General features: G+C 43.9%; 3 non-coding genes across 3 annotated transcripts; 1 reads left to right on the top strand and 2 right to left on the bottom strand.

The window, feature by feature from the left end:
• The first annotated feature begins 33,470 nt into the window (after positions 1–33,470).
• TRNAW-CCA (transfer RNA tryptophan (anticodon CCA)) lies at positions 33,471–33,544 on the top strand. The gene has a single exon. It is a non-coding gene; the product is annotated as a tRNA-Trp (tRNA).
• Positions 33,545–42,159: 8,615 nt separating this feature from the next.
• On the bottom strand, positions 42,160–42,233 carry TRNAR-CCG (transfer RNA arginine (anticodon CCG)). The gene has a single exon. It is a non-coding gene; the product is annotated as a tRNA-Arg (tRNA).
• A 10,374-nt stretch (positions 42,234–52,607) lies between these two features.
• Positions 52,608–52,694, bottom strand: TRNAS-GGA (transfer RNA serine (anticodon GGA)). Its single transcript has one exon. It is a non-coding gene; the product is annotated as a tRNA-Ser (tRNA).
• Between the last annotated feature and the right edge of the window lie 2,513 nt (positions 52,695–55,207).

Here is a 55,207-nt window from a genome sequence, read left to right on the forward strand (position 1 = left end):
TGATTGAGAATACATTTTTCACCTAACATATTTTTTCTTGTATTAATATATAGACGAATAATACGTACGCGCATCGAATGAATGACCCTAGTAGATCTTGTTCTCTCCCAGTTAAGAAAGCTGAATAGGGAAAGTAGGGGGCGGACGTAGCCAAGTGGATCAAGGCAATGGATTGTGGATCCATCACGCGCGGGTTCAATCCCCGTCGTTCGCCCATCAGGTTGGAGAACTCGTCTTTATCACTCGGAATAAAATAAGTTGATGAGGAGATAGATAAGACATAGATAGGTTTCTTCAACAATTCGAGATTCCCGAGACAGCTTCAGGTAGGTACGAATACACCCACAAATCACCACATCGAAAGTACTCACTCCATTGGGCCTTGAATCTTTCGATATTATCTATATAATGGAATGTGAGAGGTGGGTAGTATCTACCACATATAGATAAAGTGAAGAGAGATCATGAGGTAAGAGAAGTGGGAGAAGAAAAAGTAAGAAGTCCAGATTTATTCTCTGAAGTTCCGAAGTTAGCAGAAACCGATGGATTCCACTACTCATTTGAATCATTGAAAAATCAAGATCTAGGGGAATTTCTAATTGGTCTATTCTCCAGTTATGAACCCTCCATCAAATTATTTGACTTATGAATTCTGAGTTCAATCTTTTTACGGAATCTGCGCGATTCAATGAAGCGGGGTAATAGCGTGACTCCGGGAATCCTGATGTTACTAACAATACCAATTCCTATGCATCGTTCAGGTGAGAGAAATTTGATCGAAGGAGGTTCTATAGATCTAGCGAAACTAATTAATAGAACTGGTGGAGTAGTAAAAAAACCAGCAACAAATTCTGTTGAATCCTTCTATCCTCTTTCTCTATCAATAAGATGCTCACCTGCTGAAAAGGATAGAAAGGGAAAGACACGTAATTCTTACTATTCGGATTCAAACGGAAATATTTCCACAACTTCGACGAGGGAAGAACCGCAAGTTCCCATATATAGTGCGATGGATCCTTCGGTTTCAGATGGATGGAGGGTCCGGCTGATGAGGGATCCACTCCCCATCAAGAATATATCCAGAGATGTGACTGAGAGGATTGAAAAATCACTGGGGGATAAGAATCTAGAAGATTCAAATGAGTTTTTTGAATTCTATATAAATGTGATACTTCGTAAGGATGACTGTTACTAAAATGATTCTGATTCGTTACTTCTCCGGAAAATCCATGACAAGCAAAGGGTTAATTGGCTACAAACAGCAACATTAAGAAGCGATTCCTTCATTCCCGTAATATCGGACTTTTGGGACAAAATGTTACTCGAATCCAGGGATTCAGTAGATCGGCAGGGAGATGAATCACCGTTCTATTCCGAGCGGAAGGGTCTCTCCAATTTGTCTCTATTTCCACCCCATAAGAATACAATGTCATCTCGTGATGGTGTATCCCTATCCTATAGCGATATAAGAGATTGGTTAAATTCCATTGACGAGGGGAGTTGGACACTATTCCGGGATTACGCCGATTTTTATATGTGGCATTCCTGTCACCAAAGTCCTTCTCCATGGAATAAGGATGAGCGCGAATTGAATCTAACGAGATCTCTCTTAGAAAAGAGATTTATCGAACTTGATTATCTATCGGATAATCAATTACTCACTGAGGTACCAAGTATATTACTAGAAATTTCCTGTGGTTTCTCGAAGTATGTCTCCTCACAAATAGAGACATCTAGAGAATTGGAGGCTTTTCATAGCAACTCAAGGGATGAGTCTGATTCCAGAAATCAGAAGGTTGGGAAGGAGATACCTATCGAAGATACTTGTTTATCTAGTTGAAGTGAGGAGAGAAATCCAGAATATGATTCAATGAAAAGATCTGGAAATGGCTTTGTAGGCAGTTACTCTCCGGAGGAAAGAGCAATATCCACTGATGATTCTCCAGAGGCGGTGAGTCACGGCTTTTCAACAGAATCATCTATACATGAACTAGGTATGGGTCCCACCGCCGATGGAACTCCTATTAAGACATATTTGGCAGAAGAATGATATAAGAATTCCGTGTCTTTCGGTATCGGAAGAATATCTCATTTATGGAAAGTAGAGAGAGATTGTCGGCATTTTACACTCGACTCTCCTTTATTGTTGGGAGATCCTTTCTCCCCTTCTGTAGCGGGAATAGCAGAAAATGATTCCAATAAATGTATTGATTCTTCCTAGAATCGTAAGTGGTTCTTCCAATTATTGGGGTTAGATTCCCACGGAAATGAGGGGGAATTTTCTATTCTACACGCCTATTCACAACTAATAAATGAATCAAGAAACCGACTGACTGGATTTCTTTTAAGAGTTAAAAAATCGAATTTGATTTCCAGTAAGGTAAGAATTGGTAGTAGTAGCGAGGAACCTAGGAAAGCCTTTCTATCGAGAGGAGATCTATCATTTGGTGGAATACTTGACGAGGAATCAGAGATGCAAAATGGCGCATACTTCGATCTTGATAAGATTATTTCAAACCGTTTAGAGATCCTTTTCGATGTACCTGTAGAAAGAACTGATGGAAGTGAAAATCCTACTTTTTCAGATGAATCGGGAGAGGGAGGTAACATATCTTCAACATACTCTCTAGTTAGGGTATATGAACGAAATAGGTTAATATCTCTCTACTCAGTATACACGCTCTTTTCGCGTGACTATTTCTGTACATTAGCTAGTGAATATCTATCCAGAATCAACTATCAATTGGGTAGCCGGGAGGGGGGCGAGGGATCTACTGGTGTAACAAGAATTGCAATTGAATAGAGATTATTGGAATGGAGGGGTAACATAGAGCGTTTGTTGCATGAATGTATTATTTCCCCAATTGATGAATATCCAGATGTTCGGTCAAATGTGCACAGGTGGCTTGATACAATCAGAGACTTGTCTTTTTCCCCTTCCAAGAGAGTATTCGCAGAAATAAGATCCGACTTAGGTAGATCAATCTATGATCTGTCGATATTAGCACTAAATAATATTGGTATCACTATTCGTAGTACGGCTGGGAGGAACAACAAGTATCCCAAGGAATTTACCAATATATCATCTATTTACCGAATCATTATTCCCAAGTATATTAGTGAAGAAGCTTCGACAGATGGGATTGATTATCTTGTCTATAAATTGAACAATATAGATTATCCACTGCTTGATTTCCTTCTGAGTTCACTCAACCTCGATGAGAAGATATCCTTTCTCAAGAGAATCTTCGGTAGAAAAGATAGTTTCTTCATCGAGTCCGGATTGTTAATGGATGAAGAATCGGTAGGCTCCTCAATCTTCCTAAAACCCGCAGTTAATCCATTTCTTGTTGAATCATCCTGTATCGAATGTATTGGAACAAAACTCCCGAATGGTGCTTATTCCGCTACGGGAAGGCAGGATTGGGATCTGTTTCTGGATAATTTGAATTATGGGAAAGGTTCGAATAGGAATATTGGGAGTATTTCGGGATCCATTTCCGATGAAGTAGATACACCAAACTTTATAGATTACTCGCATTTACCCGTATTGAACTGTGCCGGAAGGGATTTTATCTCAATAATCAGAAGAAGGGATTCGTTGGTTGGAGGATACAGCAGTAGTTACTCTGACATCTTAGAGAATTCGTATACGGGCTCCGGTGATGAAGTCATCCCATCTCTTGAAATAGGATCCTTAGATACAAAAAATATCACTTCATCTATTCAATCCCAAGTGTCTGATTCGTTGTTACCCAATTCCTCGCAACGAACGGAAAGGGAAACTATTGATCATATACTCGCAACAACCGAATCGACTCCATCTGATCTGGATGAATCTGCGATACCACCACTAACTCATTCAGATAGATTTCTTGACTCTATTTCGGATCTAAGAGGACTACTGACGGGGTTGAACTTATCTCCTCGCGAAACGGGAGATTCGTCTCTATCTTCATGTGGTAGCGATGGAAATTACTTGGAAAGAACATTGATAAACTCTAAGCTATCGGCTGATTGGCGATCTCGACCCCGTCTCAAAAATTCGGGAGTGGATCAAGTCGATTCGGAGGGATCCATTGAGAAGAGATCAAACTCGAGGAATGATTCTATTGGGAATCAATTCTATCAAAATGATTCACACATTGGTTATTTTTGGGAATCAGAAGAATCTGAGACGCTTTATTGGTCAAAGAAATTCTCATTATGCAGCAGTGTAGCATCAAGATCTCCAACAGGATTAACTGGAGAGAAGGTTCTGTACGAAAATACGAGGCTTGCAGATACACGTGTCTAAAAAGAACCTATTCTTCCATCTCATCTCATTAATTTCGATGAGTTATCAAAGGATTTAAACAAATATAAGATCTCTTGGATCTTTTGGAGAGACAATATCTGCGAGAAATGGAGCCCATTCGGAGAATATATACCTCGGTTTTTCACCCCTAACTGGTGGAGATACTTTTATGATCTGATTAGAGAGATATATCCAGAAATAGTACTCAAAGTAAGTGATGACTTGAATTACACTTTCCCCGGAATTACGGAAAGAGTTGCTGAGGATATAGGTAATGCTAGAGCTTGTTTATCGTTAAGCCTAAGATCAAGATTCAGAAACGATTCCATCAGTAACGTATTATCTAAAATAGATCTCTCTATTTTCGAAGAAATTACTAACTAAACGCAGGTGTCGCATTCGAGATGGTCAGTCTTTAGATTTTCGAATAAGTATGCCCCATCCTACCTCGTTTTCTCGATATTATTTGTTCTTGCATTTCTCAAGCATTATTTATCTGCTGTTTCGGGTTCCAATTCCCCTCACTTGTGGAAACGTTTCAATATCACCGGATATTTAATAGACCCAATGCGTGGGTTTTATCTGGAAAAGGTAATGTATTCTCCCTCGACAAGGTAAATGTAAACGAAAGATCTACTGATACATTCCCTGAAGAGATTCCTGAATTATACAAATAATATAATCTTCTATTACCTTGTGAAAAATGAACTAGATTCGTGGATACTTCGTAGGAAAAGCTCCGACACCCTTAAGATTAATAAACAATTACTGACTCAATATCTAGTGACAAATAAAACTATTTCCAAGTATGAATCGAAATTAAATTCCAATTACGATTCATTGAGCGGTGGGATTAATCACGAACCCACCCCAGAAGAAGGATCTAATCTTTTGTCATACCTACTTCGGATTCGTCAAAATGATCTATCAAATTACGAGATCTGTGAGTTGGATCCTGCGGAGAAGTGGGCTCTTCTTGCCCTTGAAAGAAATATTCTCCTTTCAGCGACAATGAGACGAAAAGGCATTCCGAATATTCCATGTCGTGACGTACCTATTTTGCTTTCATCAGGATTATTACCATCTGAAGGAGTTCCACTAGTAGGACCCATAGAAACTGGACGATCTTATGTAGTTAGGGATATAGCATCCAATTCCTACTTTCCGTCGGTGAGACTGCCATTGAGGAAGTTGTTATACAACAGATCATATTTCAATAATGTACGTGGGACTTTCATTTCGAAACAGAGCGTAAACCGATTGAATCTTATTTTTGCAATAGCAAAAGAGATGTCTCCCTGTACGATATGGATTCAAGACATTCATGAGTTGAATGTTAATCGCCTGTATCACAGATTAGAAGCCGATCCCAGATTCTTACTCTGCCTAATATTGAGGAGTATCGGTAATGGGCGCAGGAATCCTTGCATTCGCAAGAATCTCGTTATTGCTTCGACTCATGTACCTGCAAAGGTAGATCCAGCTTCAATAGCTCCGAATTGGTCGAACTAATTGATAAATCTCCGAGGGTCTAACAGGCGTCAGCGTCAAAAAGAATTGTCAATTCTCTCGCGTGTCAAAGGCTTTGAAATAGAAGCTGATCCCTCTTTTCTCGAAGGTACTGGGTCTGGAACTACGGGTTATAGCAAACGAGATCTATTTTCTCCTGCTAATGAAGCATTATTAATCACTACTTCTAGAAGAAGAAAGATTGTATCCGATAGTGCAATTAAATTAGCTTTACGTAGACAAAATTCAATTGTTACGTATATAGGTAACGGAATCCGATTCGGTTCTGGATATGAAATACTTCCTTACAATATAGGAAAAGCTATTCTGAAAAATGGTTTGATAGATACTTCCCCTGCAGATCCCTCATTTATTGGTAGTAATACACTGAAGAAGAGGTTTTACCACTTGTATAACTGGTATTTGGAACCTTTAATAACCGAGTCAACAATTAAGGAATTCGCTATACTTCCGCATATCTTAGGGCTATTGGCCGGATTAGCAGCTCGTGATCCTTGGTTCGGAATGGATATGAGAGAGGAAGAGAATCTCGTTGTTATTGATAAAGTTGTAGAGAATGATTCTAACTTAGCCTGTGGTATCTCGGAAAACCTTTTGAGGGATTTCTTATGTTCAGAAATCTGTAGAAGTAGAAGTCAATTCGCTAATAGTCCTCCTCTTCCTTCTTCCATCGAACCCAGGTATTCTCCAGATATAATCTCTGCGAGTCGTTCTTATAAATCTACAAAGAAGGGGGTGTCTAAGATTCCAACTGATTCTGAAATGGAACAGTCGAGTGAAGTAGACTCGATTCCGAAGGAAGTGTCGCGTGGGATTACTTGGTCCCCCAAATTTTGGCGTTTTGGTTTCATGCGAAGTGGCAGTTATGAATCGATAAGAGTATTATCCGAATCGAATAATTTGTATAATTCGATCTTTTTTCATCGGAATCAGGATCAAATCCCCCAACGGGATTTCGAATTGAATAAGATTAAGTCTAGTGGAAAGAAATCGCATAAGAGAAAAGGATATCTTTTCAGTTACAAGAGAGCCTCGGGTAAATCGAGACAAAGAGACATTAAAAGATTAGAAAATTAATTGGATAATCTATCATTACGCGAGCAATTTCTTGAATTAGGAATCCCCAACTCATCTAATCAATACGAAACGCAATGTAATCGATCCGATGAACCAATTCTATTCCTGGGGGGGCGCTTCACCTGGGATCCCATGCTTCTATCTCAGCCGGATCATAACATTCCCTCTTCACGTCATAGTTTATTAGCGAAACAAGAACTGGTACGGAGGCTTTATGTTACTTACGGTACGAGGAGGGAGCGCGAGAAACATTTCTCAAATGAAAAGATTAGAAATTTCTTTCTTCTTCGTGGATATGACCGGAAATCGATAACTGAATTATCTACCAAGCGGTGGAAGAATTTCCCTTCGGGTGAAGAACGACACTTTGAATACGTCAAAGAAACCTAATTCATGCATATATATTTGCAATACCCGCAGATATTTGTTCCTATTCACTCGTATCAAAGCATTCCAATGGAAGATTTGCAAGAGCGATTCCTTCGTTTCAGGCTTATGGTTCATAGAGATAGATGGATGAGACGGAATCGTCACTCATCCAAAGATTTTCTCATTCATAACATGTTGTTTGAAAGTTACCACTACCTATTCAATCTATTTCGATTTAGTGGGACGTCACCGGATCGAATAACAAGACAATTATTGAATGGGAATTCGATATCGCATCATAAAATCTCGGATATTCTTGACTCAGTCTGGATCCCTAGCAATATATAGGGCTATTCAGGATTCGAATTGGTGAAAGGAAGATACATCTTTTCCCCTTACTGATGCAATAACTTCTGCTTATAGAATTCCGGATAATTACTAAGTTATAGATCACCTTCGGAGTCTTCCTATTCGGGAGATGGAAGCAACATTCGAAATCAAGAAGGAGTAGGAATCTCTTATATGGAAAATGTAGGAAGTAGTTCGTAGAGGACGTAGTAGTTTTCCAACATCCTTATCGGAACAAATCCTTGATGAAGATGTCGATCCATTCTGTTTGAGATTCTCCGGAGATTCAATTTCTCGGTGATCAACGGTAATATGGGGAGGAAGGAGGGGCATTCCCCTCATTCATCTTTACATTCCAAAAATTCATTCTAAAGTTTGGATTTTCCCGTATCCAACTAGATAATCAGGATTTCAAGTCCTTTCCATTGTTTCCATTGGAAGGGCTCTAAGGACCCCGGGTCCTTAGGGGATGGACCATCTAACCGAATCCCAAAATTTTAGTTCATTCAAATTCACTAATAGGGATTCTTGGTGACATCCTAACTAATGCCCCGACTAACTACTAGGATTTCTGGTCCTAGTCCAGATACTGGGGTCTCGTGACGCAGTTTCATCACACTCTAATTGGCTACTACGACTTTCAGTCCCACCTCAGGTACTAGGATTTTTAGTCCCCTCGAAGGATTTCAAGTCCCCCGTCTTCTTCAAGGATTTCCAGTCCTGTCTTCTTCAAGGATTTGAAGTCCCCTGATAAGGATTTCTAGTCCCGTTGAAAGACCTACTTGGATCTCCTCGAATCTCGGGATTCTGAGTCCCAGCCTCACTTGAGAAAGAAGCAGAAGGTGTTTCCTATTCGATACCTAATACTTCATATCCAAATCCCCGGACGGCGGAGAATTCTGGTCTCAATAATCAACAATCGGAGGATTTGCATCCCCATGTTTGAGGGTTGGGCACTGGAAAGACCAGAATCCTCCGAGGATTTTTCTTCCTATTGGGAGTTTGGGAGGCACCGGAGAGACCACTTGTCTCTCGAATCGAGGAGGTATTTCGAGTGCTCATTTGGGAGATAAGCAAATCAATTGAATGTGAATCTTTAGTGGTAGAGAGAATAAATCTTTGATAAATCTTTTAGTATATAAGGGTTCGATCTGAATAAGGGTACGAGACCTTCTGCCCCGAGGAAGTATTTCGAGTGCTCATTTGGGAGATAAGCAAATCAATTGAATGTGAATCTTTAGTGGTAGAGAGGATAAATCTTTGATAAAGCTTTTAGTAGATAAGGGTTCGATCTGAATAAGTGTACGAGACCTCCTACCCCGAGGAGGTACTCATTTGGGAGATAAGCAAATCAATTGAATGTGAATCTCTAGTGGTAGAGAGGATAAATCTTTGATAAACCTTTGAATAGATAAGGGTTCGATCTGAATAAGGGTACGAGACCTCCTACCCCGAGGAGGTACTCATTTGGGAGATAAGCAAATCAATTGAATGTGAATCTCTAGTGGTAGAGAGAATAAATCTTTGATAAACCTTTGATAAAGCTTTTAGTAGATAAGGGTTCGATCTGAATAAGGGTACGAGACCTTCTGCCCCGAGGAGGATTCGGACCTCCACGCTCTTCAGCACCAAATTTTGAATCTGGCGTGTCTACCATTTCACCATCGAGGCTCTACTCCTTATTCCTTACCTTTTTACTTCCCACCACCCCATCTTTCTCTATGGATGGGGTCCGGAATATGTTTCTATCAATTCGATCCTAGTCCCTCATCAAAAGCAACCCTTTACTTATTTTTCCCAATCTTATTTCTTCGTCTCTCTATATCGAAAAGGATTTCCAGTCCCCTGGAGGGACTTCTAGTCCCCCTGCTGAAGGATTTATAGTTCTCTCCAAGGATTTTCAGTCCTCCTGTTGAAGGATTTCCAGTCCCCGGGAAGAAAAAAGGATCCATAAATTTGTTCTGTATCGATTCCATCCCAGCTCCTCGTCAAGAGCAAACCCTTTCTCCTCCTCTACCGATCCTGTTTCTTCGTCTCTCTCCATCTATAAGGATTTGAAGTCCTGTCTTATTCAAGGATTTCCAGTCCTCTTCAGGGATTTCAAGTCCCCCGTCTTATCCAAGGATTTATAGTCCTCTTCAGGGATTTCAAGTCCCCTGTCTTATCCAAGGATTTATAGTCCTCTTCAGGGATTTCAAGTCCCCTGTCTTATCCAAGGATTTATAGTCCTCTTCAGGGATTTCAAGTCCCCTGTCTTATCCAAGGATTTATAGTCCTCTTCAGGGATTTCAAGTCCCCTGTCTTATCCAAGGATTTGAAGTCCTCTTAAGGGATTTCAAGTCCCCTGTCTTATTCAAGGATTTCCAGTCCTGTCTTATCCAAGGATTTATAGTCCTCTTAAGGGATTTCAAGTCCCCCGTACTCTTCAGGGATTTCAAGTCCCCCGTACTCTTAAGGGATTTCAAGTCCCCCGTACTCTTAAGGGATTTCAAGTCCCCCGTACTCTTAAGGGATTTCAAGTCCCCTGTCTTATCCAAGGATTTCCAGTCCCCTGAGAAGGATTTCAAGTCCCCCGCCCCCGATAAGGATTTCAAGTCCCCCGCCCCCGATAAGGATTTCAAGTCCCCCGATAAGGATTTGAAGTCCTCTTCAAGGATTTTCAGTCCCCTGAGAAGGATTTCGAGTCCTTTGAGAAGGATTTGAAGTCCCCTGAGAAGGATTTCAAGTCCCCTTTCTTCTTTAAGGATTTGAAGTCCTCTTCAAGGATTTTCAGTCCCCTGAAGAGGATTTCAAGTCCCCTGTCTTCTTTCTTTAAGGATTTGAAGTCCTCTTCAAGGATTTTCAGTCCCCTGAAGAGGATTTCAAGTCCCTTTTCTTCTTTAAGGATTTGAAGTCCTCTTCAAGGATTGTCAGTTCCCTGAAGAGGATTTCAAGTCCCTTTTCTTCTTTAAGGATTTGAAGTCCTCTTCAAGGATTGTCAGTTCCCTGAAGAGGATTTCAAGTCCCTTTTCTTCTTTAAGGATTTGAAGTCCTCTTCAAGGATTGTCAGTTCCCTGAAGAGGATTTCAAGTCCCCTGTCTTCTTTAAGGATTTGAAGTCCTCTTCAAGGATTTTCCGTCCACTGAAAAGGATTTCAAGTCCAAGGATTTCCAGTCCCCTGGAAGGGTCTATGAATCGGACTAGATACATTATACAAAATCAAACCGTCAAATGCAAGACCTAATTCTCCTTGTTATCTATCACTCTCGCTCGGATCTCCCTCAGTGAGGGAGATTTGACGATCGAGAAGGATTTCAAGTCCAAGGAAGATTTTCAGTCCCCTCGAAAGGATCTATGAATTCGACCCATTTCTATTATAGCTAAGAAAACTGTCGAGCGCAAGACCTAATTTTCCTTGTTATCTATCAATCTCGATCGGATCTCCCTCAGTGAGGGAGATTTGACGAGAAAGATCTCAATTCCAAAGATTTTGAGTCCCCTCGAAAGGGTCTATGAATTCGACCCATTTCTATTATAGCTAAGAAAACTGTCGATTGCAAGACCTAATTTTCCTTGTTATCTATCAATCTCGTTTTGAGATCCCTCGGTCTCAGTAGAGGGAGACTTTGACGAGAAAGATTTCAAGTCCAAGGAAGATTTTGAGTCCCCTCGAAAGGGTCTATGAATTCGACCCATTTCTATTGTAACTCAGAATGCCGTCGATTGCAAGACCTAATTTTCCTTGTTATCTATCAATCTCGATCGGATCTCCCTCAGTGAGGGAGATTTGACGAGAAAGATCTCAATTCCAAAGATTTTCAGTCCCCTCGAAAGGATCTATGAATTCGACCCATTTCTATTGTAACACAGAATGCCGTAGAGCGCAAGACCTAATTTCTTGGATTTGATTTCAATTCCAGGGGACCGCCATGGGCCTTAATTTGTTATCGCTGCAAAATCGTCCTGACGATAAGGAGTCGATTCCAAGTTAAGGGATTTAACGTCCCCTGGACTAACTATGAATCATAGATGTACTATCAAAGTCCAGAGGATTGTCGCTGCAAAATTGCCCCTGTCCAAGAATTTACAGTTCACTAGGAAATCATAGCTAGATCAATTATAGCTAAGAAAACTGTCGATTGCAAGACCTAATTTTCCTTGTTATCTATCAATCTCGATCGGATCTCCCTCAGTGAGGGAGATTTGACGAGAAAGATCTCAATTCCAAAGATTTTGAGTCCCCTCGAAAGGATCTATGAATTCGACCCATTTCTATTGTAACTCAGAATGCCGTCGATTGCAAGACCTAATTTTCCTTGTTATCTATCACTCTCGTTTTGAGATCCCTCGGTCTCAGTAGAGGGAGATTTGACGAGAAAGATTTCAAGTCCAAAGATTTTGAGTCCCCTCGAAAGGATTTCTGAATTTGATCCATTGATAGTGTACATCAGAATGCCGTCGAGCGCAACCCCCGTTTCTATTAAATTGAAAGAATCTGCGGCGGAAAGAAGAATTGGTCTCTTTTGCTTTCTTCTAGAAGTCTGAAGGCAACCCCGCCTTGAACGTACAGGTATCGGATGAAATGACTTATCCATTAGACGAAATTGGAGCATGGAATTCATCGGGAAGCGACCTGAATTGCTACGGAGCAGAAGACTGGGGGTGTGAACCGAATCATTTACACAACCGCTCCCATATGGGAATCACTTAGTCGCATGTACCATTAGGAGGGTTCAATCCTTGTAGTACTGCAAAGGATTGAACAATATTATGGATACCATCAGGAAATACTTATATCTCCTCCGGAAGAGACGAATGATCATTGGGAGGCGCGTGATCATTTCTCCGACACTGTTTCATCACCAATTACGGAAATGGACTAGTTGGAGCGACGGAAGTGGCTTTGGATACAAATCATTCAGAAAGATTCCATTATTTCATGTGACAACTCAAAATAGGTCTGGAATGAGGTATTCCGTGTAATCTCGATGATGGGATCCATTGATATACCCAGTAGAGTTGATGCTGGTACACGAACAATCATAGCTATTTCAATGGAACTCTTCGAAATCGAAGTAGATGGAGAAACTAATGGATCCTGTATGTAAATTGTTGATGTGTCACCCCCTTCGGTGAACATTAATTTAATTATCTTCGGATAGTGATATATAGAAATGACACTTGTAATGGGAGCTACCAGAACTAATGGGTACGAGCCAGCTTTCCATCCATGCCAGAAGGGGTAGGGTTTACCGGAAAAACCTGCTAATGGAGGGATACCCCCTGGGGATGGTAAACGTATAACTAGAGAGAATGTTAGAACAGGATCCTTCATGTATGGTCCCGCATAATCCCTAATGTTATCAGTTCCGGTTCGTGAACCAGATAAAGTGATGCGAGCGAAAGTCCCTAGATTCATGAATATGTAGATAGAAGTATAACTTATCATACTCGCATAGCCATTATCAGGATCCGCAGCAAGTATTCCAATCAGAATATATCCGATTTGGCTTATGGAGGAATATGCTAGCATACGTTTCATGCTTGTCTGAGTAACAGCAATTAGATTCCCCAATACCATGCTAAGGGTAGCTAATATTCCCAAAGCGAGATGCCATTCACTGGATAGGTATGAGAAAGTAATACCGAGGAGTCGTGTAGATAAAGCTAGAGCTGCTACTTTGGAAGTAGCAGAAAAAGAAGCAACGACTGGTGTAGGAGAGTTAGAGTCGGAGAGGAGATCCTCGATCTTCCCGCTCATTCAGAACCGTGCATGAAATTCTCACTTCACACGGCTCCTAGTTCGTAAGAGATTTCTAAGCTCCCAGAACCTTCCCCGTGTGTGTATCAAATCCACTTCTTCCTCGGTAATTCAATATGAGTAATAATTGGTAGCTTCTCGGGAAATCCCCTATCAGTGATTCCTTTTTAAAATGGTAGTTACCAACGTGGATACCTAATTACATCAAACGTGAGTGACGGGACCTTAAAGATTATACTGTATTATACCACAAGTGGGATTAACTAGCATCCATGGCTGAACGGTCAAGGCACCCAACTCATAATTGGCGAATTCGCAGGTTCGACTCCTGTTGGATGCAAACAAATGGGGGGAGAGGGTTTCATTCGGGTGACAAAGTGAGTAACCGAAATAGGGAGGTGGAGTATAATGGGTTCCGAAAACTATACGGGAACCAAGAAGTGGAAGCAATTATGAATTCGGATAGTAAGAGAGTTTGTTTGAATTGGAAGAGCTAAAGGGACACGAGAAAAATTATGGATAAATTGATAAATCAGATACTTACTGAAAAAACTATTCCTCCATTGCAACGAAACCAGTATACCTCCGATGTGAATCCAGAATCGAACAAGACTGAAGTCAAGAATTGGATTGAGCAACTTTTCAACGTTAAAGTAAGACACATGAATAGTCACCGACTACCAGATAGAAGGCGTAGGGGTAGAGCGTCCGTGTCGATGCATCGTAAGAGAATGATTATTACGCTTCACAAAAATGATTCCATTCCGCTATTTCTGAGCAAGTAACCCCCGCAAATTTCACTAACGACAAGGAGGAAGAGGAGATATGGTTATCTGATTATATAAAGCCTATACGCCTGGCACACGCAATAGATCCGTTTCAAGTTTTGAAGAAGTGACGAGATGTAAATCCCGGAAAGGACTGACTCGTGGTAGTGGACCAAGGAGCGGACGTACTAGTGGAGGGACTATTACTGCTAGGCATAGAGGAGGTGGTCATAAACGACTATATCGTGAAATTGATTTCCGACGGAATAAAAAAGATGTTGTTGGAAGAGTGGCAAGTGTCGAGTACGACCCCAACCGCAATGCATACATATGTCTCGTGAATTATGTGGATGGTGAAAAGAAACATATCTTACATACTTGAGGGGTAGAAATCGGAGACACTGTAGTATCCAGCCCCGAAGCATCTATTTCAAGTGGAAATGCCCTACCTTTGAGTGCGACTCGAATAAGTGATTCACGTATTCGGAAATAACCGATTGGATTTAGGGTTGAGTCCATAAACCCAACACTAGACTCGAGATTCTTGGATCTTCCGAGGTGGACTTCGATAGGGAAACCGAGGAGGGACAATAGCGGGTGGTCAGGTGTAATAGTATCAAATAGCTATTAACCTGCAGAGGTAGGATAATATGGAGAGAACTGGATGGTCTCGAACAGGGACAAGAAATCAAAGGGGCATCCTCTGTTCGGTGTGGCCGAAAGGCAGAGGAAACGGGTCACTCGCCGCGTTCGGTATGACGGTCAAAGGCAGAATCGAAGCCACGAAGCGGAGTGAGAATGAGTCTCCCGGGGGGACTCAATCCCGGTATTGAAAATGTCTCCTAAGTTATCTAGAACATCAAATGATGTTGGCGTGAATGACTGAATTCATTGATTCTGTTGCTGAATGAGTTGCGAGACAGAAGCCAGATGCCGGTGGAGAACCCGAGGGTGTAGAAAAAGCTGGATATGCGAGTTTACCCTAGAACTGGTACTTTCATTTCTCGTTGGCGACATCCGGCGAGGATATCGCCTTCTGTATCCGGAAAGCTGTATGCTTTGAAAAGGGCTCGTACAGTTTGGGAAGAGATTCTATCCCGAATACTGGGGAGTAAAGGGTCTACTTCAACCAAGATACCTCTAGGTACGGTCATACATAACGTAGAAGTAATACCCGGGAGAGGTGGATGATTAGTTAGAGCGGCTGGTGCTACGGCAAAAGTGATTGCAAAGGAAGGTTGATTGGCTACATTAAGATTACCCCCCGGCGAGGTTCGTTCAGTATCTCAGAATTGTTTAGCTACTGCGGGACGAGTCGGAAACGTCGACATCAATAATGAGGGTTCGGGAAAGGCTGGATCTACGCGGTGGTTAGGTAAACGTCCAAAAGTGAGGGGTACAGCTATGAATCCCGTCGATCATCCGCATGGGGGGGGGGAAGGCAGAACACCCATCGGTAGGAAGAAGCCATTAACTCCATGGGGTTGTACGGCACTCGGAATGAGGAGTCGGGAAAGCGGTAGATACAGCAATCCGTTCATCCTTCGCCGCCGTAAAAGTAATTAATTGGTAGAAAGACTGGGTGGAGGGTAATTAACTATGGCACGTCCACTCAAGAAGGGTCCTTTTGTAGCTAATGATCCAGTAAGAAGAATCGAAATTCTCAATATCCGGAAGGAGAAAAAGATAATAATAACCTGGTCTCGTGCTTCCGCAATAGTTCCTATCATGATCGGTCATACCATTGCTGTTTACGATGGGCGGGAGCATCTACCCATTTATATAACTGACCGTATGGTGGGTCACAAACTGGGTGAATTTGTACCTACCCGGAGTTTCCGGGGACATGCCAGAAGCGATAAAAAATCTCGTCGATAATTGGGGAATCATATTTCATGGGAACCGAGAAAGAATCAGAGGTAAAGGAGGCGCAAGCTTCGTCCAGACGTGTTAATATGTCGTCTACAAAAGTACGACGAGTCATTAATCAGATTCGGAATTGTTCGTATGAACAAGCCCTTGTACTACTCGAATTTATGCCTCGCAGAGCATGTCACCCCATATTGCAATTGATCCTTTCCGCAGCCGCAAATGCTAATAACAATTATGGATTGACTAAATCTAATTCGTTCATCAGCGAAGCCTGAGTGGATAACGGTACCAGTCTGAAGAGATTTCGACCCAGGGCTCAGGGACGTGGTTACCCAATCAGAAAACCTACCTGTCACGTGATTACTAAAATGAAGAGCAAAAGGTAGAGCCGATACTAACTACATATTGACAAGTAGAAGTGGGGGAGGGGTTGTATGTATATATATATACATATATATGTGTATATATATATATATACCGGGTAGATATTGGTATTGAAATACAGGAAAACATCTACGGGGCAAAAGATTCATCCACTTGGTTTTTGACTTGGCATAAATCAGAGGCATTACTCCCACTGGTTCGCGCAACCAAAAGATTATCCGAGATTCCCCGAGGAAGATGAGAGAATACGTACTTGCGTTAGGGAGTATGTACGGAAGCATATAAGGGATTCCTCAAATTATGGGGGAATTGCACATATAGAGATCTACCGGAAGACGGACCTAATTCAGATAGAAATTCATACGGGATTTCCAGATCTATTGATTGAGGGACGTAGCCTGGGAATCGACCAATTGAAAGCGAATATGGAAGAATCATTAGGTTTTGGGAATCGGAAGCTTCAAATAATCCCGAATAATATCCTCCAGCCGTATGGCGAACCGAGAATTCCGGCGGAACATATTGCTCCACAATCAGAGAATAGAGTAGCTTTCCGTAGGACTATGAAAAAAGCTATTGAACTAATTAGAGAAACTAATAGTGGGGGCGTTAGGATACAAATAGCGGGGCGTCTCAATGGTAATGAAATGGCTCGCATTGAGTGGGCCAGAGAAGGTAGAGTCCCCCTCCAAACTATCAGGGCTCGTATTGGTTATTGCTACCACCCAGCTCAAACCATCTATGGGGTTTTAGGCATAAAGATTCGGGTATTCCGGGATATGGGATAATTATTCCTACTTTCCGACCCCCCACCCCTCCCGTTCCCTCCTCTCCTACTCTCTTGGGGAGTTGAAAATACTTAATAGATATTGGGATACATGATTACTTTGTGGTGCCAGGATCCGCAGGCTTATTCTATTCCAATTCCATAGGGGGGAGGGGAGCATACAGTAACGTCTCGATAAATTTCTGCTACGCTTAGTGTGCGACTCGACCGAATGAAGTTCCTCTGTTTATAGATAAGACGGATTGGTAGGTGGATCCCCACTGCTAATAACTGGAATGTCAGCTGGGGTTCGTAGCCGTATCAACGCAAAGTCTTTGTCCTCGGGAAGGGAAATCTTTCCAGTGAAGCGGAAAATTATATTGATTCTTGGGTGATCTGGGGGGAAACAGAAACAAGAAGTAATCAATAATCTCGTGCGATCGTATGGTTAACGACTCGACTCTCGGGAAGCAGTGTGGTATAGCATGATGGAGACGCGGTCTTGGAAATACCGACTAAGTCTTTTCCGATGCGGGGGGGGGGAGGGGGGGGAGCCTCGAGTCAATGAACACTAATGGAGATGACTCACAATAAGTACTTATTTGGCAACTGAGAGGCTCCGCTGCAGAGAGATAACCCAAGCGTTTATGGAGGGGAACTACGGAAACGATGGAACCTTCCGAGTCGATCGATTGTTTCACTATCAGCGATTCGGCGGATGGGATGGCGGGGGAAACCCACTCCTCATCGAATTGAGATATGAAATAGCAAATTCTGATGAAGATGAGAGATCGAGTCGATTTCCGCCCGTGGTTGTATTACCGACTAATATCCTAACTGCTATGAATGGGAGAATCATACGGAGGGGGGTAGGTAAATGAGCAAAAAGACAAAAATCATTTTGGTACTGACGCAAAATTTCCTACTTTGTCTCTTCCCAGAATTGAAAGATCTCCAAAACAGGGGGAAACGGTACTGAATTCATGAGGAGCCGGGTGAGGGAAAACTTTCACGTCCGGTTCTGTATGAGAGACGGAATGATTTCACCGCTATCGACTGTGACCCCAAACGATCCAAATTTCGTAAACAACATAGAGGAAGACTGAAAGGAATTTCCACTCGTGGGAATCGTGTTTCTTTTGGAAAGTTTGCCTCACAGGCCCTCGAACCTTCGTGGGTCACGTCTAGACAGATAGAGGCGGGGAGGAGAGCAATAACGCGTTATGCCCGGCGGGGTGGTAAGTTATGGATACGCGTCTTTCCCGATAAACCAATCACTATGAGACCTGCGGAAACACGTATGGGATCAGGTAAGGGATCTCCGGAATATTGGGTATCTGTGGTTAAACCGGGTCGAATACCTCATGAAATAAGTGGAGTATCGGGAAACATAGCTCGAACTGCTATGCGAATAGCTGCGCATAAAATGCCTGTACGTACCCAAGTGGTGACCGCTACGGAATTATGATTTTTGGGGGGAGTAGGAAGGGAGGGTGGAATCAGATAGAGATTTATTTCTATTTTTATTTCCCCCTCACTTAGCAATTTGATGGTGTGGGAAAGGCATTTCCAACCGATACAGGGAACATGGAGATTGAGGGTTTCCCCCTATCCCGAAGAAAGATGGGATGAATGGAAAATACATACGGGTAGCTATTCACCTGCAAATGAGTGAATAGATCTATTTTTTCCCCCTACCAATTAAGAAATGATTCAACCTCAGAGTTACCTAAATGTAGCAGACAACAGCGGGGCTAGGAAATCGATGTGTATTCGGGTGCTAGGGACCAGTAATCGTAGATACGCAGGAACTGGTGGTACTACTACAGGTGTGATTAAAGAAGCGGTACCCAACATGTCTCTGAAGAGATCGGAAGTAGTTAGAGTAGTGGTGGTATGTACCCGTAGAGAGATCAAACGTGACAATGGAATTATTTCGGGGTTTGGTGACAACGCGGCAGTCGTTATCAACCAAGAGGGAAATCCTAGAGGAACTAGAGTCTTCGGTCCAGTAGCTAGGGAATTAAGGGAATATGATTTTGCAAAAATAGTCTCACTGGCCCCTGAAGTATTATAGAAAATAGGGAATGGAATACGTGGGAATGGGGAGTCACTCTTCGACTGGGACATACTTTTTTCCATTTCCACGGGGGAATATATACTCCTTCAAGAATCCGGAATCTTCGGGTAGTTCGGAGAAGCAAAATGTAGAAAGGGGGGGGGGGAGATTGGTAACATGGGGTGGGGGGGGGCGGAATCTCTCCCGCCAGCTACATCCCGATTCTCTTTCGACTCGGTAGCAATAGTAGCAGCAGCGTCAACAACGGAATCTACCTATAACCTAAAAACTCTTATTGAGGGATGGGAATTCGGTGTAGGATATTGACACGAACAATATACCCCCGATGGGGTCGGTAGTGAGGTAGTGATAGCAGAAAGATTAGGATTCATCCTAGACTCAATAACTGATGATTGATATTTCACGAGTAACGATACCATTTCTACCATGATTACTCCCCCGTGAAATGCGAATGCAAGGAGAAAGGCGACAGTCCAACTACCTGCCACTGGTATTACTAGAGGTATTGCACGAATCTTATTGGAGGAGGGTTCTGTGAAAGATACTGCGGAACATAGAGAAAAAATGAAGGATTTTCTGGATGTGACCTTGAAATATTAAGGCAGAGGGAGAAAACCATGTGTCACAACTCTCAAACGTATCAGCAAACCTGGCTTGAGAATCTATTTTGACCATCGAGGAATTCCGAAAGTATTAGGCGGCATGGGAATTGTAATTCTACCAACATCTCAAGGACTTATGACGGATCGAGAGGCCCGACGAAGGGAAATTGGGGGGGAAATCCTGTGTTACATTTGGTAGTTAATGCAGTTACCGTATAAATCTGCTACCACTTCTTCCTAAAATTACTAGGAGTGGGGAATAAACTAGTATCATTCTTGACAGGATCCGTTAGTGATACAGGGGGGGTATCTCTTCCAAATGGTGGTGAAACAAAATCTGATTGACGTGGAAGGTACAGTCACGGAATCGCTTCCTAATGCCATGTCTTGAGTATGTTCGGATAATGGATGCCAAGTCTTAACTCATATATCGGGAAGAATCCGACGTAACTACATAAGAATACTACCAGGGGATAGAGTGAGGGTCCAATTGAGTCCCTATGATCTTACTAAAGGCTGCATCACTTATCGTCTCAGGAATAGACAAGCGAATGGCACTTAGTAGCAACTTCTGCTACCGAAAAGTCATTTATTTATAATCATTCACACAATCATTCGGGATCGAAGGACGAGGGAAATAGGGCTTGTCTAATCTTTCATAAGATTCACCAGATTCGGGGTTATAGATATGAAAATTCGTGCTCCCGTTCGTAAGATACGTGAGAAACGTCGACTGATTCGTAGACGAAGACGAATCATGGTAATCCGTTCCAATCCGAAGCACAAGCAGAAGCAAGGATAATAAATGGAATACGGGACTAGATAGGAGGAGAAATATTACCTAGTTGTAGTTCGTTTGTCGCAGATAATTAGTAAGTTATGCCAAGCAGCACGAAAAGGATTCGTTCACGAAAGGGAAAACGTAGAATACCAAAAGGAGTTACACACATTCAAGCAAGTTTTAATAATACCATTGTTACCGCTACGGATGTTTGAGGACAAGTCGTTTCGTGGTGTTCCGCTGGTGTATGCGGATTCAGGGGTGCGAGGAAAGGTACACCATTTGCTGCTCAGACTGCGACGGAAGGTGCCATTCGTACTTCGATTGATCAGGGTATGAAGCAGGCGGAAGTAATGATAAGCGGACCCGGACCGGGAAGAGATACGGCTTCGAGGGCTATTCGTAGAAGTGGTATAATTCTCAGTTTCGTGCGTGATGTGACCCCGATGCCGCATAATGGATGTAGACCCCCCAAGAAAAGGCGTGTCTAGTTTCCGACTATCAACTGCTTTGAATAAAGAGGGACCCAATTACGATTCAAGATGAAATACCAATCTCTACTCAGGCGATTCAATGGAAATGCATTGAATCCAGGATGGAAAGTAAGCGTCTTCATTATGGTTGTCTTGTTATACCTCCCCCCAAGAGAGGCCAAGTTAATACTGTGGGAATCGCTATGTGTAGAGCTTTACCTGGAGAGGTGGAGGGAACGAGTATAACACATGCGAAATCCGAAGGCATGAAGCATGAGTATTCCACAATAACGGGCATTTGAGAAACAATACACGACATTTCAGTTAATTTGAAAGAAATTGTACCTCAAAGCGATTCTAATGATGTTTAAAAAGCATTTCCATCGATTCATGGTCCTAAGAAGGTGACAGCTGGTGACATATCATTCCCGCCGTCTGTTAAAGCGATTGATGAGTCGCAACATATAGCTACCACTACCCAATCAATGTCCGTGAATGTAGAGTCGAAGATCGGGAGGGGTCGTGGATATTGCGTACAAGATCCGAAGCTGTGTGAAGATGGGGAATTTCCCATTGATGCTGTATCTATGTCTGTTTGAAATGTAAATCATAGCATTCACCTATTTGGAAATGGTAGAGAGATACAAGAAATACCATTCATGGAGATATGGACCAATGGTGGTTTGACTCCGAATGAGGCACCTTGCGAAGCGTCTAGAAATTCAACAAATTTATTCATTCCTTTTCCACATATGGGGGAAAATAATACTTCTTCTACTGGAGGTGGCGAGGATTCTTCCAATCCGACGGACTTTTCTTATCCTCCAAACGATATGGATGAATCGACGCGAGAGTTTGTGCTTAAACATACATTCATTGATCAACTAGAATTGCCTGTTAAGACTTATAACTGTCTTAAACGAGTTGGTATACGTACGATCTGGGACCCACTGAATTACAGTCAGGAAGATTTAGAGAAAATCAAGAACTTTGGAAGAAAATCTGTAGATTAAGTATTGAAAACTTTATGGGAACGTTTCGATATAGAATTACCCAAGAACAAATCGTATGTTGATTGGAAAAAAGATGGGTAAATACTCAAATATATTTTACCTAGTTCCCAACCCATTCCTCATTCTAACCCTTAGGGGGTAAACCGAAACCAGTGGAGGATCGGTATCGGTAAGAATCGGGGTAGACGAGTTAACTTTGTTTGTTTATCACGCCACGGGAGGAGGGGACAGTTAGTTATCTGACTGGATCTGGGGGGGTCTTGGATCGAAACGATCCAACCCCAGATCGACTATTTACCACATGGAGGATCGGCTTTTTTTTGGTGCCAGATCGATCCTAAAATAGTCCCAAAGTTGAAGATCCATCGATGGGTAAAGCTGCTCCGATGCCTAACCGAATAGCTACTGCAGTACCAATCGGAGAAACCGTTGTAGCTACTGAACGTCGAAATGGATTCTGAAATTTATTCACATTCTCGAGAAAAGGCACGGTCAACGAACCTGCCGGTACCGACGCCATCAAAGGGACACCCAATGATTTATTAGGAACTGTACGGAGTATTTGAAACACGGGAAAGAAATACCACTCGGGTAGTATCTCTAGGGGAGTTGCAAAGGGATTCGCTGGTTCACCGATCATCGATGGTTCTAGAACTGCCAAACCTACGGTACATGCAATGGTTCCTAAGATTACTACGGGAAATATATATAAGAGATCGTTGGGCCAAGCAGGTTCTCCGTAGTAGTTGTGTCCCATACCCTTGGCTAGTTTTGCTCTTAAAACAGGATCACTCGGGTCAGGTTTTTTTGTTATTGGGATAGACTTCTCACTCCCCCGGTAGAATCGGACGTGGAGATTTCTTATCAGCCGGCTCAAGCAAATCCTCGAATATTTCCGTTTACAAATTCCAGTGGGGAACCGGAGGAGTCGTAACTTCATAATAATCTCTGATACTTCCCGAAGCGAGAACCCTTGAAAAACGGAGAGTTATTCTACGGAATAGCTTATTATCCGAGTGAGCTTAAGAAATTTCTCCTCAAGAAGCTTCTTGGATGATCTCGTATCCCACACACGCGTCGTATCTACCCACAGATACGAGACTCTTGAGAAACAGTACCTGTGCGGGATCTTAACTTGTTACAACTTCGGCTTCCTCTTCCCCCGGATCGTTCTCTTACTCCGACGGTTGTTTCTCCGCATCGTACCAAATGCAGAGGAAGTGGATGCATTTTGAAAACCATATGTTTGAAGGGGTGAAACTGCCTGTGACTCGGGTATGCATGGGATTAGACGGAGCCTTAAGGATGAGTTCGACCATAGGAAGCATTCCCCAAAACACCTCATAGGAAGGGAAGTGTTTTCATATCCAAGTTTTAAACCCCAATTATGAGGTTGGGGAGAGTTGGAGCGGAGACACATACTTTAGTGTGGCAGCATTCGGTATAAGATCTGCATAGCCTATGTTTCGATACAAGTCACACACTCCCATAATCCGATCTTCCGCCTCCAGACACTTCAATTCATTTCCCTCGACAATTCGAGATAGGAATTCGGTCCACTAAGGAGTCTTCTATTTCTCTTGGTGAGAAAGACTAGTGGCAAGGAAAAAATAACCCCTCATCTTGTAGATTGGGGTCCTCCCGCGGATAGATCAATCAATACCACCCATCCGCTGGATTATAGATTTTCATTACAAGGGACCCGAAATGCCTTGTTTACGGATCATCGGGAAGTGCATTAGCATAGAAACAGCTGTGAGAGGCGGTGAGACGAAAGTGTGTGAACTATAGAAACGAGTCAATGTAGATTGACCTACACTAACACTTCCTCGTAGTAGCTCCACCAACGGAGATCCTATTAGAGGAATGGCTTCCGGTACGCCGGTTACAATCTTAACTGCCCAGTAACCGATTTGGTCCCGAGGCAAGGAATATCCGGTTACACCAGAAGATACAGTTGGTACGGCTAGAATTACACCAGTAACCCAAGTTAATTCACGAGGTTTTTTGAACCCTCCTGTGAGATAGACACGAAATACGTGTGGAATCATCATTGAAACCGTCGTACTTGCTGACCATCAATGAACAGATCGAATTAGCCATCCAGAATTCACTTCGGTCATTATATATTGAACTGAGGAAAAAGCTTCTGTAACGGTCGGACGATAGTGAGAAGTCGTGGCGGAACCAGTAGCTACCTGAACCAAAAAACGAGTCGATGTGATTCCCCCCAAGCGATGAAAAATGTTCACATGAGGAGGAACATATTTACTGGTAATGTCATCAGCAATCGCCTAAATCTCAAGACACTCTTCGAACCAATCGTATACTTTATCAAGATAGGCGGGCTTCTACGACCCCCCCCCATACAAACTGTACGTGAGTATTCAACCTCATACGGCTTAAACGAAAACGTCTGAGTAACCCTCCGTTCTACTACTAATCACTTCGTGTGGCGAAATATATTGATCGGACACATTCCGATCCGTGGGAAGGAGAAGGTGAGTTGACTAGTGAAAGATTCCGTCGGAATTTTGCTTTAATCTCGTGTCGGCTTTTGGCCATGGGAGGAAATAAGGACTCCAGCGTCTCGAGGAATCTCTTCGTCTTATCGTTAGGTTTATCCGGGGGAATAACCGAGATAAATAAATGGATAGAGTTTCTATCGTTTCAATGTCAATATCTGGATATCTGTGAACCTTAGATCCCCACTACACTCCGACGAATCCCCTCATTACTAGGTACGAAGATTGAATGGGTGGCAATTCTTCCTCGTTAACATCTTGTGGAACGAAGCGGTTAGTGTTTCGAAGCAGAGACGCAATCAAGTATGAGTAGTTATTCTCAATTCTCAAATACGGAAGTGTTATATCAAACATATGATTAATAGCTACCTCGGTTTATAAATAAGAGGTTGGATCTTCTATTCGACGTTGGGTGACAATCCTGTGGCGAAGTCTGAGTGGTAGATTCATACGAATTAATCATAGTTCAGACATTATTGATTAATATATTAACCCTTGCGCTTTGGATGCTAATCACCCGACCGCTATCCAGCAAGATAATAATACCTCCCCTATAGGAAATAGATCGTCTATCTATTGAACCAGATTGACTGTAACGAGTCACACACCCGTATTATCAAGATCCTTGGAAGTTTGAGTTACGCGGTTCAACTACCCCTCCGCGGGAGGGATTTCCTACCGCTCCCCAGCTATGATGGCTGGGGGAGCTCGGAATAACAATCCGGTCTTTTTTTACCAACTTATCGGGATACCATCCAGTAAGACGGAGGAGTTATATATTTCCGGGATGGTGACTGGGAATACTGCAAATAGAGCCATGAAGAATCCCATCGGGAGAGTAGTCCCCCAACCAGGAGCAACTTTACCATATTCCGAATTGAGTGGTTTTAAAGAGATTCCCAAACCACTAATCTTAGGTTTGCCTTTTGGGGTGTCATCGATAATCTTCGTAGCCGTATAACTTATTCGATTGATTGAGAGTTGATAACTTTATATGCTATTATACTGAAAACGAACCATCACTGTTTTGGATTACCTAGCAACGGAAACTGCAACTCTGGTCGCTATCTCTATATCTCGCCCACCCGTCAGTTTTACCGGCTATGCTTTGTATACCGCTTCTGGTCAACCCTCCGCGGAGCTTAGAGATCCCTTCGAAGAACATGAGGACTGATTAGACTGGGGGACCTTCCTATAGTAACGAAGGAAGGTCTCTTATTCTCCCCCCCTCCCTGTGCTTTTGGTGCTTCTGGCGCTTCCGCTCGTGGAAGAGGGATACTCGCGCGGGAGAGATAGCTGTTTCTCCAGGAAGTTAAGTATCATTTCTTCCCCTTACTAAGGATCCTGGGTGGCTCTCGGAAGAATATGGCAAAAAATATTATACCTAGAGTGGCTACCGGTAGAAATGTATAAACCAATGCTTCCGTGGATTCGGTCGTGGAATGGGATTTCGGGGATGACTTTCGCACTAATTTGTAAATTCCTTAGTATTTTCTTCGTGTTTCTCCAACGGCACCCACTAACTTCCTTCCCCCCAGGCCCGAACCACTCAACCGGACCAAGTGGTTAAATTACCTGGGTGTATCTGCGATAGGGAGTGGTTGCTACAAATAATTTCATTGATTAAATACCCGAATCTGGGAATTGGGATGGACAAAGAGAAGATCTCTCAAACGATTCGTCTCTTGGTACTTGGATCCCCCAACTTCTGGAATGCTCCAAATTCGACTTGAGAATCTAAGTCGGGATCGATACCGGCGAACACGTCTCTGAACAAGGTTCTAGCACCGTGCCAGATGTGTCCGAGGAAGAGAATAAGAGCAGGCGTGGCATGACCAAAAGTAAACCGACCTCGAGGACTACTACGAAAGACACCGTCCGATTTCAAAGTGGCACGATCAAATTCAGAGATCTCGCCTGATTAGGCACGTCTAGCATATTTCTTCACCGTAGCGGGGTCGCTGAAACTAGTTCCATCTAGTTCACCACCATGAGATTCGACAGTTACACCTACTTGTTCAACACTGTATTTTGATTCCGCCCGTCTGAATGGAACATCCGCCCTTACGATGCCTTCCCCGTCGACCAGGACCACCGGGAATGTCTCGAAGAAGGTGGGCATACGGCGCACAAGTAACTCATGACCTTCCTTATCCTTGAAGACGGCGTGCCCTAACCAACCGACAGCTATTCCGTCACCGTTGTCCATAGCACCTGCTCTGAACAATCCACCCTTGGCTGGGTTATTACCAATATAATCATGAAAAGCTGATTTCTCGGGAATTTTGGACCACGCTTCCGATAAACCAGAATTTTCAGCTTTGCTAGCACGGATCCGCCGATCTATCTCTTGCTGAAAATATCCCTGATCCCATTGGTAACGGGTGGGACCAAATAACTCGATTGGAGTGGCGGCGGAGCCGTACCACATAGTCCCAGAAACTACGAAGGCGGCGAAGGAAACGGCAGCGATACTGCTGGACGAAACGGTTTCAACATTCCCCATGCGTAGGGCCTTGTATAACCGTTGGGGGGGACGAACACTAGGATGAAATGGACCGGCTAGTATACCTAAAATACCTGCTGCGATATGGTGAGAAGCTATTCCTCCCGGAGTGAAGGGATCGAAACCCTCAGCTCCCCGAGCCGGATCCACAGGTTGTACTTTACCGGTTAATCCATAGGGGTCCGATACCCAGATACCGGGCCCAAATAAACCAGTTACGTGAAATGCTCCAAAAGCAAAGCGAAGTACTCCTGATAAGAATGAATGAATTCCAAAAATTTTGGGTAGATCGAGGGATGGTTTTCCCGTGCGTTCGTCGCGAAACAAATCCAGGTCCCAATGGACCCGATGCCGGATAGCAGCTAGAAATAATAAACCGGATGGGATAATATGAGCTGCAGCTACACCTTCATAACTCCAGATACCTGCGTCAGTTACGGTATCTCCGGTAATGCTCCAACCCCCCCATGACTTCGTTATTCCGATACGGGTCATGAATGGGATGACGAACATACCCTGTCTCCGCATCGGATCAAGAACAGGATCAGATGGGTCGAAAACCGCTAATTCATACAGAGCCATTGAACCAGCCCAACCAGAGACCGGAGCCGTATGCATTAGATGTACAGAAATTAAGCGACCGGGATCATTTAGTACAACAGTATGAACGCGATACCGAGGCAAACCCGTTGGAAACCCCTTTGTTGAAAATGAATGGACACTACGTGACTTTCTCGCGTCGGAAGCCTGCGCTATAAAGAAGTGGAAGAGACTCTCTTCAATCCTGAATGGAGATCCCACTTGGAATGATACGTGTAAATACATTGGTGTATAGGCGGACGTATCGGTGTGGGGAGCCGAGAATCCCCCCCTCCTAGCGGAGGGAAAGACATAGATATTTTAGCATTTACATCTTTTACGCAACAACGTAGAGATTGGTCCCATCTATCTCGCGGGAAATATTCCACCACCAATCAGATCTCGGATCCCTCGGCTATGTACCACGGATTCCACGAGTAGACGCCTCAAGAGATGCAAATTCATTCCGACTAGACATGTTATAATACAACACAAGCCTCCACTTCCATCGGGTGTTACGCTTTCGTTTAAGAGACAACTACAACTTACTACCGGTTTCCGTATGCCAATTGGTGTTCCGAAGGTGCCCTTTCGTCTACCTGGGGAAGAGGATGCGGTTCGGATTGACGTATAGTGCGACTCGTTAGACATATCGAGTTGTATGGAGCTACTCCCCATCATTTCTCATCCGAGCGATGTGTCTCTATCTCACTCAGACTGATTCTTTGGTAGTCGAACGCGTGAGACTGGAACGAAAGATTCGATAAAAGATCCATCAATCGTCGGAATCCATGGCTAGTTGGAACTAACAGATTCGCCAGGCTTCGGTCGCTAAATCCCGCGAGTCGATGATGACAAGGATAACCACAAGATTGAATGGGACTTGAATTAGTCAGTGAGTCGGGGTGGGGTGCGGGATCTGAAAGATGGAGTGGGGAAAGAGGAAATGAAACTATTTGTTCTACATGTACAAATAATGATCGGATTTATATCTCCCCGAAGTAGAAAATGAGCCTAAAGATTCTTTTGAGAGGGACTCAATTATGAACAAGAAAACATTGGTGGGAGGGGGGGGTGTACCCCCCCCCCCCACCAATTGAGATATGGTTCAAGATGTTTGGGAGACCGAAGAGACGAACCTGAACCATAAATGGAATACTGGAAAATGGATTAGATTGGGAGGGTGAAAGAGGTTTTCATTAACGGTGATACATGAAGTATCTCTTCCTAAGGGATGTAGAACCTGTTTTGCTCCTTCTCGTACCGGACCCATGCTGGTATACCGGAACCACTGGAGCCGTATGCTTCTAACGATGCTCGTACGGTTCCGGAGGAGGGGGGCGCGGAGACCTATCCTGATCAACCGTCTCTATCGAGAGAGGCTTCTTTTTTTGGGTCAGCAAGTGGATGACGAGATTGCAAATCAACCGATTGGTATCATGATGTACTTGAATGGGGAGGACGAAACCAAGTGAAACCAAGGATACGTATTTGTATACAAACTTTCCCGGTGGGGCAGTATTATCAGGAATATCTGTTTATGATGCTACGCAATTTGTTGTACCGGATGCACATACCATTTGCATGGGATTAGCCGCTTCAATGGGATCTTCCATTTCAACCGGAGGAGAGATAACCAAACGTATAGCACTGCCTCACGCTTGGCGCCAATGATTTGTATGGGTCGAAACTATGCCTCCGCCCGATTGCGGTAATAATAGCATGGCACTTAAAACTTGGTGGAATTCTAGGTATGTGTGCAAGGACCGAAGTAGTGAAGCACCGAGATAGTGAAGTGAGTCAGGAAATTCTTCGGTAGGGATTCACCACCAGTAAGTGCATCTACTCTAGCGTCGCAGAAATCCTGGGGTGAGGGATGAATCCCTACAATTTATCCCGAATCGAAGGATCTTGATTCTATCTCCCGTAGAGAATATCCATATAAAACCTTGGGATTGCTGGAAGGGATGAAGCAACGGAACCACCATAGTACTTCTGGTAAGAAAGGGTGGTATATGTAATTTCTAAGAAGCTGGCTCTGGATAAGAGATAAGAACCCCACCCGATTTCTGGAATTGGGATTCTTCCACTTGCAAAATATTTGGTAGTCAGACACGGAGCCGTATGCAGAAGGAGCTGCCCGTACGGTTGTCTTCGGATTGAATTGCAACGATACTGAATCAGGGTTATGATTCATCAACCTGCGAGTTCCCATTATGATGGACAGGCGGGTGAATGTATTATGGAAGCAGAAGAAGTATCGAAACCTTGTGATTGTATTACTAGGGTTCATGTATAAAGAACCGGCAAACCTTTATGGATGATCTCCGAAGACATGGAAAGAGACGTTTTTACGTCAGCGAAAGAAGCCGAAAATCATGGTATTGTAGATCCCGTAGCATCAGAAACTCTCCAGATTCAAGATTAATTTAGTAACTTCTACTGCTTGGTGGGGAATGTCCGGGACTCACGAGGAGTCTCCCGATATGAACAGGGGAGATCCCTACATTCCGGTACTTTAGGAATCGATACTATTTGGGTGTGGGTATTTACCAAATGTCATTCACGAATATTGATTTGCGGGGGGGGGGGGGAGGAGCAACACCCAATTCCTCCCTCTCCCAGGTTTATGACTTGTGTGAATCACCGCTATCTCCACCACTTATTCCATCTCCCATATTTTCTATATGAGGTTGCCCGGGAGATAAGGATTCTACCAACTCAATGATTGAGGTGTCCTCCATGGTTAGGAATAGTCCGAACCCCAAAACCCTGCATCTTTTGGATATGCCAACCAATCAACAACTTATTAGGAACGCAAGACAACCAATGGAGATTGGAACAAAATCCCCTGCCCTTCGGGGGTGCCCCCAACGCAGAGGGGTATGTACCAGGGTGTATGTGCGACACGTTTGAATCGTAAACCAAATGATATTGGGGGGTCGGTGTCGCAGCAAGATCCCTTCACTGTAATTAGGCAAAGATCCGTCATCTATATCCTTTACTGAGAGACGAAAATTCATAGTTCTGATTGGTGCAAATCCAATCATCTTAGTGTGAGATGAGAAGCAACTTATCAGTGATACTAAAAAAATCACTAAGCGACGTGGGGATGAGGATATCGATTCCCATATCTCTGCTGGAATCCCTGCAATGGCGGTAGCTTTGCTTTGGGTCAACCATCCAGCCAACTACCGAAGTGAAATACCGTTACTATACAAATAAGTCTTTCTAGGATGAAACTCTTTACCTGATCTCTCAAGTCTTGAGTGGAGCCGGGGATTGGAAACTATACGACTTACCAACAGTAATTCCATTTCCCCCGTCATCGGGAAATCATAGGCTCCGGTGTATAGGAAGGACCCAACTGTCGAGGAAGATACTACGGAAACTTTGGAATCCATAACTCCCTCTGGTGCAACTTCTTTATCAAGAGGCATCTGATCTCGGGGATTTGTGGACGGGAAGGTTAAGGTAGCAAAAGCCATTGGAATCATTATTTTCTACGTCAGATAGGAAAGTCTCTTGCGGGAATTGTTCTTTCAAAAGAATTAAGTGACCAGATTCAGATTCTATTTCAACTATTTCTGATCCTACTAATCCGAATAATTCGGATATCAGGAGTGCGGGAATTGAGAGTTTTGGTGTGCCACCGCGACCGTGCATGCCACCAGATCTACACTTAGCAATTCCGTCTTCTTGCTAGAAGGATGCATCCAGACGGTTCCGATGATATGAGAGAGGTGGGATTCATTCGGGACTGAAGGGGGGGGGGGGGGGTTGTATCACCAGTGTGACAGACAGAGTCCCCAAAGAATAATTTTGATATTTTGTGAGGGTAAACACTCAACGACTAGGGTAAAACGCGGATCTGTGGCTCGGAAACGTCGCAAAAGTATTCCTGAAATTACATCTGGATTTAGGGGAGCTCATTCAAAGCTATTTAGAACGGCGAATCAACAGGAAATGAAAGCATTGGCTTCTGCTTATCGAGATAGGAGTAATCGAAAGAGAGAAATTTGTCGCTTACGGATTGCCCGGATCAATGCAGCAGCACGAGGGAATGGAATTTCTCATAATAGGATGATTCACAATTTATATGAAAATCGAGTTTATCTGAATCGCAAAATACCTGCATAGATAGCTATCCTAGATACTCACTGTTTTTCCGAGATTGCACAACTACCAGTATACGAATCTACTGGTTGAAAATAAGAAACCTCTCCGGATATTGTCTCCCGGAGAGGCGGAACGGACGGTAGTAAACTACAAATATTCCACCCGGAGTATTGGTTCCGACTCCTATTCATTTCTCCATTTAGGGTTAATAGGATCGAGTAGTCGGTTGAATGCCAAATCTTTCAAACTAGAACTTAATTGTTCTAGTCGCTAGCAATGCAAGGTCTAATTCTCGTTATTCGAGAACGGTGGCAAAGCTAAAATACGAGCTCTTTTGATTGCGACAGCTATTGAGTGCTGTTGTTTCGGGGTCAACCTACTCATTCATCTGGGTGAAATCCTTCCCTGTTCACTTACAAATCGACGGAGTAAACTTATATTTCTGTAGTCAATAATCTCGTCGGATCGGATGGATGGAGAACGTCTACGCGAAGACTGCTTAGATTTATTCGTGATACCTTTCATGACATTTCCGAAAACTATTGATTATTTTCCAGTTGATTAGAAACAGATCACTTATTTCTTCGACTCTTTGTGAATGGTATGTTTGTAGCAGCAGGGACAGTATCTCCTCGATTCCAATCAAGTAGGTGTATTGCGACGATTCTTACGCGTAGTATATCGAAAAATACCTAGAGATTTGTCGTCAGTCCCTTTTCGGGTGCAACTTGTGCATTCCAAAGCAATAGTTACTCTCGCATCTCTACTTTTAGCCATAGGATTCATTGAAATAAGTGAAGGAAATGGGGGAGGAGTGGATGGGAAGATACCGTCTCAGTAATAAATCATTAATAGAATTCCCGATTTATCGATTTCCAGTAATGAATGGATCGCTCACTGCTCCCCTCACGGAAATCGATCTATTTCTCCCACCTTACTTTTGTTTGCTCAACCCCGCCTCCCCCGACTAGAGAAATGGAAATATCAAGGCATCTGGAAAGAATCGATTTATTTCTATTAGTAAACCGGCTAGCAGCCCAAACCATATCGTAGCCAACACGGGGGCCGTGGAAAGATAAATTTTTACATCTTGCATTGTGAATTCTCCTTCGTTTTTCAATCGACTAGGAAGATGATGTGTCTCTTCCAGTATTTTTACCACGACCAACCCCAGTAAGGGAATCGGATTCTTCCGGTCTGGGAATGATTCGGAGGCGACATCCTCTCGGGACATGGTTACTTCTTAAGTGGGTAGTCAAGTTCTGTGGCTATCAGTTATAATTACTTGGATCACGCGTCTCAATACCGAGAATGCCAGTCGGAGATCGAGACCAATAGGGATGTAGCGCAGTTTGGTAGCGCATTTGTTTGGGTACAAAATGTCGCAGGTTCAAATCCTGTCATCCCTATTGTTCCCCGTACATCCCAAAATGATATTGGTGAGAAATTGGTGACAAGAGAAATCCATCTGGGTTAGATTGTTTGTGTTATTCAACTGATTCCCCCACAAGAGACATTCCATTTATCTTCCTCTCTCCTGGTCGGTGAAAGAACCACTCCGATTAAGAGTCTGATTCTATTCCCGTGTCCGGATGTCCGCAGATTCTGATTAGAATGGAAACTGGCTTACGTGGGGAATGGAGCGCCCTTAGTTCAGTTCGGTAGAACGCAGGTCTCCAAAACCTGATGTCGTAGGTTCAAATCCTACAGGGCGTGTTTCTCCGACTCAAGTCGGTATCAGCTGGTTCGACCAATACCCACACATACTAAGAATTTGCATTTCCCGATCCCTCTGGATTACCAGAGAGATCTTAGGAATGGGAGAAGGATATGGCAAATGAGTCTCCGTCTTCTACCGAATATCTAGTTGGTCGCCACGTCGATATTGCAAATATGCAGTTACAAATAATCCAGCTAGAGTTATTGGGATCAAACCCAACACAATTCCGGATAGCAGTGCTTCAACCATTTGGGTTCACATACATTTAGTACAAATACTTACCGAAAAAGATTCAGGTATTAATTGGTAATAGATGATTGGTAAGTGCGGCGGATCAGTAAGTGCTAATGGGCACTCCTCGTTCCTTCTAAGCTGATACTCTTGTATCATATAAGCCGGATCTTATTCAATCCAACAAATAATACTGAAGTTGAGATTGGTGCGGACGATAGAAAGCGAAGTGACTCGGTGGAGTAAGCATAGATTTAAGTACCAAATTGATTTAGCAGATAGGTTAGTAGAAAAATAATTGGTTACTCGGAACTATCGAAAGGGGATTCGAAGCTTGGTAGACATATGAGAGCAGTTTATCCGACGAGAAGATCGCGTTTCAGAAGCTGGGAATGGGATCGACAGTTCATCGAAATATCTCCAACCTCTGAATGAGTGGGAGGAATCGAATCTTCCAGAAAGAGGAACAAGACAAGATTGGATATTAATATCTCAATTATATGTATCAGATACCCTACATGACCAGGTTCCCCCGAGTTCTCGATGGAGAATCCTATAGTTCTAATGGCAGGATTTGATACGGAAGTCATTCGAAAGAAACTTAGACGTGGTGGGTTAACCACGCGCGTTGAGACTCACCGGAAGCATCGGAACCTCCAATTGAACAATCGGGGAAAAAAAAAGAATCATATTCTTTCCATAGGTTCTCCTAAAACGCGGAGAAAATACTGATAGATTTGTATACTCGGGGGGGAGGGGGGAATTACGGTTTCTCCGCTCGGTTATTTACAACTCGTTTATTTATCCGGCGAAATAAGAGGAATATTGCTGCTTCGAGGGGGGCTAGCTATACTAATCCAGTATGTTTCGGGTATACCCTCGGTATAATAATGACAACTTAACGGGGATCGCTCAGGTATACCGGTAGATTCTCCATCTACTGGTACTCACACCTCTCGGCAAGCAATCCTCCTTAATCCCGCAGGATATACGGAGCTGAACATGTCTGGGAATACGGGAGAACGTCCTTCTGCTGACATTATTACTAGTATTCGATACTGGGTCATCCATAGCATTACTATACCTTCTCCGTCTATTGCAGGTTGGTTATTCGTCAGTACAGGTTTGGCTTACGACGTTTCTGGAAGTCCCCGCCCAAATGAATATTTTACGGAGAGCCGACAAGAAGTTCCTTTAGTAACTGGCCGCTTCGATTCGCTGGAACAAGCTGATGCATTTACTAGATCTCAGGAGGTACCAACGACTCCAGATAGAACTTATCCGATTTTCACCGTTAGGTGGCTAGCCGTCCACGGACTAGCTGTACCTACAGTTTTTTTTCCAGGCTCTATATCGGCAATGCAATTCATTCAGCGATAATCCCTATATAAGCTATAAATCCACGACGCAACCGAACCCGAATAAACAGAGTGTGGAATTGAATCGTACAAGCCTTTATCGGGGACTCTTATTGATCTTCGTACTTGCCGTCTCATTTTCCAACTACTTCTTCAATTAGAAACTGAAGAGATTTGATAACCCCAATTGGGAAAAACTAAGACCTGATTTATTTGTGACTGTTCGTGTCTCGAGTCGTGACTAAATAATGAAATCAAAAAGGGAGGGGGGTGGGACAAATGGCCAATACCACTGGAAGGATTCCTCTGTGGCTTATAGGTACCGTAGCTGGTATACTCGTGATAGGTCTACTGGGAATATTCTTTCATGGAGCCTATTCGGGATTGGGATCATCCCTCTGAGAATGAATAAGCATTGGGAAATTCTTCCTACTCGCAGGTGAAAAGATGTGCCGGATCCCGGGGTTCATAGGTCCGGAAACGGGTCAACCCCCTCTTCCGGAGTCGTTCTACTGCTCCGGGTGCGACAACCCCCCAGCTGTATATGCTACTCCGCCTCAGCAGAGTCAAATTCTGGTACCGTACTCGGGTGAGTAGGTTATTCGATCGATTCTCTCCGAAGAATCGATCGCAATTGGATGAAGGGGCGGTAATTATTGCAATCATTTGATAAGTATGGGACAGATTCCTACCGGGATTGGGAGGGTGCATATGCTTTTGATAACAAACCAACCCACGAGTCACTCGTCTGATTCTTCGAGAGATCGAGGGATGGGGGAATCATATCACATTAAATCTCTGGACTCGGGAGGAAGAAGGAAGGACTCGACCTGAGGTTTAAATCCAATTCCAGGTCGATTTCCTCATAGTAAATTGGGGGGAGTACACGGTGGCGGTGGCTCACCCGCCACCACCGATATCGGAATAGAAAAAATAGTTAGCAAAATTGGATATATTTTCTGATACCTGTCGGGGAGACTATTATTGAAAACTTGGTTTCATCACCGAATATGTTTTTGAAGAATTCCAGTTATTCTTACTGCTAACTGGACTCAACCGGCTCCAAATGATACCACAAGAGTTGTACTTATCGCTTCGTTTAGACGTATAGAAGAGGTAGAAATCCAGAATTTGTCTTTGACTCGTCGGATTTACAGTCAATTACCAACCCTTTCCGGATGGTTCACATCCGAAAAGTATGGACTCAGAAATTCATCTCCGCCAATTGGACTTTCTCGAACTGCTTCTTCTTTGACACTGGGAATATCTGGGCCAGAGTAACCGATGCAAGAAAAAGTAGAAGACCTTGAACACGTAGTAATGGATCCTGAAGTACAATCTCTGCCTCTGCTTGACCGAATCCACCCACGTTAGGGTTATTGGTCGATGGTTAATCAGCTTTAATATATTCACCCTCCGAAACGATAAGTTCGGGACCGGGAGGTACAGTATCAACTACTTCACGACCCCCCGATGTCTCTTGGGTAGTGATTTCGTATCCACCCCCCCTCTCCCTACGTGTTATTCTAGTTATCCTTCCCGTCGCCGAAGCGTTGTAAACCGTATTATTGCTTTTACTTCCATCGGGATAGATCTGTCCCCTTCCCCTATTCCCTCCAACATATAGGGGGTATTTTAAAAAGTGTACCTCTTTATCAACGGCAGGATCCGGTGAGAGAATCGGAAATACGATTTCACTATATAGCTTACCCGGAACCGGACCTATTACTATCATGTTCTTTCTATCGGGGCGATAGCTCTGGAACGAAAGTTTACTTAATTTCTCCCTCGCTTCGGTTGGAAGACGATCAGAAGGAGCCAATTCAAACCCTTCGGGTGGGATCGGTACGGCGCCTACATTCAATCCTCCCTTTTTACCATTTGCAAGTACTTATTTTATCTACATATCATAAGGAATCTTAACAACTGCTTCGGACACAGTATTGGGAAGAACAGATTGCGGAACCTCAATATCCACGGGTTTCTTAGCCAAGTGACGATTAGCACATACAATACGTCCAGTTGCTTCTCGTGGATCCTCGTAATTCTATTGCGCAAAAATCGGATATGCATTTGATACGGATGGACGATTCATTCCATCCAGAGTGATCAACATTGGAAATGACAGGGTCAACCACTTCGCCATCCAGTCCTTACTACTTCTCTTTCGCATAGTTCGATTATTAGTATTAGGGTTTCTCACAAATAGATTGTTTCTTGACATCATAGGTAAAATATTACTCCCCTCTTTTGGAGTATTCTGATATCCCGACGATTGCGGGAATTGCAAATTTTTATCCTCCCACTACCCAATACCAGAAGAGGATAATAAAATCCAATTCCTACGAGAAGTGAGTCTACTCCGTTGGATGCAACTGGCAGATACTCGGTGGAGTGATTATCATTCATTCATTGTGTGATAAGTCGCTACGATTGAAGGAGATATACGACTCAAATGGCGAGGAATCCGATATTTGGAGACTGTGTCTGAAATAACCGGGAAGGTTGAGACGAAACAAGAGATTACATATTTGTTGTGAGCGAATCCCAGATGTTCCAGGAGAGAATCTACAACTATTTCCCAACCGTGGGGGGAGTGAAATCCAATACATAAATCCGTTAATGGTGGAGTAGAGAACGCTTTCGTCGTATCATTTAAGCTATAGAATAACTCCCGAATCCAGGAATTTGAAACTGCGAGTCTTTCTTTACCTACTACGAACAAGCAGATCGAGGTGGCAATGCTAATTACGTCGGTTACTAGGTGCGAGATTATCTGGGTGTTTCCCTCGTTACATATTACCACCAATTGAATAGTTTTGTCATACACATCTGTGCCGTAGTCTTGTAATTAGGTATATACAGAGCCTCTCATTGTTTCACCCAACCGGAGTAAGCCTTCTATCTCCTGAAGTCGTTTGAGAGCTACCTCTTCCCGGAAAGAATTAATAAATATTTGTGACTGGAAGGTATTCCACCAATTTCTGATCCGAGGTTCTAGAAACCAATTCTTCAAGACAATTGGAATCGCGGAAGGGAGAAGTAATAGACATCCGATATATTGAATAGGAGCTACTGCTTGATATTTAGCCAATTCAGAATCGTTAAGTACTAATGAACTCGATTGACCCGTCAACTCTGTGTTGAACCTTGATGAAGTACGAGTTATGGACCGTGGCATCAGACTTATAGACTCATAAGCCGTTGTACTACTGGGGGAATCCACTGATTTGCGGACAGAAAATTTATCATTTGAGTTATCATTTATTTGGAGTGACGGAGAAGTTGTGGGACGGTGCCGTGTCCAGGAATCAGGATCATTTGGAGTTGCTTCGATCCGAGCCAATTTCCTATTCATTTGTTCCGTCTTACTCGATTCTCTTGACACATATTTACCCGCAGGAGCCAAAGGATTATCCCCTGGTGGATTTTGCGATAAATCACCAATTATGTTTGGTTTCCTCCCCACCCTGCAGGGATCTAGACGAACCAGTGGAGGCGCTGATTGAAGAGGCAGAGCAACTGGGGGGTGAGATGGAGATGCATCACGGGACCTTTCCTCTGTCGATATTTCTTTCCCACGGGAGGTAGGAGGATAATTCCCGATCAGGAGCAACTGGCGTTGCTTCCTCCTGATAAAGAACTTAAGACTATTCCGAATCTTCGATACAGATATGCTGATCCTACATTCTAAAAGACTCCGATATATAGTAGATAGAGATTTACTAGGTTCTGCATCCGTATGAGCTACCGCAGCCTGTGACGAATCTTCCGTAGATGATATTGTTTCTAGATAATAGGAAGAGTCTTCTCTTACGGATTGTAGTCGCTTACTAGCTTCGTAAGCTCTATCCGGGGAGCGACGTGGGGTATTGTAGAACCACCGGAGGAGTCTCCAACAGTATGATTTCATATATTATTTATATGGTGAGGAGGGGAATTCACGAAGTAAATTACTAAGTGGATGAATCCCCGTAATCGAATCCTCTTTTCTAATTCCCTTCTCTAATCGTCACTATACCATCCTAATTTCCTTCCCTCATCTCATTCGCTTCTTCTAGGAACCTCCGGATCGGTCGAAATATTAGAATCCCTCGATTGATACACGTGAAAAACGAGCAAGTTCAGCAGCTTTTTCTTCTGTTTCTCCCGACGCCGAATCCTCACCAATCCGGGTTAGGGGAATGTCTTGCCGACCCCTCATCTTCAAGTAAAGGACTCGACGAGGATAGAAACCTCCTCGAATTTCCAATTTAACTGCTTGTATATCTCTCATTGCAAATTGGATACAAATACGACGGTTTCCCCCGGGAAACCCCAGCGAGAAATGGGGAAGATTCCTTCTCATTTATCAAATGAATTGTAGCCGCTACCCACATCCCGAAATATCGTACGCCACGGATAAAATCCAGGGAAGAGACCCGCGATACCATAGAAACACATCACAATACCTTGTGGAATGAAAACAATCTGTCCAGATGGAAGTGTGGGGATTAAATCTTCACCAATATAACTAGAGATTCCAACCGCCGGAAAACCCATTGCGCCACGAACCGGGATACGGGCCCAACACAAATTACTGAATCTACGAGAACCTCTTGGAGAATCTACTCGAAACCATTCGGATTGACGATTCATTAATACTCCCTCCAGAAATTGCCTTGTTGGAATGAATCAGCCGCTTATATTGTTATTGGTCCCACCTCTACCCTACCCCCCCCCCCCTCCCCGAATAGATGCAGATACAGATACAGCCGATGCTTCGACATCACTTCATTTTGAAAAGGATTCTTGGAAGGGATTCTGTTTCCGAGAAGTTTAGAACATTTTCCACTGTTTTGGTGCGTAGGTGGGGGTCGCTAAGATCTATATGTCTTAGCAACGATGGAACGATCCACGTCTCACTTATCCATAAGGGGAAAGTGAGATATAGATTGAGATGACGTTAAAGATTCCCAAGTGCTAAAACAAGTGCTCAAATAAAATAACCGCCGGTGAAGCTATGTGGAAAGAATATATCCGACCGAATCAAAAGCAAGAGTAGTAGTCGTAATTGATCGATCCTATGGAACAATTTCCGTGAGATAGTGTACAGAACAAGAAATTGTAGAATTTCGTCCCGTTCTATATAAATAAACAGAGATATCATTGTAATTGCCGGAAAGACCGAACCTACTAGGGGTACAGAAATGGAAGGTAAATAGGACGCTGTCGTAATGGAATCACCTCAAGTAAGAAAGATATGACACAGATAGATGTATCTATAATGACATTATATTGTTATTTTTATCTTTTATCCCCCAATGTCTAATAATAGTCTCCTTATCTCACGTAGAAAGGAAGTTTTTATACATTCGATATATCGAGACAGTTACTCGGAAATTGCTACGAAATCCATATTGTTTCCGGTAAGGTATCTGATTCCAGCTCCGATCAACTGACTCAATGAATCTGCAGACATCCGCGGTGTCTACTTCGTCGAATCAGGCGCACAGCAGAGTCCGAAATTATACCGATGGTTAATCTCGATTTCTTACTGAGGTATAATTGCATTGTGGCATAATTTGCATGGCGTGATATCAGAGAAGGATAGAAAAGTATTGTTACGACGGTTCGCTGAATAAATTCCTCTCATTGGAGAGGTAGAGAGATTAGTAGGACAACCCCGAATTGATAATTCCTAACTTGATTAATGAGAAGGAGGGAGAGTGATAGAAACGGGGGTTTAACCGAATGGGGGGAAAGGAGGTTCAATTCCTTTTACAAGGAGCTGAAGAATAAAGCTCAGATATCTCACTCGGAACACCTTTTAGAGGATTACGTGGAACAATTGAATCGGGTGATCCATGATCAAATAAAGATTCAGCTACTTGAAAGCCATCGGGTATCTTCTGACGCAGTGTTTGTTCAATCACCCTTTTCCCAGCAAATGCTATGTATGCTTTGGACTCAGCAATAATTACGTCCCCTAACGTACCAGAACTAGCAGTAACACCACCCGTAGTTGGATAGGTAGGAACCGATATATATAATAATCCCTTCTGAACCTGATGTATTTGTGGGACGGGAGGAATCTTAGCCATCTGCATCAGACTCAACGTCCCTTCTTGCGTACGTGCTCCGCCGGAAGCACAGATAATAACTAGTGGAAGGGATTGATCCGTGGCACATTCGATTGAGCGGGTAATCTTTTCACCTACCACAGAACCCATACTTCCCCCCGTGGATTGAAAGTCCGTAACACCAAGCGCAATAGGTGTCCCGTTTAGACATCCCACCCCTGTCTGAACAGCATCAGTTAAACCCGTTCGTTTCTGGGAGTTGATGATGCGACTTCCATGAGAATCCCCGTCAGAGAAACCTGGAACATCTTATGCAGTCATGTCTTCATCCATGGGAATCCAAGTGTCACGATCGATCGGAAGTTCGATTCTTTCTGTACTAGTCATTGGGGGGTGATAGCCGCACTCCTCACAAATATTTTTATTTTGTTTTGGAATCTCACGTAAAGCATGTTACCGCAGTTGTCACACCGAGTCCACAACCCCCTGTCGGTATCAATGCTTATGTCTCTATTCCTTCCTCTCTCACTCAAAACGTAACCCTTTGTGGCTTTTTCGAGGAAAGCCCCGATCAATCCACCAAATTCGCGTTTATCTTCGAACCGATTTCTCACAGACATAGGAATTTCCTCATTCATTTCTTCTCCTTCGCTTCGGAGGTAAAAACAGTCGATTCTATTAGATTTCATTTCATCAATGAGATAGACACAGAGATGGAGAAATCATTTCTGAACTATCAGGATCAGCGTCTGTTCGGAATAGGCGTCGAATCGAGACTGACTCCGAATCCGATAACTAATTGGCAATTGACTGATCATCTATTTGATCAATCATATGTTAGAACCCCACAAATAATTATCCAATAACACTTCGTGGAAATAGTTGTGTCGTGTACTGAGAGGCACTGAATCATTTCCTTACTACTCGAGTCTCTGCAGCTCGTATTCCACCTCTCCTATGCAAATTGGGGGGGATTCGAACCCCCGTCCCCATGGATCGGAACCATGTGCTCTCATCCGCTGAGCTACCAACTCCGATCCGTGGCATATCGGGAGTATGGAGGGGAATGTTCCTTCTCCCTATACTCCCTGTTCGCCCCACGAATCCTACCGAATGAATGAGATTCCCGAATAGTTACGGAAATTACAATGTATCAATTGTGTCGAATTCAAATTTGATCTGTTTCCATACCTCGCAAGCAGCAGCCAATTCGGGACTCCACTTACTAGCTTCGCGGATAATCTCGTTACCTTCACGAGCAAGATCACGTCCCTCATTACGAGCTTGTACACAAGCCTCCAATGCAACTCGATTAGCTACGGCGCCTGGTGCGTTTCCCCAGGGGTGTCCCAAGGTTCCTCCGCCGAACTGTGAGACAGAATCATCTCCGAAGATTTCAGTTAGAGCGGGCATATGCCAGACATGGATACCTCCCGAGGCTACGGGAAATACACCTGGCATGGATACCCAATCCTGAGTGAAATATATACCACGGCTTCGGTCTTTCTCGATATAATCGTCGCGTAGCAAATCGACGAAACCCAGTGTGACTTCTCGTTCTCCCTCCAGTTTACCCACTACGGTCCCGGCGTGGATATGATCCCCGCCGGACATACGCAATGCTTTGGCTAGGACACGAAAATGGATACCGTGATTTCTCTGTCTATCGATAACAGCATGCATCGCGCGGTGGATATGAAGCAGTAGCCCATTATCTCGACAATAAAAGGCCAAGCTAGTATTTGCAGTGAAGCCTCCCGTCAAATAATCATGCATGACGATGGGTGCTCCCGATTCTCTAGCAAAGACTGCTCTTTTCATCATTTCCTCACACGTACCCGCAGTGGCATTTAGATAATGTCCTTTTATTTCGCCCGTTTCGGCCTGAGCCTTGAAAAGAGCTTCTGCCACAAACAGGAACCGGTCCCTCCAACGCATGAATGGTTGAGAATTTACGTTCTCATCATCCTTCGTAAAATCAAGTCCGCCACGGAGACATTCGTAAACAGCCCTGCCATAGTTTTTAGCAGATAAGCCCAATTTTGGCTTGATTGTACATCCCAGCAAGGGACGACCATATTTGTTCAGTTTATCCCTTTCGACTTGGATACCGTGAGGCGGCCCAATGAAAGTCTTGGAATAAGCAGGAGGAATTCTCAGATCCTCCAAACGTAGAGCTCGTGGGGCTTTAAATCCAAATACGTTACCTACAATGGAAGTGAACATATTGGTGACGGAACCCTCTTCAAATAGATCCAAAGGATAAGCTACATATGCGATATATTGATTCTCTTCCCCAGCAACGGGTTCGATGTCGTAGCATCGACCCTTGTAACGATCGAGACTAGTCAGTCCATCCGTCCACACAGTGGTCCACGTACCTGTGGAAGATTCTGCAGCTACTGCAGCTCCAGCTTCCTCAGGGGGTACCCCGGGTTGCGGAGTCATCCGGAAGGCTGCCAAGATGTCAGTATCTTTGGTCTCATAATCGGGAGTATAGTAAGTTAGTCGATAATCTTTAACACCAGCTTTGAACCCAATACCTGTTTTAGTCTCTGTTTGTGGTGACATGAGTCCCTCCTTACAATTCAATTAGTAAATCCTGCAAGGATGAGATCTGCTCGACATAGATGGAAGAATTCAACGTGAAGCGTGGAATAGGTCCTGATAGATTCGACTCGAGACGTTTGTCGAAACTCTACCTCAAGCATGGGACATTAGTATTTTATAATACGTCCCACATGTAATGCAACTGACTCTGGTTGTTTCGCACGGAAATTGCTTGAAGAATTAGATCGTAATACATCTCGATACATTGACTCGGGAATCTTTTCGTGGTTAGACTGGTCAGTAGAAGCAAAAAAGGGGATTGAATTCGATATCTGGTTCGCTTTGCGAATAGACGGGGAAAAAAGGGGATTCGACGAATGAGATGTAGCAATCACATCTAACTAGATGGACCAACTCGTGGGTATCGCGCTCTTTTGCCTCCGACCCATATGTGGAGAGGAGGAAATCAAATCCTACAGTACCTGTCACCCATCTGGATGGATCGGAATCGACTTCCGAGGAAGCAAATGATATGTTTGAAAAAGGGGGAGAAGGGTGTGGAACTAGTAACTCCCCACCATCAACCAATTAGCAATGAAATGCCAGATGGTTCTGCCAATTCGACAATCAAATGAAGATAATACACCAAAACAGTTACGAAAACCAGTTCTTCTGCTTTTGGAATTTCTAAATCAGTGGAGAGAAATGTGGGATATATTACCCAGATCATTGGACCAGTATCGGATGTGTCTTTCCCTCCAGGTAAAATGCCCAATATCTACAACTCTTCGATGGTTAAGGGGAAAAACCCGGCGGGTCAAGAGATTAATGTTACTCGTGAGGTGCAACAATTACCGGGTAATAATGAAGTCAGAGCCGTAGCTATGAGTGCTACAGATGGTCTGATGAGAGGTATGGGCGTCGTCGATACAGGAGCTCCTCTCAGTGTTCCTGTTGGTGAAATTACTCCTGGTTGAATCTCTAATGTCCCTGGTGAACCCGTCGATGACTTGGGTCCCGTAGATATTGGTACGACGTCCCCCATTCATAGATCCGCTCCGGCATTTACGCAGTTGGATACTAAATTATCTATATTTGAGACGGGGATTAAAGTCGCGGATCTTTTGGCTCCCTATCGTCGAGGAGGAAAGATTGGATCATTTGGAGGAGCTGGAGTGGGAAAAACGGTTCCTATCACGGAATCAATTAACAACATCGCCAAGGCTCACGGAGGTGTATCTGTATTTGGTGGGGTGGGGGAACGCACCCGTGAGGGTAATGATCTTTACATGGAAACGAAGGAATCGAAAGTTATTAATGAACAAGATATATCAGAATCGAAGGTGGCTCCAGTTCATGGTCAGATGAATGAACCACCAGGAGCTCGTATGAGAGTTGGTTCAACTGCTCTGACAATGGCTGAATATTTCCGAGATGTGAACAAGCAAGATGTCCTTTTATCTATCGACAACATATTTCGTTTTGTCCAAGCAGGATCAGAAGTTTCTGCTTTATTGGGTAGAATGCCTTCCGCCGTGGGTCATCAACCAACTCTTAGTACAGAAACGGGATCCCCACAAGAGAGAATTACTTCTACCAAGGAAGGATCGATAACTTCTATTCAAGCTGTTTATGTACCTGCAGATGATTCGACTGACCCAGCTCCTGCTACAACATTTGCACACCCAGATGCTACCACTGTGCTTTCGAGAGGACTAGCAGCTAAAGGTATTTATCCGGCTGTAGATCCCTTGGATTCGACTTCAACCATGTTACAACCCTGGATTGTGGGTGAAGAGCATTACGAAACCGCACAAGGGGTTAAACAGACTTTACAGCGTTATAAGGAATTGCAAGATATTATAGCTATTCCCGGACTGGATGAATCGTCAGAAGAGGACCGTCTAACGGTAGCTCGGGCTCGGAAGATAGAACGTTTCTTATCACAACCCTTCCTCGTAGCAGAAGTATTTACTGGTTCGCCAGGGAAATATGTTAGTTTAACAGAAACCACTAAGGGATTTCAAATGATTCTTCCTGGAGAATTGGATAATCTCCCTGAACAAGCTTTTCATCTGGTTGGCAACATCGATGAAGCCACCACGAAGGCTGCAACCTTACAAGTGGAGGGTCAATGAAAGGGATGGTACTGAATCTTCGTGTAATGGCTCCTAATCGAACTGTTTGGAATTCTGAGGTTCGAGAAATCGTCCCATCTACGAGTAGTGGCCAGATTGGTGTATTGCCCAATCACGCTCCACTTCTTACAGCTTTGGATATGGGAGTCCCGAAGGTACGTCACGATGGACAGTGGTCCGCAATGGCGTTGATGGGTGGTTTCGCCATGGTAGACAGTAATCAGGTAACAACATCAGTCAACGAAGCAGAACGAGCTACCGAAATTGATCCTGAGGAGGCTCGGGAAGCTCTTCAGACAGCTCAAGCTGACGCAGCTCAAGCCGAAGGCAGAAGGAAAGCTATTGAAGCTAATCTAGCATTTAAAAGAGCTAAGGCGAGATTAGAGGCTTCAAATACTACTCAATCATTCCCACTTTTAGTTGCGCCTGTGAGAAACGACGGGAAAAGCATGATGGGACACACAATGATTTGTTAGTCCCGTAATACTTCGTATCCATCCCAAATATTTGTAGAACTTATTAGGTATCATTTCAAGTATTGTGGTACCTAATGAGTTTTACCTACTATTGGATTCGAACCAATGACTCTCGCCGTATGAAAGCGACACTCCAACCACTGAGTTAAGTAGGCTTCTATTGCTTGTAGTACTCTATTATACCGACCCAGGGAGAGAATTTCAAACAATTAGAACATCAATAAATATTTGATTTTAACGGCAAAAGATGAGTCTCGCCTCCTTCTCGGTTGGTTACCAGCTTGACAGGGATCATCCGATGCATTATACTAATGTAGCCACAGGGCTATAGCTCAACGGTAGAGCACCTCGTTTACACGTGCGCCGATGCTTCTCGGGAAGGGTTCGTCGCTATTCAACCGATCTACGCGGAATATACCGCGTAAGTTACTTATGTCTTACCCTATTGGGAGATGTGGAAGAACAGTAGCATGACGAAGAATCGATCGGAAAAAGGATCGATTTCGGTGGGTTGATATGGTCAGTAGATGATACGTCTAATGCTAAGGGTGGTGGGGGCAATGCGAGGACCTCAACAAGATCTCTTCTTCGTCCTACGAACCTTGAGGTGTATGAGGGTATCGTATCTCCTTCCTAGGCGATCGAGACACTTAGAATTAAGTGGATTTGTGTCTACGGGATGCAAACCTGTGTCAACACTAAGAATCTTCTCGAGAGACTTCGGGATTGCTTCGGAGGGAACGAGTTCTTCGAGCACACGGAACCATTTCTTTGTTATTTATAATGAAGCAAAGGATGGTGCATCAACAATGGCTTCTTCCTCCCATCCGGTGGAAGACTAGTTGATGAGGGAGCCCAATGCCACGAAAGAAGCATGTTGGGTTCGTGAAGCAGTTCAAGAATTTATATATTCCGATCTGCATTACCGAGAATGTTTACGGTTCGAATCCGTATAGCCCTAATCTTTAATGATAAGCCGGTCTCGCCCATCGCAGCGGAACTAATTGAGAATTACCCAGATTCAACGCGACTCGCATGAACTATATAGATCGTAGGGTCACTACTTCCGTTTCGATCAGGGGATAGGGATGAAGATCAGGAAGGAGAAGGAATTATTCATTAATAAGTTCCTCAATGATGGTCAATCGGAGAAAATTCAGATAAGAATCTAAATTGACGGATTGCTTTCCATAATAGATAATCCGTATAAATCAATCTTATGCATCGATTCGGTAGGGAGGTACATACCATACCCCACTACCTACTTAGTAGAATATAGTCCCCATCCGGTTCTTCCGGCAATTTGACTCATCTCACGGATTCCAGCCAAGAGCTCATTTCCGGATGGGGAGTCCCGTTTCTAATAATCTTCTCGCAAGTCCATTTGGTATCCAGCATCTTCCGAGGACTGGATCGGAGGGACGATTGGCTCATCACTGGGGGGTGTACATCCCGATTCCATTCTGGGATGAGATGTCCGTGAGCCACGTCTGGCATCTCATCCCCGATCGAACGATCGAGGAGTCAGCAACCCCCCCCCCCTTCACTTATCATAAAGATGTTACACCCACACGGTGGGGTGAGAAGATAAATACCGAAGCAGGAGGAGTATGTAAATGTTTTTGCTTCCTAAACACGATTCCTTCCGGATCCTCCTACTAGTATCCATCCTTATTCCCTATACAGCCTTTTCGGTTTCCAGATCCGTCGCACCCATCCGCGAGGGGCCTGAAAAACTAACAAGCTATGAATCAGGTATGGAACCAAAGGGAGGGGCTTGGATCCAATTCCAGATCCGTTATTATATGTTTGCCCCGGTATTCGTTATTCCCGACGTCGAGACGGTCTCTCCCTATCCCCGGGCTATGAGTTTCAGGGAATTGGGTCTATTTGCTTTTACTGAAGTGTCTATCCCCATATCCATATTAATTGTCGGTTCGATTTATGCATGGTGAAAAGGAGCATTGGAATGGTCCTAATTTCTAACTATTCGGGTAAGAGGAACGGAGTCGACTCCCGTGGGGGGAATCCACTAATTAACTCCGTGGAGTCCTTCTCCCCCGATCAAGACACATCAAACTCGATTATTTTGACTAACTTGAATGATCTCTCCAATTGGTCTCGACTTTCCAGTTTGTGGCCACTCCTTTACGGTACTAGCTGCTGCTCCATTGAATTCGCCTCATTAATTGGTTCACGCTTCGACTTCGACCGGTACGGTCTAGTACCAAGATCCAGCCCCAGACAAGCTGATCCCATAATAACGGCGGGTACTATCACCATGAAGATGGCTCCGTCTCTAGTGAGACTCTATGAACAAATGCCCGAACCAAAGTATGTAATTGCTATGGGGGCATGTACCATTACGGGAGGCATGTTTAGTACGGATTCTTACAGCACCGTTCGCGGAGTGGATAAATTGATTCCTGTGGACATTTATTTGCCGGGTCGTCCGCCCAAGCCCGAAGCTATTATTGATGCTGTGACAAAACCCCGCAAAAGAATTGCTCAGGAAAACTATAGGGATCGAACTTCTTGTCGAACCCGGAAGAGATATTTTAGTCTGAATCACCGACTTTTTTTCGTACCCAATACCTATACCGGTGAATACAATCAACGAATCGCAAATCAGTCTTCGAAATCCCTATCAAATATCCTCTCGAAGGGATTGAGTGGATTCGAAAGTATGCATGAAGAATCCGTATCAGAGGCGGGCGGGTGAAGATATTCCACAGAGATATAGAACGTTAGCTAATATGAGTATTATCAATAACAACGGCGATTCCAACATCGAGATGCGGGGTCGATTACCCGCTTGGTCGACTAGACATAGTTTAGCCCACAGACCTTTAGGTTCTGATTACCGGGGTGTCGAGATCCCACAGGTCAAAGCAGGGGATTGGCCTTCTATAGCTGTTGCTTCATATGCGTGCGGTTTCAATTATCCCCGTTCCCAATGTGCCTATGATGCAGCACCAGGAGGATCCCTAGCTAGTGTGTATCATCTGACGGAGGTGCGAGACGATGCAGATCAACCTGAAGAAGTATGTACAAAAGTCTTCGTTCCGAGAAAAGACCCCAGGATTCCATCCGTTTGTTGGGTTTGGAAAAGTTCCAATTTCCAGGAACGGGAATCCTATGATATGTTAGGAATCACTTATGAGAGTCATCCGCACCTACAACGTATCTTAATGCCTGGGAGCCGGCTGGGATGGCCTTTACGTAAGGATTATGTCGTACCCGACTTTTATGAGCTACAGGATGCTTATCGAATTGGGACGGAGGCAAAATTGAAAGCCATCCTCCCACTAGCCAATTCTGTATCATTCTATTTAATCTTGTGCGGCAGGTGAGGCTGGTCTACCTTATTTGAGACACTTGTTTCTCGTACGATCAATCGCATCCACGTATCTGCATCGAAATCCGCACCTACATATGCACGTTCAAGCGTATGTAGGTGTGGGTATAGATACATACCCCGACCAGTAGACCAATAAGCAATCCATATTTTTTTTTTGGATTCTCCTATTTCCAAGTGCGGTTTTCGCCCGCAGCCATCAGATCAAATTATTTCCCATCGGTATGCCAGGAACCAGACTTGAACTGGTGACACGAGGATTTTCAGTCCTCTGCTCTACCTACTGAGCTATCCCGGCCAGTGATTCCGCGATAATCCCAAACAAATATCCCAGCGTGGATTGATTCTTTCCCTTACCTATCCGTCCAATCGAAGTAACTATCCTCACGAATCCATTTTTTTTTTTATACCTTGCAGGCGAACCATTCAGACAATCCATTGGATTTGCCGAATGGTTCAGTCGCAAACCACTCAAAAATATTCTCGAGCTGGGGACGAGACATCAATCCGATTCGATTGAGCTATGAATCGGGAGCATGGATCCCCTCTCGTTTAGGTGGAGGAAATCAATACGTATTCGGGAGATGTATCTCGATACCCTTCGTCCGCTTGATGGGTCGAAGAATCCCATCCACCAGAATAGACGGGGAGGGATTTCTCTGTTTCATGGGGTAGATGCTTCCCACAACTCCTACGCAATTTGGATAATATGTTTCATCCCGTTCTACTGGGGATGTAGGGACTCGAACCCTCACGGTCCTACAAAGACCAACGGATTTTCTTTCTACCACAATTTGCATTGCTGTTTCCATCAACGGCGTAGAGTTGGACTCCATCTCTATCCGCGAAGGTCTGTTACTAATGGTTATTCATCGAACCATATTCATCCGAATACGGAGTATACATACACAAAGAGGAAATCAGGAGAAGATGGGATTCGGGGATAATCGAGTAGATCCCACCAATACCCGAGATTCTCGAGATTTTGATACAATCCTCGGTGCGGATGTTGAGTATGCACTGGGAGAGGATCCTCGCCGCTTATAGGATCATTCTAGATTGAATCATCCATGGAAAGAGAACATCTATCCGCTTAATGAATAATAGAAATTAATAGATCGTTCGTCGGAATAGCTTCCGTCGAGTCTCTGCACCTATCTCATCATCCGAATCCTGCTTCTGAAATGAGATTTGGCTCAGGATCGCCTACTAAATAATCCTAGGTTTCCCTGAATTTGAAAGCTATCACTCGGTGTGTTTCCATACCTAGGCTCAATCCAATCGAGTCCGCAGCGTCTACCATTCCGCCATACCCCCCCCCCCTTGAGTCCCAAACCGAAGCAATGGATCTGCAATTGCATCAAATCCTTTTGCATGCCATCCGAGTTTGCATGTTCCATGCCATTTGTTCCAGAGATATTTCACGAGTCTCTTGATTCCGGTCAAGCGGAAATTATATACCCCGTCCCGATTCCCGAATTCTCAACCTCTTCCCTTTTCTGTTTCTATTCCCAATTTCCTCCAGAAAGGGACTCCACCGATCCCAGAGAATATATATCTGCGAGACCATACCCTGCTTCTCCGTATTCGCGTACCCATAAGAATTATACACGGGTGGGGTAATTAAATCAATACGATACGGTAGGAGATGGAATTATCGACTCATCTAACCCATCTCTGTGGTTGAATAACCCTTGCGGCTGACTGCGCCGTGGGCGCAACCACCATTGTCGCTTTAGGAGGGTTCTATTCCATCCCATGGGGTTCAAAAGAACCAGGAAAGCTTGGTTTGGATTCGGAAGTACCACATTCACAAGGCAGAGGTTATCGGTTCGATTCCGGCAGAATATTGCCCAGTATCAGTCGATGCACCAATACCGTGTCTCCCTTCGGCTTTGTCCCCGCGTCGAAGCCTCCATTTCCAATAGAGTCGATGGGAATTCGAGTATTTGTTCGTCTACATTCATATGTTATGATTATTACAAATACCAAATGTTCAACAAAATTGGGTGACACTTATAAATAGTACCAGTACTTCGATTACGGAGAGGTCCATTCCGGGTCTTACCATGCTTACAAAGAAGGAGTTTTTATGTCTCGTTATCGAGGACCCCGTCTGAAAATAATACGTCGTCTCAAGGATCTACCCGGGCTTACAAATAAAACATCAAATCCGAGAGAAGCACGAATTGCTATTGATTAATCTGCTTCGAGAAAGGTATCTCAATTTTGCGTGCGTCTGGAAGCCAAACAGAGATTACGTTTCAATTATGGATCAACGGAACGACAATTGCCTAGATACGTTCGTATTGCTAGAAGAGCCAAGGGTTCAACAGGTCAAGTACCATTACAGCTACTCGAAATGCGTCCAGATAATATTGTTTCTCGTCCAGGTATGGCTCCTACTATTCCTGCAGCTAGGCAATTAGTTAATCATAGACACATTCTAGTGAACGATCGTATAGTCGATATACCGAGTTACCGTCGCAAACCAAAAGATACTATTATTGTGAGAAATCGACCGGGTTCTCGCAATGGACCAAATAGAGAGATGGAATTTTCTCGGGGAGACAAAATACCTGATCATTCAACTTTTTCCTCGTCGGGAGACAGTAGACCCACAGGATTAGTGAATGGAATCGCAAATCGGGAGTCCACTGGGTTGGATATAAATGAATTGCTCGTCGTTGAGTATTACTCCCGCAAAGCCTAACCCAAGTAATTATCTAATAGTCTGGGATTCCTCATTCTGAAATTCGGATACCCCCCCCCCGGGGGGGGGGATTCTTGGAATTATTATTTGAAATCGGGAGTACTAACTGGAAGCATTCAAAGGATTAGCAATTCTTTGGGGTGCCGGAACAGAGTCAATGACGGAATGCAAAGGGGAAAGGGGGGGATTCGAACCCCCGGTAAACAAGAGTCTACATAGCATTTCCAATGCTACACCTTAAACCACTCAGTCACCTTTCCTGCAACTTTGTACTATTTACACATCTTACCAATCTAAGAAACCGGATAGCAACTCAATCCTCGATGATAGACGGGAAAAAGTGATTCCTGGAAGTGAGTGCAAGCCTCATCAGTTATTAAGAAATGAGATTAATTCCCGGAATTGAGGTAGGGGAGGTGACCCCATCCCTGGGATAGATTTTTAGTTGTTCCGAGTCGATTTCATAATGAGAGATTTTCAATTAGGTGATGCAGATCCCATCAAAAGCAATCACTCCATTAGTAATTATTCATGGATGCTGCGAGACTATATACCCCCATTCACACACGACTCTCATTCGGTGCGGAATTAGTTACTCCACCCTCCCAGTCGATTGAGGGGGAGGGACATAGATACCAGACGGATGCACCTCTTCCCCTTGTATTGCAAAAGAGATCTGTTCTTCCGGCATCCTGATTAACTCAATAATAAGTGGAACGAAGAGGAATTCCAATTACGCCTAGATCCCAGAGAAATGACAATTCTATTGATAGAACTCCCACGATTCTGGCGGATATCTTGTTACAAATCATACCGACTACTGATAGGGAGAAGAGAGCTTTTACTTATTATAGAGATGGGTGCGATTTGGGGAGGGAAAATCGATTAACCTTAATTCCTAATTAATTGGGGGATTCAAATTCCGATAGACCCGCGTTTGGTGAAGGTATGTTTCGAACGGGAAACAAGTCCTTCTGTCGTGTATCCTCGATTGATGCAGCCTCAAATGCTCCAGTTTCGATCTCCGGCGAATCGTAGTAGTAAGCAAAAGGTGAAACCTACGGACCGACCTATTTGTAGGACTCCGTGGGTAGGCATAGGGGAGAGGCACTACGTGGAGGAATCGACAACGCAAAAGCTTCGTTACGGTTGGGTTCAGCCGCGCGTCGTGTTTCTATGACGAATACCAATAATGATTGGGACAACGAACATCCATCCCGTTCGTATTTTGGATACCCTAGAATCATCGGAGATTGTCGAAGTAGCTGATCCCCATGAAACTCGAAGCGTTGGGAACAGAGAAATTGTCATTAGTCTCTTGGTGTCGACGTGTCGGAGTGGCACAACCATGTTAACAAGAGATTTTTGGCAGAAGGGATGGCTAGTCCAGTAGTTTCACAGACACTAGCCCCCGTTCATCCATAGGTTTAGAGTAGGAATTGCTAGACTATTCCAAATACTAGTCTCTCTCCATGCATCATGCAGGAGGAGCCGTATGAGGTGAGAATCTCAAGTACGGTTTTGAAGCGGAGCTCATTCACGCTGAGTGAGCGACCCTGACGAATGTCGGCCCAATCCGAAGGAGAATATGCAGAAGCTTCATAAAATTACTACAAAGCTATGCGTTTGGAGATTGATCCTCATGATCGGAGTTACATACCCCATAATATAGGTTTGATTCATACTAGCAATGGAGAACATGCAAAGGCTTTGGAATACTATTTTCAAGCATTGGAACGGAATCCTTTTCCACCACAGGCTCTTAATAATATGGCTGTGATCCGTCATTACGTGCGATTACCCATACTATAGGATCCCTTGATTCGAAACCACTCGATGTAGGAGGCTTTCCACAAGCATACTCCCATAAGGAGTTCTCCTGAGCTGTGGAATTTGGTGTCCCCGTAGTAACTCAGGTCCGGGGGAAGAACGGAAGCCTGTGAATCCCATGGATAATCGGGTGAATTGAGGGAGAAAGCACCGCAAAGATTCGTCATCGAAAATCTGGGTCGATACGATGAGATTTGCTCACTCGGGGGGTTCTACAATCGATTCCTGTAATAGAATCGATTTGGAAAGGAATATCGAGCTATGGTGTAGTATCAAATCCCAAAGGAAACATTTCAGCGGATCTATTTTTAGAAGTAGGGGAATTAGTTCCGGGGGAGATTATTACCCTCCTCCACGAATTAGGAGTATGGAAAAGATTCTATCTCGCATCGATAGGATTGGAAACCATTCCCAGTAACTACTCTTGATTCTTCTCTAGACTAACGGGGGAGGGGGCCAAGTAAATCTCTCTCTTCTCTTGGATCAGATAGAGAATAAGCTACTGAGTAGTCATTCGAGCCGCATGAGGTAGGAAACTCTCAAGTCCGGTTCTGAGGGAGGATATCTCGAAGGGATCTATCCATCCCGACCGGGGGGAGCAGGCCATTCAACAGGGAGACCCGGAGGCTTCGGAATCTTGGTTTGATCAAGCCGCTGAGTGTCGGAAACAAGCAATAGCACTTCCTCCAAGCAATTATATCGAAGCACAAAATTGGTTGAGGATTACGAAACGTTCCAGGTGATGAGAGAGGGGGGTGACGCCGGGGTAGCAGTGATATGGGGACCAGACAATTGAAAGAAATTCCTTTACATTTTCTACCCCCCCCCCCCCCCTGGGATACCAGGAAGGAGAAGACTTCTCCTCCTACCGATTGCCATCTGGTAATATGTAACCCCCCCCCTACTGAAACGTATAAGAATCTCTCTATACAAGGTCCATAAA

The sequence above is a fragment of the Dipteris shenzhenensis genome, unplaced genomic scaffold (assembly GCF_047967505.1).
Source record: "Dipteris shenzhenensis isolate YYH24624 ecotype China unplaced genomic scaffold, Dip_SZ_1.0 scaf0181, whole genome shotgun sequence".
Lineage (NCBI taxonomy): Eukaryota > Viridiplantae > Streptophyta > Polypodiopsida > Gleicheniales > Dipteridaceae > Dipteris > Dipteris shenzhenensis.